This window comes from Lissotriton helveticus, chromosome 5_1, assembly GCF_964261635.1.
Source record: "Lissotriton helveticus chromosome 5_1, aLisHel1.1, whole genome shotgun sequence".
Classification (NCBI taxonomy): domain Eukaryota; kingdom Metazoa; phylum Chordata; class Amphibia; order Caudata; family Salamandridae; genus Lissotriton; species Lissotriton helveticus.
In genome coordinates, this window is record NC_136065.1 from 218,684,415 (window position 1) to 218,756,503 (window position 72,089).

Consider the following 72,089-nt stretch of genomic DNA (forward strand, 5'->3'; position numbering starts at 1 on the left):
GTTGAAATAAATGTACTAAAGAACTTATATTCGCTTATGTTGAATGTGTACTCGCATATTAAATGTGCACCATTGTATCAGTGTTTATGTTGTCATCTCAAGGCCTGCTTTTCACTCTACTGCCTTTCATAAATAATCATATTTCAGCTTCTGCTAACTTGACATTCTTGCAGGTGTTCTCATTCATTGTTAGTTTGGAATAAACACATTGCTGTGTTAGAATTAGATTCACACCATGGGAAAAGGACAGTGACAAGAGCACAAGGGAACCCGGAGCAGTAATGAAAGGACCACTGATGACCGATATGTGTATAGAAAGGACTTTCGTTCCCATGTTTAGTGTGAGATATTCTATCAATGTTGTATTCGGCAATGTGAGAGACTTTCAAAAAATAATCGGATGATGAGGAGGTGAACAAGTGGATGTCATCAATGGACTTTACGGATTATAACCTACTGACTACCTTGTGATGTGGCAGATGCTAATGCACAACAGATGTAGATTCTTTTCTCAAACTTTGCAGGACACCTTGTCGCTGAACTCTCTTCAGGGGCATAGCTTGGTCAGTAAGATTATGGGGGGTGTGAGCTTCAGATTTCCCAACAATCACGCTGTCATATAATGTTAAAATACATTATATGACAAGCAGGGCACATGAGAGGGGCCTAACGGACAGGGATAGGAATGTGGAGTGGTATGGGTACTAAGTGAGAGAAACACAATATTTTGTAAAATAATTTTAAAAATTTAGGACTCTCAAAACAGAGTTGGGAGAATGTGTGTGTCCAGATCATTAACAATCGCTCAACGGAAGAGGGTGCCAACACCGCCTGTCTTTTGCTCCCCCTTACATGCTCCCCTCCAGGCCTTAACGTGATTCAATACACAACACTGCTCTTTACTGAACTAATGTGTGTCTGTTATCGTCATGATAATTGTAAAGTGCTCCAATGCCATAGGGTCTGGCCAGCACTATATACAACTCTTAAATAAATAAGATTGTTTTCTGAACACTAGATCTTGATGTTGCTAACTGGTATTACACTTACTGTACTGTTGGTTTGCATTATGTTGGTTCGTCTAAACTTCTTCAGGAGATTTCAGTCTCTCTGTGATTATCTTGTAGCTCTATTGTATGGTCTTGAGAGTGATCTATTTGAATTTGATTACTAATTTGTAATAAACACCCTTGAACTTAGCTACCGATTCCTTGTCCTCATTGTGTAGCCAAATGGCTGCATTGCTAATTGATTGAATGACTGCACACCCTAACTTTTCTCATCCCTCAGTGCGGAAATCAAGGTCCATTGGAGGATCAAGGGTAAGTGATAGGAAAAAAGTCAAGTGTGTTTGGGCCCGGAAAACGCTGGATCAGTAGTGAATATGAATGATATGTGTTAGACGGGGACCCTGAGGGTCGGCCAAACACTGAGGGAGAGGTCCCCGATGAGGACCGTCTCCGACGATCGTACAGACAGGTCAGCTCCCTCCCCACAAACAGCCACCACACCAGGTTGAGTTCAATACTTTATATAAGGTTCGTAAGGCAAGGATATTGGCGATACAGGATATCTCGGACCCGAGGGTCCTCTCACTTCTAGTCTCTGTAGGGAAAAGGGGGTAGCGGGACAGTCTTGGTACCGGGTCGGTACAGGAGGTGGCAGGAGGCGAGCTCACAATCCTCGAGCTGGAGAGTCGGCAAGTCGGGCCGCGGCAGCGCCAGCAGGCCAAGACGATGGTTTCACGAGGCAGAGGGCCGCGGCAGCGCCAGCAGGCCAAGACGATGGTTTCACGAGGCAGAGGGCCGCGGCAGCGCCAGCAGGCCAAGACGATGGTTTCACGAGGCAGAGGGCCGCGGCCGCGCCAGCAGGCCAAGACGATGGTTTCACGAGGCAGAGGGCCGCGGCAGCGCCAGCAGGCCAAGACGATGGTTTCACGAGGCAGAGGGCCACGGCAGCGCCAGCAGGCCAAGATGATGGTTTCACGAGGCAGAGGGCCGCGGCAGCGCCAGCAGGCCAAGACGATGGTTTCACGAGGCAGAGGGCCGCGGCAGCGCCAGCAGGCCAGTCACGGATGAGTTCTCTTTGGGGTCTCTCGACTCCAGGATACAACTGCCTTCCTGGTCTGGCCCTGCCCCAGTTATAGGTCTGGTCCCCTTTGATGTCCGGACCCTCGCGCCTGGGGGCCGGGAGGTCCGGGATGAGGGAGTCCAGACACCCAGCAGGGGGGTGGAGCCAGCGCCCAGGGCGGCCGGGGGTGATCGACACCTGGCGGAGGAGAGCCGTTGACGATTCCTTCTTCCATTGACTTGCCAAGTAGTCACTCTGCCTCCTGGGGGGAGGTTGGTGCCTCGATGTCGGGGCCGGCCGGGCCCAGGGTTAGGGTCGAGTTGAGGCTACGCGGCCTCGTGCTGTAGTACCCCAAAATGGCGGCTGGGCCGAGGTCGGGGTGCGGATGGTGACCCGGGCCAGCCGGGTCCGGAGCTGGTGTCTCGGGGTGGAGGGATTGCAGGTCACTTCGGGTGGTCGCCGGGGACTCTGGTGGGGAATTCAGGGAGAGCCAGGGTCCGGGCCCCGTTGCGGGGAGGGGGGACAGCCCGACCATGCGGCCTGTCCAACATGCGTCCCCCCCCAGCTGAAGGCGGGGAGAGTCAGCCATCTTCCTGGGGACTCTCCTCGCTGAGGCGGAAAAAGCGTGACAGGCCGTCTGCGTTGGCGTGGTCCTGGCCTGGACGATGTTCCACCGTGAAGTCCATCCCCAGTAGGGAGATGGACCAGCGCAACAGCTTTGGGTTCTCCCCCCGCATTTGCATCAGCCATTGCAGGGGTCGGTGGTCTGTTTGCACCCGGAAGTGGGTGCCGAAGAGGTAGGGCCGGAGCTTCTTGAGGGCCCAGACTACGGCGAAGGCCTCCCTCTCAATGGTGCTCCAGCGCTGTTCTCGGGGCAGTAGGCGTCTGCTGATAAAGACCACTGGTTGATCGACCCCTTCGGTGTTGAGTTGGGAGAGGACGGCCCCCACGCCATGATCGGAGGCGTCCGTCTGTACAATGAATTCCCGGCTGTAGTCGGGAGCCTGGAGCACGGGGGTCGTGCACATGGCGGTCTTCAATTTCTCGAAGGCTGATTGGCAGTCTGGGGTCCAGTTGACTGTCTTGGGGCTTTTCTTAGAGGTGAGCTCCGTGAGGGGCCCCACGATGCTGCCATAGTCCTTCACGAACCGCCGGTAGTATCCGGTGAGCCCCAGGAAGGCCCGGACCTCCGTCTGGGTCGTAGGGGGTTGCCAGGCCTGTATGGCAGCAATCTTGAGCTGGAGGGGGGCCACCAGCCCGCTTCCTACTTGGTGCCCCAGGTAGGTCACGGACCCTTGGCCAACCTGGCACTTGCTGGCCTTGATGGTGAGCCCGGCTTGCTGGAGGGCGTGTAGAACCTCCCGCAGGTGGCGGAGGTGGTCGGTCCAATGGTGGCTGTACACAGCAATGTCGTCCAGGTAGGCGGCGCTGAAGTCTTCAAGGCCCGCCAGTACCTGGTTCACCAGCCGTTGAAACGTTGCCGGAGCGTTTTTCATGCCGAAGGGCATGACTTTAAAGTGGTAGTGCCCGTCCGGGGTAGAGAAGGCGGATCGTTCTTGGGCCCTAGGGGTGAGGGCGATCTGCCAGTAGCCCGCTGTTAGGTCGAAGATGCTCAGGTAGCGGGCGGCCCCCATCCGGTCAATTAGCTCATCTGCCCGGGGGATGGGGTGAGCGTCGGTCCTGGTAACTGCATTCAGCCCCCGATAGTCCACGCAGAACCGGAGCTCAGGGGCAACGCCCGGGGCGGCCGCCTTGGGAACCAGGACGACTGGGCTTGCCCAGGGGCTGTCAGAGGGTTCGATCACTCCTAGGGCCAGCATCTTGGACACCTCGGTCTGGATGCAGGCGCGCACCCGGTCTGGTACGCGGTACACCCGGTGTCGAATAGGAGGGCTGTCCCCGGTGTCCACATCATGAAGGCACCAGGGGGTGACTCCGGGTGTGAGGGAGAACAGGGAGGCGAACCGCCTTAGGAGGGTTTGACAGTCTTGGCGTTGCTCCGGGGACAAGGCCTCGGAGAGCTGGACCCCTTCCACTGAGCCATCCCGCTCGAGAGTCCTCAGTAAGTCCGGAAGGGGCTCGGAGTCTTCTTCTGTCCCATTATCTGTAGCCATCAGGAGGCTGAGTTCTGATCGCACAAAATGGGGTTTGAGTCTGTTGGCATGGAGGACCCGTAGAGGGTTCCGGGCAGTCTCCATGTCGATTAAATAGGTGACGGGCCCTTTGCGTTCGATCACCTTGAAGGGTCCGGACCATTTGTCTTGGAGTGCACAGGGTTCAACCGGGGACATCACCCAGACCCGTTGTCCCGGTTCGAACTCAATGGAGGATGCGTGCTGATCGTACCATCTCTTCATGTCCTCCTGACTGGCCTCTAGATTGGCTTTGGCGGTCTCTCGGAATCGCCGGGTCTGGTTGCGAAGAGCCAGGAGATACTTGTATATGTCCGGGGGAGTTTTCTGGGGAGGCTGCTCCCAACCTTCCTTGACTAGGCTGAGGGGGCCCCGGACGGGGTGCCCGTACAGGAGTTCAAATGGGCTGAAGCCGAGTGACTTCTGCGGGACCTCCCGATAGGCAAACAGACGGCACGGAAGTAGCACGTCCCACTGGCGACGAAGGGGTTCCTCTAGGCCCATAATCATTCCTTTAAGAGTGCGGTTGAACCTCTCGACCAGTCCGTTTCCTTGCGGGTGATAGGGGGTCGTGAATTTGTAGGTGACCCCGCATTGTTGCCAGAGAGACTTCATATATCTGGAGATAAAGTTCGTGCCCCTGTCGCTGACGACCTCCCGGGGGAACCCCACCCGGGAGAAGATCCCCATCAGGGCTCGGCCCACCACAGGGGCCGTCACAGTCCGAAGAGGGATGGCCTCGGGATAGCGGGTGGCGTGGTCCACTAGGACCAGGATGAACCGGTGTCCTTGGGCTGTTCGGGGGTCGAGGGGCCCCACAATGTCTATTCCCACTCGTTCGAACGGGGTGGTGACGACAGGAAAGGGTTGTAAAGGTGCTTTGATTTTTCTGCCACTTTTCCCGCTGGCCTGGCAGGTGGGGCAGGCCCTGCAGTGGTTGGTGACATCCTTTCGCATTTGGGGCCAGTAAAAATGGGTCACCAGGCGGTCGTAGGTTTTATCCTGTCCCAGGTGTCCGGCAAGGGGGACATCGTGGGCTAAGTTCAGGAGAAAGTCTCGGAAGCGATGGGGCACCACCAGTACCCGACTGGCTCCTAGCTCTGCAATTTTCTGCTCGCTGTAGAGCAGGTCCTGGTCCCAGTAGATCCAGTGGGCCCCCGAGGTATCCCCTGTGCTCTGGGCCAGGGCTTGCTGCCGGAGTCCCTCGAGAGAGGGACATGCTCTCTGTTCGGCCCGGAATGGTTCCTGGGTGGGGCCCCCCTCCTGACGCCACTGGGCCAGGTCAGGGACGTCCCGAAGCTGGTCGGATCCTTCTTCTGTTTGGGTCGAGGGACTGGCTTCTGGGTCGGCCTCCTCTGGGATGAGCGCGGGAGGAGGTTCCGGCCACTCGGGCTCTTCTAGACTGGGGACCGCGCGGGCGGTCATGGACCGGGTCGTGACGCAGGCCCATTCGGGAAGGCCGAGCATCCCCAGGTGTTCTCTTCGTTCGACGGCTGCCCAGGGAGAACTTTCGAGGTCGTTTCCTAGGAGGCAATCCACGGGGGCATCATCGCGGACAGTCACCTTTAACATCCCGGATACTCCTCCCCACTCGAAGGGGACGCAGGCCATGCGACACAGACTTTCTGAGTTGTCTGCTGATCGGACAGGGCAAAGGATGTTCGGCAGGATTTGGTCTGGAGTGACAAGGTGGCATCGGACCGCAGTTACACTGGCCCCGGTGTCGCGGAGGGCTTCCGCCCGGCGGCCATTAATGTTGACCCACTGGCTGTACTTCTGCGTGTTGGCGGGAAGGGGGGCCCGCGGAATCATATCTCTCTCCCCCAAGCAGACCAGCGCCATGGCGGCTGGTGCCCACTCAGACGGGTCGGTCTCGTACTCTTCTTGGTCTTCCAGGCTTAGTTCTTCCCCTAGGGCGGCCGCTGCGACCTGGCGGGGGGTAGCGTTCGGATTCTTTGGGCAGTTGGGATCACTGGCGTAGTGGCCGGGTCGCTGGCATCTGTGGCACATAATGTTGGCCCGGAAACCGGCCCGGATGGCCGGGCTCCCTCGGCCGACCGGGGTCGAGGGGCTGCTTGTGGGCGACAAGGGGCCGGGGTCTCTCCCCCGACCCTGGCCCCCTCCTCCTCCCCGGGGGCGATGGGGCCCTGGGTAAGGTCTGGATGATTCGCTGGGTCCGTTCCGGCCAACTCGGGTGCTTTCCCACCGGTCGGCTTCGGCGGCGAGTTGTCGAGGTTCGGTTAGTTTACTGTCCAAGAGGTGTTGCCGGAGTTCCACGAAGCAGTTGTTAGAAAGGTGCTCCCATACGATAAGGTCGAACAGTTGTTCGTAGGTGGTCACTTTGCTGCCCTTGATCCACCCCTCGAAGGCTCGACTAAAGAAGTTCACATATTCCACCCAAGTCGTACCCGGGATCCGTTTGCAGTCGCGGAACCGCTGGCGGTACATCTCGGGTGTGAGCCCGTATCGGGTGAGGAGGGCGGCCTTCATGTGGTCGTAGGATGTCATCAGGTGGTCCGGGAGTTGCAGCAGGGCGTCCCGCCCTTCGTTGACAAACCTCCCCCATAACCCGGCTCCCCAGTCGCTCCGTGGAATCCGGTGGGAGGTCATGGCTACCTCATAGGCTTTAAACCACTGCTGTATATCATCGTTCTTGTAGTATTCCCGGATGACATCTTTGGGGATGTGAACCTTGGGCTCGGTAGAGGCAGGCAGGGTCGGTCGTTCGGGGAACCCGAGTTCTTTATTCTGTTTCTGGATTTCCAGTTCCTTGAGGTTGCGCTCATGTTCGTACGCTAGTTTCTTTTCCTCTAGCTCTCTCTGTTTTTGCTTCTCTTCTCGCTCCTCTCGGAGCCGTAAGTGTTCTAGCGTTATGTGTCGTGGGGCGAGTGACTCTCTGTACGATTATGCGTAGGTTCGGATCGCGCCGCTGGCCACCAATGTTAGACGGGGACCCTGAGGGTCGGCCAAACACTGAGGGAGAGGTCCCCGATGAGGACCGTCTCCGACGATCGTACAGACAGGTCAGCTCCCTCCCCACAAACAGCCACCACACCAGGTTGAGTTCAATACTTTATATAAGGTTCGTAAGGCAAGGATATTGGCGATACAGGATATCTCGGACCCGAGGGTCCTCTCACTTCTAGTCTCTGTAGGGAAAAAGGGGTAGCGGGACAGTCTTGGTACCGGGTCGGTACAGGAGGTGGCAGGAGGCGAGCTCACAATCCTCGAGCTGGAGAGTCGGCAAGTCGGGCCGCGGCAGCGCCAGCAGGCCAAGACGATGGTTTCACGAGGCAGAGGGCCGCGGCAGCGCCAGCAGGCCAAGACGATGGTTTCACGAGGCAGAGGGCCGCGGCAGCGCCAGCAGGCCAAGACGATGGTTTCACGAGGCAGAGGGCCGCGGCCGCGCCAGCAGGCCAAGACGATGGTTTCACGAGGCAGAGGGCCGCGGCAGCGCCAGCAGGCCAAGACGATGGTTTCACGAGGCAGAGGGCCGCGGCAGCGCCAGCAGGCCAAGACGATGGTTTCACGAGGCAGAGGGCCGCTGCAGCGCCAGCAGGCCAAGACGATGGTTTCACGAGGCAGAGGGCCGCGGCAGCGCCAGCAGGCCAGTCACGGATGAGTTCTCTTTGGGGTCTCTCGACTCCAGGATACAACTGCCTTCCTGGTCTGGCCCTGCCCCAGTTATAGGTCTGGTCCCCTTTGATGTCCGGACCCTCGCGCCTGGGGGCCGGGAGGTCCGGGATGAGGGAGTCCAGACACCCAGCAGGGGGGTGGAGCCAGCGCCCAGGGCGGCCGGGGGTGATCGACACCTGGCGGAGGAGAGCCGTTGACGATTCCTTCTTCCATTGACTTGCCAAGTAGTCACTCTGCCTCCTGGGGGGAGGTTGGTGCCTCGATGTCGGGGCCGGCCGGGCCCAGGGTTAGGGTCGAGTTGAGGCTACGCGGCCTCGTGCTGTAGTACCCCAAAATGGCGGCTGGGCCGAGGTCGGGGTGCGGATGGTGACCCGGGCCAGCCGGGTCCGGAGCTGGTGTCTCGGGGTGGAGGGATTGCAGGTCACTTCGGGTGGTCGCCGGGGACTCTGGTGGGGAATTCAGGGAGAGCCAGGGTCCGGGCCCCGTTGCGGGGAGGGGGGACAGCCCGACCATGCGGCCTGTCCAACAATATGTGTTAGCATGCATGCCACTGACATTTGGATCAATATGTTTTCCTACGTTACAATCATGTGAGATTGGCCAGCAGGTCAAGGATAATGTAAAGCATGCGTCATATTTTTTTAATTAAATAAAACTCAAAGTCGATTGAGTAAACCTTCTGCACCGACAGTGACAAATCTCCAGGCTTCTCGTTGATGATTCAGTTTCAGGCTCCCCTCTCCAAATTGCTGCACAGGGCAAAATCGAGGCAGTCTAAATGCCATTCCAGCTCAACCCATGATCAGGGCCAGACTCCCCGTTAATTCCATTGGGCATTTCCCCGATGGGCTGGAGCTATTGTAAGCCTCTTCCACTTTCTCCTGCTCCGCTGGGTATTTTCAGCAGGCACATCAGGTGCTTTAGGTGACAGAGTGAAAAGAGAGAGGGGAGAGAGGAAAGGAGAGTGAGAGAGAGAGATGAAAGAGGGGGAGGAGAGAGGGGCTGGTTTGAACATTGTTACCAGGGCTATTTCTGCCCTGCCAATGATCCCATTCCAGTTCACCCTGTTTAATAGAAGTGCTATAATGTCCGCTGAAATAAGTATCACCAGAGCATCATTTAGTGAAATATGGCCTCAGAATCATTTCTGCAGGTCACAGTCCTTTCCCCTGTAAATTCTGGTTTGCTGCATTTGCATGTTATCCCAAAACGTTGCTGGACCTTCGTCCAGCATGTTCTGCTGATCCATGGTGACAATTATTTGACAACACACAGGAAGGAAGGAAGCACATAGATTGCTTTATGTCAAAGCACATGGGTACTAAATTCAAGTATGCCAACAGAATGCCTCAGCAAAATAAATGTCGGTCAAAATCCAAAGGATTAAGTAGCTCCATTCAGTACTTTTTAAGCTATTTGCTTTATGGAAAGGCACCAGGCGAGTTGCAAAGGGTTATATTTATGTACATCTTTACAGAGAAAAGGCATCTTTTGATTTGCCTATAGTTTAGCACCATTTGACAAATCTGCACACAATTATACAGGCATTTTTAAATTACTCTTGAATATCAAATTTAGTGAAATTCGTGCGGGGGACTGGCTCTCTCTAGGTGGACGGATTTTTCTTCTAACAAAGAGAATATGGGATAAGAAAAATTTACAAAGTTTCTCAATACAAAGCAAAATGGGAGTAAACTAATACTGAAAAAAACAACAAACACTTTTTCCCTCAGAACAAACAACATGGAATCCAAACTAAAATAAAAAATGACATCCACATAACACTTAAAACTCAAATCAACATTTTGATCTCCTTCATGCCAATCATCGAGATACTGTTATAAAAGACCAAGCATGTCATTTCTCTTCGGAAATAAAGGCTCTCAAATTATAATGACCACAAATAACATAATGACAATTTAGTGCTTAAAAGAACAAAAGCTGCACACTTAGACAAACAATGGACCCAAGACAAGTCTCTTCCAAACTGCAAGATGCACCCACAGCATTACCAGACATGATCACTCTACTCAAACCAGAAACTAAGCAAACCAACAATCAAGGATTTTTTTTTCATATAGAGTTTTGACTACAGAACGTTTTTCTTGCCAACAACGACACAACGTAAAAAAAATTGCAATAAATAAGAGCTTCCTAAACCATGATCGTCCAAACACCCTCACAAGTAAATATCTACACCACATAGTCTGTTGCTCAGTTATTCTGTATTGTATGTTAGATGCAAGTAAAGGACCATACGCTATAAGAACTGGTAATATAACAAATTCAAAATCATTTTTTCCCAGTTAAAAATGTTCTGTTTCAAGGACGGATAAGATCAAGACAGTAATGTTCTCCAAGTGACTGCTTCAAAGTTAGGTCAATCTATAGGAGTCAATAGCCATATGTGTTTTTTTTTTTTTTTTTTTGCACAATACAGAAAGTAAAAGGACTTCTCAGTTTTCAAAATAGCAGTTTCACATCAGGCAGGAATATTCGGTGTCCTTCCATCCGTTGTGATTTTACGAATCCTGGTCGTTTTTCTGTGGCCACAGCTGGGCGGTATGGGATAGCGCATTGATAGGAGCCTGTAAATGAGGGAGCTAATGTCGAGCCACTAGAAGCCTCCAGGGATATATGAACTCATCAGTCTGTGCTGCAGACATGTTGGATATTCTTCTTCTAAAATTCGCTGTACAATAGTCACTATTTTCACTGAGGATTATTATTAATCCTTAATTTTTAATACAGTTAAATATGGCTTACTACAAAAAATATGTAATAGCAAAAATGTTCTTATATATTTTCCTGACTAGGAATTAGACCATCAAAATATAGTTCAATAAATATCAGGGTATTGTTTTTGTGGGTTTGCTTTTTACAAGTCCTTTGTACAGTTTATTTACAGGTTACTTCTGATGTGTGGGCTTCAGAGGTAGAATCAGTCCGAACTCTGGTTGTCCGGTTGAGAGTCCAAACTTTCGGCAAGATCTTCCAGGTCATCGAGGAGCTCCGAGAAAGACGGTCTCTTGAAAGCCTCGAGCTGGAAAGAGAACAGAAAGCAATCAGAGCAAAATGTCAGCCTCAACAACGTCAACACCAAGCAGGTAAAGCAGCGACGCCGACATCAACAACAGCCAGGGAGACGAATCCTGTGGAAAGATGCATGGACAGTGCCCTGTTGAGTCTGCCCAAACCACCGTGCAGAAATGCCATCATAAAGCAGCTGGTACAAGGTGGAATATGGGGAAATAGAGTACCTTCCCTTTTTAGGAATCATTGTGAAATCTATTGTATTAAATATAACTTAAAAGGAGCTTAAATCCATCCCCCTTGCTTTTCATTGGTTCTTTTGTTTGTCACTTTTACACCCCTCATCAGCCAGGCTAGCCTGAATCCAGTGGGAAAGTGAGCAAGGGACCCACGTCTGGGCATACCCTGCCAACTTAGGGCGAACGAAGCAAACACAAGGAGATGACGGACAGAGAGCTGAAACTTTTCAGACACTGGGTTGAACACATCATCGTTCTTTAGCTCACTTTGTCACCCTAATTCAGATACAGCTATATGCTAATCCGTTTTGACCCTGTGCCTCATGGGAACAGTCTAGCCCGAACTGCCAAGCCATGTCTTCCCTGGACCGGAAACAAGAACCCTGGGACCGGTTTCGGGCTAACAGCCCTCATTAGCCAGGCTAGCAGACAAGGGGGGGCCAATCGGCCCCCCACGCAAGCATGGCGGGGCCCGGCCCCTCCCACACCCCGTCCCTTTCGGGGTCGCTTGCCCCGCGCCCTCGCCCCGGAAGTAGTTGTGCGCTTCCGGGGCGAGGGGGCGGGGCCGCGGCTGCGAAAGGGTTAAAAGCCTGGGGAGCGCGGGAAGCGGCCTCTTTGTGCCCGCGCTCCCAGGCTCGCTCCTCGCCCCACCGTGGGGCCGTGTAATTTTCTTTTCTTTTCTTTATTGCAGGTTCCTGTGTTGCCGGAGGACGCTGAGCCCAGACCGCCGCGTTGGATCGGAGCATTGCGAACTGGTCGCTGCGGAGGACTCGGTTTTCGTGGAGCCCAGACCGGCGCCCTCGAGATTCAGAGCGGGAGACTTTGTCGAGTGGTCGTGGACGTTGCCGAGCGGTTGCTGCTCTAAGGACACCGGGAGAGCGCGGGACAAAGAGTGAGAGGAGTCGCACAGCCGTGCGGTGCATAGTCTAAGGAGCGGCAGGACACGAGGTATTTTGCGGGGCGGGGGGCAGCGGCAGGAAGGCTTAGCGCCGTCGGGGAAAAGCCGGTTTTTAAACCGCCCAGCACAGCGTTGCAAGTACAGTGGGCGGTACGTGGTCTCATTTAAGTGAAATAATTAACGAGGCCAAGCGACCTGATTCATTACATTCTGGTCTGTTTGCCGGTTTTTCCTGCCTTGTTTGCTCACAGCATTTACGGTTAACAAAGGCTTAGCTTAGCCACCTTATCGATCACAATCTTGTCTGTTTGCCTGTTTTTCCTGCCTGCCTGTTTGCCGGTTTTTCCTGCCTTGTTTGCTCACAGCATTTACGGTTAACGAAGGCTTAGCTTAGTCACCTTATCGATCACATTCTTGACTGTTTGCCTGTTTTTTCTTGCCTGTTTGCTCACAGCATTTATGGTTACCAATAATAGTGCTTACGGTGCGCGAAATTAGCAGTGCATATGCAACTGGTGACAGTTTAAGTATTTATCGCTTATTTACAAACTAATGAGGTAAATGCTTTGAGGGGTGTATATTATTTACACTTTAAAGAGGTCAGGCAGTGTATGTACAAAGTTTGATTTCTGGTCAAGGCACTCAGGGCAAAAAAATTTAATTTTGCTGTTATACAAGGACTTGACTTAGCTACAAATTGCATGGGTATATATAGGATCTGAATGTGTATGATCTGAATTGCGTGTTTTACGGAGGTGGTAGGTCTAGCCTCAAGGCACGTTTATTATTTACGATCAAATAGTTGGATACTCTGAGGGGTGACGGACTTGCAAGGCACCCTGAAATTCTCATTTCTGCATTGTTTACTAAGGTATTGTTTTCTTTGCAAGTTAATAGGTAACCCACCCTGGAATTTGCCAATTTGTTTACTGGTATAGGGTCTTATCTACTCCATGCACCCACTATTGGAAGTGTAACGTACTTTCTTTTTCAGGACTGCAAGACTAGGTTGTGGTCTTCCTACCCCAGCACAGGCGCCTTCAAATTGGATCTGGTATTCCAGCTCGTGCACCTTCAACTGGGTCAGGTACGGAGCACGGTGTGCTCATAAAATGTCTCAAAGAAGGGGGCGTGGGAATGCGAATGTAGGTTTAATGTTCCAAAAAATGATGCGCAGAATGTCTGCAATGGACAAGCGACTAGGGAAATTTGATAAATTGGACAGGACTGTAGCAGAATTGGGGGCTAAGGTAGATGCCCAGGCAGGGCCATCTGGAAGACCTAAGCGTACGATAGTACCGCCCAAGCCAAGGGGGGTATTTGTGACACCACCCAGGCGGGCAAGAAATAAGAGGGTGGGTGGTCGCCCACAGAGTCCTACTCCCATTCTACCTCCTGCTGCACCTATCCCGCCACCTCAGGTCCCGTTGGGCGTCCCGGCACCGGTGCCCCAGCTGCCACTGGCAGTACCAGTCGTGCCAGTCATTCCGGTGGCGGCACCGGTGCCGCCTGTGGCTCCACCACACGCGCCGGTGCCCTTGGGTGCGGCCCCTGCCCCTATCCCTGCGTCGGGCCCAGTGCCAACAGACCTGGCAGCCCAGGTGGTGGCTGTCCTCCCGTGGTTGAGCGGGGGAGCGCTGCCGGCCAATATGGCCCTCACAGCAGAGCAGCAAACATTGGTTAATCAGATACTGTTGGCTAGTGGTCGGGGCGCCACGCCGCCGGCACCAGTTTCTCCCCAAACAGGTCCAGCGAATGATGGAGGCGGTGCCAAGACCGCGGAAGCGACGTTACCCAGCGACAATGGTAAGGAGATTGCCCTGCCACTGCTGGGCGAGGGAACATTGCCCTCTAGGGGAGAGTGCTTGGCGCAGCATGTGTCACAAAGTGTGAAGGAAATGATATGGGCTGACAAATATGTTAATATTTTTTCATTACTGATAGATAACAGAGAATGGGAATATGCAAAATCACAGAAGGATATGTTGTTGCCTAGTGAATGGAGAGCAAAATTGTACAAATTTAGGGTGGAAGAAAACATCATCAACTGGGTGAGGGCTTTTGCAGTGTACGGAGCAGTAATTGGCGAACGCTTTAAGGGAATGCAACCAGCTATGAATTGCTATCAGAGTAGGATCACAATGTTCCATGAGAACCATGCAGGGGATGTGTGGAAAGAATATGATGTCGCTTTCAGAAAATCTAAAGAATTTGATAAGACTTTGTCATGGGACAAGGTGGATTCTATTTCATGGCACAATCAATTTGAGAAGGGGCAGGGAGCAAGCACTAGCGCTACCCCGAATAAAGGTTATTCCCCCAGGCCGCAGCAGCCATTCCAACAGCCCTTTCGATCAGCACAGGGTGGGGAAGCGGGCCAAAAACAGAGAGGCAATGGAGGGGCGAAGGGAGTATGTTGGGACTTCAACAGGCGGACATGCCACAGGGCACCGGGCACCTGTAAGTTCAGGCACGCGTGCAACCTATGTGGGCACCCTTCCCACCCAGAAACAACATACCGAAATAAAAACAGTGGCTCGGGAAACAGGGGAAGGAAGAAACCTGAATAGTAAGATCCATCCCAATATAGCACATTCGCCCATTCAGTTGTCAGTGGCTCAAGAGACAGGGGTAGCAAGAAAACCGAATGGTAAGATCCACCCCATTATTGCACATTCACCCATTCAGTTGTCAGCTATGATCCCCTGGCTGAACAGGTACCCTAACCACACGTCTGCTAGGTTGTTACAAGAAGGTTTCACTCATGGTTTCCGAATTCCTGCTGGGGGGTATGTGGGGACACCACAGTGCAGAAATCAGCTATCCGTCCTTTCCAATCCCACACTGGTGGCGACAAAAATAGGTAAAGAGGTGCGTTTAGGTAGGGTAGCGGGACCTTTTCATGTCATTCCCACGAAAAATTTTGTGTGCTCCCCTTTGGGAGTGGTTCCAAAGAAGGAGAAGGGGGAATTTAGGCTTATCCACAATTTGTCAGCACCAAGGGGTATATCATTGAATGATGCTATCGATGATTCAGTTTGCAGTGTGAAGTATGCGTCCTTTGATCAGGCAGCGGACATGCTGAGGGGTTTGGGCGCGGGAACACTGATGGCTAAATCAGACATCGAGTCAGCCTTTAGATTGCTCCCTGTCCACCCAGAGGATCAGCACCTTCTAGGTTTCTCTTTCAAAGGGAAGTACTACATGGATAAGTGTATGCCCATGGGCTGTTCAATTTCATGTGCATATTTTGAGCAGTTCAGCTCTTTTCTGGAATGGGCTTTAAGACAACGTACGGGTCACCAGTGGGTCATGCACTACCTGGATGATTTTCTTTTTCTGGGTCCGGCGGGTTCACGGGAGTGTGCGTCAGCATTGTAGGAATTTTGCATGCTCATGCGCTCTTTCGGGGTCCCGTTGGCGCAGGGGAAGACAGTTGGGCCAGTAACATGCCTCGAATTTTTAGGCATTGAGCTGGATTCAGTAGAGGGCTGTTTTAGACTACCTAAGGAAAAGATTCAAAGATTCAAGAATACACTAGGACTGTGCCTACAAGCAAAGAAAGTGAATTTAGGGCTGTTGCAGCAGACAGTGGGGCAGTTAAATTTTGCATTGAGAGTAATTCCCATGGCACGCCCCTTCTCTCGCTCAATTGCACAGGCCATGAGGGGTCTTCGGGAAAAACATCACCGGACACGGCTATCTGCTGAGGTTCGCCAGGACATGCGGATATGGATTGCATTCCTGGAGGACTTCAATGGCAGAGTGCTGTGGGGTGCACCCACGCTGTCCTCTGAGGACCTTGGTTTATGGACAGATGCGGCAGGCAGTGTAAGGTTTGGTGCAATCCTCGGAAGGAAGTGGGTAGCACAGAAGTGGCCCGCCTGGTGGGAGGAGAGCGGGCTGACGGTGAACATTGGTTTCCTCGAGCTCTTCCCAATCTGGGTGGCACTGAAAGTGTGGCCTGAGGATTTGGCCAACCGATCGGTAATCTTCTGGTCAGACAATATGACAGTGGTTGAATGCATCAACCAGCAAGCTGCAAGGTGCCCACTCATTTTACGCTTGATCAAAGAGATTGTGTTGTGTTGCATGACATTGAATGTACTTTTCAGGGCACAACATGTCCCGGGGGTGTTAAACAATGCAGCTGATGCCCTTTCTCGCTTTAAGATGCAGGTATTCAGGGAGCTTTTGCCGGAGGCAGAGACAATCCCGGCCCACTTCCCATCGACTCTCTGGCAAATTGGTGCCCCCAACTACATGACCTCGTGGCAGCCAGCCTAGCACCCAAGACAAGGACGGCATACGAAGGGGCGTTCAGGTCTTATTGTCACTTTCTGGGCCAGGGCTGGGAGAGTAGGTGGACTCTGGAACTAGCTTCAATGGGTACATAGGCACCTTACACAGAGAAGGGCGCACGGCGGCGACAGCCAACAGGCACAAGGCGGCTGTCTCCTTCTTCGCACGTGCAAAAGGGGCGAGGGATCCTACTAACAGCTTCCTGGCTCAGAAGGCGTTGAAGGGGTGGCGGCGCATGCAGCCCCCTTCCACAGATTCTAGGAAACCAATAGGTTTTGAACGCTTATCAGCAGTACTCCTAGCCCTACCGGACACATGTAGCTCTACGTCCGAGGTGGGCCTCTTTAAGGCCGCGTTCTCGTTAGCCTTTTATGGGGCATTTCGGGTGGGTGAACTGGTGGCGGCCAACAAAGGTGATAAGGTAGGCGGCCTTCAGCTGCGGGATGTCAGCATAAAGGGCGACACTATGTGGATCATAATCAGAAAGTCTAAAACAGATCAGGAAGCTAGGGGCCAAAGCCTGGCGTTATATCGTGCAAGGAACAATCCCTGCTGCCCGGTGACACATGTTGAGGATCTGATAAGACAGCGGGCGCAGGAGTGTGAGGGGTCACTGCTAATGCATGGGGATGGGACTCCTTTGACCAGATTTCAGTTCCAGAGGGTACTAGCCATGAGTATGGCAAGGGCTGGTTATAACCACAAAGAGTTTGGAACGCACTCCTTCCGGATAGGGGCAGCCACGGAAGCAACAGCCAGGGGTTTGACCACAACTAGTGTGCAAAGGATTGGGAGATGGTCCTCAAGTGCCTATAAACGCTATGTGCGGTTGCACATGTTGTGAGAGCTGCCGCCATGTTGAGTATTTCTAATACCTGCTGTTTTCTGGTTACTTACAGTTTCACGGGCCTGTGACGCAGGACGGAAACTACCCATGGATCATCAAGGCAACTTGTCTACATCACGGAGGAACCAGGAGGACAGGCAGAAGAAAGTGGTAGTTTGGGTAGTGGGGCATTCGTATGTCAAGCGTGCTAACCCAATTTTTCTTGCAGGTTCAGGTAAACAGAGGGTGGAGAGTAGGGGGTGCACGGTCTCCTTCCATGGCAGGGGGGGGCTCCGCCTCAATCAGTTCAGGGACTATATGTCGGACTTACTAGCACGACATGCTACACCTCCCTCTGCGGTGATCCTTCATTTAGGGGGTAACGATCTGACAGGTTTGGGTAGAAGGGTCCTCCTGGAAGAGATTATAGCAGCAGCAGGGTGGCTGGTGAAGCGGTTACCGGGTAGTGTGGTGGTATGGTCACAACTGATACCAAGGATGCAATGGAGAGGGGGAGACTCAGTCAGCGCGTTGAATAGCTCGTTAAAGAGGGTCAACAACAAGCTGGACAAGTTATTTAGAACTCCGGTCTTACAGACCATTCCTCATGGGTGCATCTGGGGGGAGCACTTCTACCTGCGGGACGGGGTCCACTTGACGGAGGAGGGGAATGCCCTTTTTATAAGGAATATCTTGGCATGGGTGGAAGTTTTTGCAGGGAGAGTATGACCTTTTTATAAGGGGTGTGTTCTGGGGGGGGCCAGATAGTCGGTCAACTACCTGGCCTGTGGCGGTAAGGTCATTAATCGGTGAGCAGCATTTTAAGGTCCCTACGGGGGGGCGGACCCATTCACGAAAGGGGCCGCCCGCGGGAGGGGCCATTGGTCTCTCTCAGAACTTCAGGGGCAGGATATGATATCCCGTTTTTAAAGGGTGCGGGGGAGGGAGTCTACGCTTTCCTCAGGCTGGTAGCCACCCCTCACAACACTATGACGTCACTAAGGTGCGCGAGTGTCTGGGCCCTCCTGTTATGGTTAAGTGGAGTTCAGGGAGCGCACGTGGGTGTAACGTGCCCTGGGTTGCGCATGCGCATTTCGAACGTGAGAGCGCAGCTAAAAAAGGATCTGACACCGGTTGGCGACCTTGCCGTACGACTTTATTATTAGAATGCAGTTTAATTTTCAGGATGTTTAGATTCGGCTAGGAAACACGCTGTACTAGATATTTGTTAAGGTTAGCCCATCATACCATGTTGAAACGGATGTCAATCTAATGTTCTGGAATGTGCATTTTAATAATTGTCAGAAATGTTTAATTTATTAAAGTTTTGATTTGTTTTTATATTTTAATAAATACGGCCAGGGGGGGGCCCTGTACCCCCTGACTTCCAAAGACCCCCATGTGTTGACTGGTTGAATTGGGTAATTCAGTCAGTGTGTTAAGGGGGGAGGTGGCCGGCAGTCCAAGACCATGAGACAAGGGGGGGCCAATCGGCCCCCCACGCAAGCATGGCGGGGCCCGGCCCCTCCCACACCCCGTCCCTTTCGGGGTCGCTTGCCCCGCGCCCTCGCCCCGGAAGTAGTTGTGCGCTTCCGGGGCGAGGGGGCGGGGCCGCGGCTGCGAAAGGGTTAAAAGCCTGGGGAGCGCGGGAAGCGGCCTCTTTGTGCCCGCGCTCCCAGGCTCGCTCCTCGCCCCACCGTGGGGCCGTGTAATTTTCCCCACCCTCCATCCCTTTTTAGCAGACCTTGGGGCCTGGCAAATGGTAGGTATAAAGTTTGACAATGTGCCGGACTATAGGATTAGGGTGCTTGATCCAGTAGGCCTTGTATTTTCCGTTACTGGAAGGTAGAACAGATGTAAATATTGTGTGCAGTGCCGTGATATTTTAACTAATTCTCTCCTTAGGCCTTTTTCCCGCTTACAGGAGTATCTGTATATGTTTTGTGATTTGCTGTGTATTAACAATTTTCTCCTTAGGCCTTTTTTCCTTTTAGAATAGCAATGTCGTATTTATTATGTGTGTCTGGCGGTAAGGTCATTAATCGGTGAGCAGCATTTTAAGGTCCTTACGGGGGGGCGGACCCATTCACGAAAGGGGCCGCCCGCGGGAGGGGCCATTGGTCTCTCTCAGAACTTCAGGGGCAGGATATGATATCCCGTTTTTAAAGGGTGCGGGGGAGGGAGTCTACGCTTTCCTCAGGCTGGTAGCCACCCCTCACAACACTATGACGTCACTAAGGTGCGCGAGTATCTGGGCCCTCCTGTTATGGTTAAATGGAGTTCAGGGAGCGCACGTGGGTGTAACGTGCCCTGGGTTGCGCATGCGCATTTCGAACGTGAGAGCGCAGCTAAAAAGGGATCTGACACCGGTTGGCGACCTTGCCGTACGACTTTATTATTAGAATGCAGTTTAATTTTCAGGATGTTTAGATTCGGCTAGGAAACACGCTGTACTAGATATTTGTTAAGGTTAGCCCATCATACCATGTTGAAACGGATGTCAATCTAATGTTCTGGAATGTGCATTTTAATAATTGTCAGAAATGTTTAATTTATTAAAGTTTTGATTTGTTTTTATATTTTAATAAATACGGCCAGGGGGGGGCCCTGTACCCCCTGACTTCCAAAGACCCCCATGTGTTGACTGGTTGAATTGGGTAATTCAGTCAGTGTGTTAAGGGGGGAGGTGGCCGGCAGTCCAAGACCATGCTGAATCCAGTGGCAAAGTGAGCAAGGGACCCATGTCTGGGCATACCCTGCCAACTTAGGGTGAACAAAGCAAATACAAGGAGATGAGGGACGGAGCACTGAAACTTTTCAGACACTCATCCTCAGTCACAGATCTGAGTTGAATCCATCATAGTTCCTTAGCTCACTTCGCCACCACAGTTCAGACCCAGGGTATGCCCAGACGTGGGTTCCTTGCTCACTTTGCCACTGGATTCAAGCTAGCCTGGCTGAAGAGGGGTGTTACTCCCAAGCCGGTCCCAGGATGCTTGTTTCCGGGCCAGGGAAGACCTGGCTTGGCCGATCGGGCTGGACTGTTCCCATGAGGAATAGGGTCAAGACTGATTTGCATATGGCTGGGTCAGGTGTACACCATACTGGTAATAACACAGTACAATCGGTGCATGGACTGTTACATCAATTTACTCATAAAATGACCGACTGATCTCGCATAATCTAGTGGCATGCCCAAACATAGTGCATTTTGTATGTTTACCTGTACACGGAGTGTTTATGTGAGGCACAACTAGCATGGCGTGCATTGTGGACTCCAGATACAAGTGATAACCCTTGCCTTGAGCCAGTAAACCTTAGGAAGTGTTTTTGTGTCACAACGCATCAACATGTTTGAAATTGGCACATTTAAGTGACGCATGATTTTCATGTTACTTTTTAATAACAGCGGTCACGGGTAATACCTCGTAAATCCTCACTTTTTTTGTAATGGTACTTTACTAACGCGCACGTCAGACGCGAGTCTGGAAGCATTGTTTGGGACACTTCAGCATGATTAAGCGATGCATGATTTGGACAATCAGTCCCGGCAACAGCTCGTAAATCTTCACATTTGTTTACAGTGTTGTCTCACTACCATATTGTGATCGTAATTAACAAGTGTTATAAGTGACACGCTGTTTGATTAATTATACAACAGCACGCATGGAACTAACATTTACCTAACCTGAGAATTATCTATCTTGTACAAACAACATACTATAGCTTAAACATCACTCGGCATGTGGGAATTAGTGCATTTTTCAGTGCATGAGAATAGTTTTCTTTTCACCAACAGATATAATGTGCAATGTTTCCAGAACGTTCAACCTACTAGGTTACCACATATGGTACATTTTTTCAGGTTGATCTAAGTGATTTATCGTATAGGAGGGCCCATACATCAGTTGTGATTTGGAGAAGATCACGGGGAGAGCCTATAGGCGAACCCTAATGCATTTACCAATGCTTGTTGTGTATGGTTTAAAATAGGGTCGTCAATTTCAGATAAATACAATAATCAATTCTGTTTCTGTGACATTCCCATGATCATACATTTTCAGGTTCAGACTAACGCCTGTGTATGTAGGTGTGTCGTGTACACACTTGTTTTGCTCTCTGCAGTAGGCTCTCAGGGGTAGATTCTGGTTCCCACAGGATGCACGCCCCGGTGGTGAGGAACCAGCATCGAAACTGATGGTAGTCATAGAAAATAGGTGCAAACTCCATTGTCCTCTTCCTCCTCTCTATATTGAGTTTTTCTACAATAAGATGTGAGCAGAATTTGAGGAGGAAGCTTGCACTGAAACTTCCTACCCTGTGCTCCTTACACCGGCCAGCCCGATGACGTGTGGGCGCGAGACGCGTTCTATCAAAGCCTTCCTTTTCACATATGTGCGCCAAGAAGCCCTACTAAACTCGTGCTTAAAGCAACCCGGCAAGGGAAGCCCGTTAGCTTCATGGGGGCTGGAGGACTTCCGGACACAAGCAGCAGTGTGCGGAGAGTGGGGGGTGGGTGGTCAGTTGGATGTCGCAGCTAGAGCAAACAAAAGGATGGAGCATTTAGAATGAACTTTAAACTTATGTTTGCGGCACTCAAATCCTGAAGGGCTGAGAATATATACTCAGTGACGCTCATTAGTGAATTGGAAGCTGGTAAAGGTCAGACCCAGGGCTGAAAACAAAGACTACAGCAGGCACGTGATACCTTCAGCTTGTCTTTAACCAAACTGCACTTTGCATTCTGGGGCTTGTAGTTTTGCTGTGAGAATTAAAAGTAACGGAATGTTACTCCTGGAATACACCTTGTATCGCGATATTATATTCAGTAACTAATAAAGCACAGCAATGTAGCACTACAGATGTAATTTCTGATGTTTACCAAATATTATTTCAGGATTTACACAATTATTTTTTTTCTGGCTCGGCTCATGCTTCGGCTCTCAGATCCCACCCAGGTCGGCTCGGCTCGGCTCTGGCTTAGCTCTCTACCCATGGGTTCTTTGGTTTTCCCACCGCTACTTAGCCCCAATGTGAGCCTCCACAGGGTGCAGGTAAGACGAATGCTCGCACTTGCTAGGGCACAGCGCCCTCTAGTGGGAGACCCACTGAGAGACCGCTATCACAAAGAGATTTGACTGAGCTACTCATACATACTGGACAGACTGCCTAGGTCTCCCGCGTGCCAACACTTATTGGGTGAACCACCGCTTGACAACAAAGAGCACCTAAATACAAAGGATACACCCGGACATCCTACGCTGTGGCGTAGTGGCATGCACAGCTTCCAATCACTCAAAGAATAGAGCTCTGGCATCTCTTGACAACTCAACACCAAGAGGCGACTGAGTCATTGATGTTCCCTACATAACCTCAACGTGTTCATTCAATCACTCACTCAACTATTTGTTTATTCAAACTTTTATTCATTAAATCCTTCTTTTGGCTGCATTGCTTTTTTATGGCTCTGACGTACCGTCATTTCACGAGGCCGGCTCCTGAAAGCATTGATCCAGGGTGAGGATGGTAAGTGCTAGGCAGGTTAGGAAACGTGTTAAAGAAAGGTGTGCTCCGAAGAGCAGTCATGAGGTCTTTTGTTTATTAAAGGGAATGGAAACACCAGCCGCGCATCTGAGTGCCTACTCTTCTGGGAGTACCAGCTTGATGCTCCAAAGCCTCTTCTTCACATGCACACCCTACTTGGTTCTAGCTTGTAGCTTTACCCCGCGAAGTCAACGATAACAGGTCCTTTCAAGTTTGTTTGCCATGTTTTATTTCCTTTTCCCCACTCAAAGACATCTTCTGCTTCACTGCAGCTGAAGCACCCGCCTCTGTTCCTGGCGGATGACAGGCTGCAGAGGGGATGCTGAATCAGGGCCTTAGTCTGCGGGCCTGGCAGAGCCCAGCAATGAAAGCAAGGTAGGTGGTATGTAGGGAGGCTGGCATAAGCAATCCCTTTTGTTAACCTTTGGAGGTTATCAGCTAAGCTAGACCTTCTGATTACACTTGTAGCTGACGTAAGACCTAGCTATGGTAACACACAGAACTGGAGTGCCCGGCTGATACAAGCACCACACCGCACTCGAGCATTGTCCTGCTCCACACCCAGCTCGCCACACTGATTGAATGTCACTGTGTTATTATCTGGGCATCTCATAGGCTTTGAGTTTATTCTGTAACTGGTGGGTGTGAGGGAAGTTTACTTTGCGGCTGCTTGTGTTTTAACTAAAGTACAATGGTCATTTGGACTGTCTTTGTTTGGGGCTTCAGCTGCTCTCTGCATGTGAGGAATATCTGCACTTCTGCTGCTGGGTATGCTGTGCCTGGTCTCTCTATGTGATGGAAGCTTGCACTGCTGCTGCACATGCTGTGCCTGGTCGCTCTATGTGATGGAAGCTTGCACTGCTGCGGCAGGATATGCTGTGCCTGGTCTCTCTCTGTGATTGAAGCTTGCACTTCTACTGCTGGGCATGCTGTGCCTGGTCCCTCTATGTGATTGAATCTTGTACTTCTGCTGCTGGGCATACTGTGCCTGGTCTCTCTATGTGATGGAAGCTCGCACTGCTGCGACAATGTATGCTGGGCCTGGTCTCTCTATGTGATGGAAGCTCGCACTGCTGCAACAGGGTATGCTGGGCCTGGTCTTTCTATCTATGCGATAAGGGCATGTACTGCTACTGCACATGCTGTGCCTGGTCTCTCTATGTGATGGAAGCTTGCACTGCTGCGGCAGGGTATGCTGTGTCTGGTCTCTCTATGCAATGAGGGCTTGCACTGCTGCGGCAGGGTATGCTGTGCCTGGTCTCTCTAAGCGATGAGGGCTTGCACTGCTGCTGCTGCACATGCTGTGCCTGGTCTCTATATGTGATGTAAGCTTGCACTGGTGTTGTGCATGCTGTACCTGCTCTCTATATGTGATGAAACTTGCACTGCTGTTGGGCAAACTGCACTTGAGCTTTCTGTGTGATGAGGGCTTGTACTGTTGATGCAGGGTATGCTGTGCCTGGTCTTGCTATGTGATGAAAGCTCGCACTGCTGCAGCTGTGCATGCTGTACCTGGTCTCTGGATGTGATGAAGCTCGCACTGCTGCAGCTGTGCATGCTGTACCTGGTCTCTGGATGTGATGAAGCTTGCACTTCTGCTGCAGCGGTGCATGCTGTACCTGGTCTCTGGATGTGATGAAGCTTGCACTTCTGCTGCAGCGGTGCATGCTGTACCTGGTCTCTGGATGTGATGAAGCTCGCACTGCTGCAGCTGTGCATGCTGTACCTGGTCTCTGGATGTGATGAAGCTTGCACTTCTGCTGCAGCTGTGCATGCTGTACCTGGTCTCTGGATGTGATGAAGCTCGCACTGCTGCAGCTGTGCATGCTGTACCTGGTCTCTGCATGTGATGAAAACTTGCACTTCTGCTGCAGCTGTGCATGCTGTACCTGGTCTCTGCATGTGATGAAAACTTGCACTTCTGCCGCAGCTGTGCAGGCTGTACCTGGTCTCTGGATGTGATGAAGCTTGCACTTCTGCCGCAGCTGTGCATGCTGTACCTGGTCTCTGGATGTGATGAAGCATGCACTTCTGCCGCAGCTGTGCATGCTGTACCTGGTCTCTGGATGTGATGAAGCTTGCACTTCTGCCGCAGCTGTGCATGCTGTACCTAGCCTCTGTATGTAATGGAAGCTTGCACTTCTGCTGCAGCTGTGCATGCTGTACCTGGTCTCTGGATGTGATGAAGCTCGCACTGCTGCAGCTGTGCATGCTGTACCTGGTCTCTGTATGTAATGGAAGCTTGCACTTCTGCTGCAGCTGTGCATGCTGTACCTGGTCTCTGGATGTGATGAAGCTCGCACTGCTGCAGCTGTGCATGCTGTACCTGGTCTCTGCATGTGATGAAAACTTGCACTTCTGCTGCAGCGGTGCATGCTGTACCTGGTCTCTGGATGTGATGAAGCTTGCACTTCTGCCGCAGCTGTGCATGCTGTACCTGGTCTCTGGATGTGATGAAGCTTGCACTTCTGCCGCAGCTGTGCATGCTGTACCTGGTCTCTGGATGTGATGAAGCTCGCACTGCTGCAGCTGTGCATGCTGTACCTGGTCTCTGCATGTGATGAAAGCTTGCACTTCTGCTGCAGCGGTGCATGCTGTACCTGGTCTCTGGATGTGATGAAGCTTGCACTTCTGCCGCAGCTGTGCATGCTGTACCTGGTCTCTGGATGTGATGAAGCTTGCACTTCTGCCGCAGCTGTGCATGCTGTTCCTGGTCTCTGAATGTGATGAAGCTTGCACTTCTGCCGCAGCTGTGCATGCTGTACCTGGTCTCTGGATGTGATGAAGCTCGCACTGCTGCAGCTGTGCATGCTGTTCCTGGTCTCTGGATGTGATGAAGCTTGCACTTCTGCCGCAGCTGTGCATGCTGTACCTGGTCTCTGGATGTGATGAAGCTTGCACTTCTGCCGCAGCTGTGCATGCTGTACCTGGTCTCTGGATGTGATGAAGCTCGCACTGCTGCAGCTGTGCATGCTGTACCTGGTCTCTGCATGTGATGAAAGCTTGCACTTCTGCTGCAGCGGTGCATGCTGTACCTGGTCTCTGGATGTGATGAAGCTTGCACTTCTGCCGCAGCTGTGCATGCTGTACCTGGTCTCTGGATGTGATGAAGCTTGCACTTCTGCCGCAGCTGTGCATGCTGTTCCTGGTCTCTGAATGTGATGAAGCTTGCACTTCTGCCGCAGCTGTGCATGCTGTACCTGGTCTCTGGATGTGATGAAGCTCGCACTGCTGCAGCTGTGCATGCTGTTCCTGGTCTCTGGATGTGATGAAGCTTGCACTTCTGCCGCAGCTGTGCATGCTGTACCTGGTCTCTGGATGTGATGAAGCTCGCACTGCTGCAGCTGTGCATGCTGTACCTGGTCTCTGGATGTGATGAAGCTTGCACTTCTGCCGCAGCTGTGCATGCTGTACCTGGTCTCTGGATGTGATGAAGCTTGCACTTCTGCCGCAGCTGTGCATGCTGTTACTGGTCTCTGGATGTGATGAAGCTTGCACTTCTGCCGCAACTGTGCATTCTGTACCTGGTCTCTGGATGTGATGAAGCTCGCACTGCTGCAGCTGTGCATGCTGTACCTGGTCTCTGGATGTGATGAAAGCTTGCTCTTCTGCTGCAGCTGTGCATGCTGTACCTGGCCTCTGTATGTAATGGAAGCTTGCACTTCTGCTGCAGCTGTGCATGCTGTACCTGGTCTCTGGATGTGATGAAGCTCGCACTGCTGCAGCTGTGCATGCTGTACATGGTCTCTGCATGTGATGAAAGCTTGCACTTCTGCCGCAGCTGTGCATGCTGTACCTGGTCTCTGGATGTGATGAAGCTTGCACTTCTGCCGCAGCTGTGCATGCTGTACCTAGCCTCTGTATGTAATGGAAGCTTGCACTTCTGCTGCAGCTGTGCATGCTGTACCTGGTCTCTGGATGTGATGAAGCTCGCACTGCTGCAGCTGTGCATGCTGTACCTGGTCTCTGCATGTGATGAAAACTTGCACTTCTGCTGCAGCGGTGCATGCTGTACCTGGTCTCTGCATGTGATGAAAACTTGCACTGCTGCTGCAGCGGTGCATGCTGTACCTGGTCTCTGCATGTGATGAAAACTTGCACTTCTGCCGCAGCTGTGCATTCTGTACCTGGTCTCTGGATGTGATGAAGCTTGCACTTCTGCCGCAGCTGTGCATGCTGTACCTGGTCTCTGGATGTGATGAAGCTTGCACTTCTGCCGCAGCTGTGCATGCTGTACCTGGTCTCTGGATGTGATGAAGCTTGCACTTCTGCCGCAGCTGTGCATGCTGTACCTGGTCTCTGGATGTGATGAAGCTCGCACTGCTGCAGCTGTGCATGCTGTACCTGGTCTCTGCATGTGATGAAAGCTTGCACTTCTGCTGCAGCGGTGCATGCTGTACCTGGTCTCTGGATGTGATGAAGCTTGCACTTCTGCCGCAGCTGTGCATGCTGTACCTGGTCTCTGGATGTGATGAAGCTTGCACTTCTGCCGCAGCTGTGCATGCTGTACCTGGTCTCTGGATGTGATGAAGCTTGCACTTCTGCCGCAGCTGTGCATGCTGTACCTGGTCTCTGGATGTGATGAAGCTTGCACTTCTGCCGCAGCTGTGCATGCTGTACCTGGTCTCTGGATGTGATGAAGCTTGCACTTCTGCCACAGCTGTGCATGCTGTACCTGGTCTCTGGATGTGATGAAGCTCGCACTGCTGCAGCTGTACATGCTGTACCTGGTCTCTGCAAGTGATGAAAGCTTGCACTTCTGCTGCAGCGGTGCATGCTGTACCTGGTCTCTGGATGTGATGAAGCTCGCACTGCTGCAGCTGTGCATGCTGTACCTGGTCTCTGCATGTGATAAAAGCTTGCACTTCTGCTGCAGCGGTGCATGCTGTACCTGGTCTCTGGATGTGATGAAGCTTGCACTTCTGCCGCAGCTGTGCATGCTGTACCTGGTCTCTGGATGTGATGAAAGCTTGCTCTTCTGCTGCAGCTGTGCATGCTGTACCTGGTCTCTGGATGTGATGAAGCTCGCACTGCTGCAGCTGTGCATGCTGTACCTGGTCTCTGGATGTGATGAAGCTTGCACTTCTGCTGCAGCGGTGCATGCTGTACCTGGTCTCTGGATGTGATGAAGCTTGCACTTCTGCCGCAGCTGTGCATGCTGTACCTGGTCTATGGATGTGATGAAGCTTGCACTTCTGCCGCAGCTGTGCATGCTGTACCTGGTCTCTGGATGTGATGAAGCTCACACTGCTGCAGCTGTGCATGCTGTACCTGGTGTCTGCATGTGATGAAAGCTTGCACTTCTGCTGCAGCGGTGCATGCTGTACCTGGTCTCTGGATGTGATGAAGCTTGCACTTCTGCCGCAGCTGTGTATGCTGTTACTGGTCTCTGGATGTGATGAAGCTTGCACTTCTGCCGCAGCTGTGCATTCTGTACCTGGTCTCTGGATGTGATGAAGCTCGCACTGCTGCAGCTGTGCATGCTGTACCTGGTCTCTGCATGTGATGAAAGCTTGCACTTCTGCTGCAGCGGTGCATGCTGTACCTGGTCTCTGGATGTGATGAAGCTTGCACTTCTGCCGCAGCTGTGCATGCTGTACCTGGTCTCTGGATGTGATGAAGCTCGCCCTGCTGCAGCTGTGCATGCTGTACCTGGTCTCTGGATGTGATGAAGCTTGCACTTCTGCTGCAGCTGTGCATTCTGTACCTGGTCTCTGGATGTGATGAAGCTCGCACTGCTGCAGCTGTGCATGCTGTACCTGGTCTCTGCATGTGATGAAAGCTTGCTCTTCTGCTGCAGCTGTGCATGCTGTACCTGGCCTCTGTATGTAATGGAAGCTTGCACTTCTGCTGCAGCTGTGCATGCTGTTCCTGGTCTCTGGATGTGATGAAGCTTGCACTTCTGCCGCAGCTGTGCATGCTGTACCTGGTCTCTGGATGTGATGAAGCTTGCACTTCTGCCGCAGCTGTGCATGCTGTTACTGGTCTCTGGATGTGATGAAGCTTGCACTTCTGCCGCAGCTGTGCATTCTGTACCTGGTCTCTGGATGTGATGAAGCTCGCACTGCTGCAGCTGTGCATGCTGTACCTGGTCTCTGCATGTGATGAAAGCTTGCACTTCTGCCACAGCGGTGCATGCTGTACCTGGTCTCTGGATGTGATGAAGCTTGCACTTCTGCCGCAGCTGTGCATGCTGTACCTGGTCTCTGGATGTGATGGAAGCTTGCACTTCTGCCGCAGCTGTGCATGCTGTACCTGGTCTCTGGATGTGATGGAAGCTTGCACTTCTGCTGCAGCTGTGCATGCTGTACCTGGTCTCTGGATGTGATGAAGCTCGCACTGCTGCAGCTGTGCATGCTGTACCTGGTCTCTGCATGTGATGAAAGCTTGCACTTCTGCTGCAGCTGTGCATGCTGTACCTGGTCTCTGGATGTGATGGAATCTTGCACTTCTGCTCCTGCAGTGCATGCTGTACCTTCTCTCTCTATGTGATGGAAGCTTGCACTTCTGCTACTGCTTCCCTGTGCTGTATCCTTTCAGAGAACCGTCCGCTGCCGCCAGTAAACCTTGCAAATTTTCTCTGCATAAAAGCTAAAACGATCGGCATTGCCAATGCTTGCCTTCTGCAGTCAAAGGAATATAGTATGCGCCAAGAAGGGGACAGTCAACAATAACGTTAAATATTGTGTATCTCTACCTACCTCCCTAGAAAGGTAATCCAATCTTGCTTTAATATTAAAGGACGAGGGTTAAAAAGAAAGACCATAAAAACTCACCCTGCAACAGCTGGCCGCTAAATCCAAGATCTGTATGGGGCATTCTCCAACCATTGCACGAAAAGCAACCACGTCCAGTCCAAAGTCCTGAAAAGAAAAAGAAACTGTAACTTCAAAGGACTTGACGGCAGACAGGGTTTCTATTTCATACTTTTATGCATATTTACATTAGATTTCTATTTGTAATTGTCGAACGGAAGCTAACGAAAACAAAATATCTACAGAAGTAAAACTATAGTACAAATATAAATGAACACTATAGCACTAGCAGCACTCACAGGACAGTGAACACGTAGAATATAACACCCAAAAACGAAAGCAAGGCAGAACTTAATTCTTGAGCATTTGTTTTTTCTTTAATAAAATTGGTCATTTCTAACGAGGTTGAAGCATGTATTATCCAGAAGGGAGGTCAAATCCCTTAAATAAAATTTCATTGGAATGCCAAGTGACAGCCAATTCATCAAATAAAAGAGTTCCAACCCACGTATCTAATTTGTACGTTTTAGGAAAGGACTGGTTTAGAAAACCTTCTGGAAACAAAATGTTGGAAACGCTCAAATGGCTGCACGTGAGAAGATATCAAGCAGGAACTAAGAAGGCAACACGTCTGGTTTGGTACAAATACTGTGCATAAATACACCAGGGCCTCCCACCAAACAAGGAGTAACATATAATAAAATATTCCATATTCATGCATAACAATCCCGCAAAAAGTGGAACATGGCCTGAGATGAAGAGCAGAGCACCCTGACCAGAGTGGCACCTCCAGGGCACTCCTCCTTTCTGGAGATGGGCGTCTGTCCTCTCCCCAGGTTGTGACAGGCTTGCAGAGGCAGAGGGCACCCCTCCTTCCTGGAGATGGGCGTCTGTCATCTCCCCAGGTTGGGACAGGCTGGCAGTGGTGGCAGAGGGCACCCCTCCTTTCTGGAGATGGACGTCTGCCATCTCCCCAGGTTGGGACAGGCTGGCAGTGGTGGCAGAGAGCACCCCTCCTTCCTGTAGATGGACGTCTGTCATCTCCCCAGGTTGGGACAGGCTGGCAGTGGTGGCAGAGGGCACCCCTCCTTTCTGGAGATGGACGTCTGTCATCTCCCCAGGTTGGGACAGGCTGGCAGAGGTGGCAGAGGGCACCCCTCCTTCCTGTAGATGGACGTCTGTCATCTCCCCAGGTTGGGACAGGCTGGCAGTGGTGGCAGAGGGCACCCCTCCTTTCTGGAGATGGACGTCTGTCATCTCCCCAGGTTGGGACAGGCTGGCAGTGGTGGCAGAGGGCACCCCTCCTTTCTGGAGATGGACGTCTGTCATCTCCCCAGGTTGGGACAGGCTGGCAGTGGTGGCAGAGGGCACCCCTCCTTCCTGTAGATGGACGTCTGTCATCTCCCCAGGTTGGGACAGGCTGGCAGTGGTGGCAGAGGGCACCCCTCCTTTCTGGAGATGGACGTCTGTCATCTCCCCAGGTTGGGACAGGCTGGCAGTGGTGGCAGAGGGCACCCCTCCTTCCTGTAGATGGACGTCTGTCATCTCCCCAGGTTGGGACAGGCTGGCAGTGGTGGCAGAGGGCACCCCTCCTTCCTGGAGATGGACGTCTGTCATCTCCCCAGGTTGGGACAGGCTGGCAGTGGTGGCAGAGGGCACCCCTCCTTTCTGGAGATGGACGTCTGTCATCTCCCCAGGTTGGGACAGGCTGGCAGTGGTGGCTGGAGTTTTGATCATAAGCGGAAGGGCAGGTCTTGTTGCTGTTACCTTATGTGGGACAGTGCATGCTGGCATCTCCTATTTAAATAAGTCTAAGTGTGGCTTTTCACCCAAGCCCTTTGCTACATCAGTGTTGGTCATGCATGACAAGTGTGCTGTGTTTACTCTACATGCTGCTGCTATGTCGGTGGTAAAAGCGGGGTTTAGCCGGCCAGTATTATGAATTGGAGGGGCTCTGTCAGAAGATTCCTGAGGGCCCCATAGCATCTTGGTTAATTAAACCCTAAGAATTAGGGGAATCGATTGGATCATTTCTAACAAGTGAAATGCCACCAGTTAGCCCTTCTTTCCAATGTGCATGTGTTTTTCTTCTAATTCACTGAATATGTTCTAAGGGGTACTTTACATTTCTTCAAAGTTAATCCCTGATTTTTCATACTTTTAAGAAACATTGCAGAATTGGAAAGCAAAGCAACTGCAACACTCAAAACATCACGAACAGAACATTCTGCACCTACGGCAGGGAGCAGTGGGACTCCAGCGTCGTTGCTAGGCAGCAGAATATTTAGACTTCTGCAATAGCAGGATAAAGGCACTTGCAAGATAATGCCATAAATGTATATCTCGGTTCTTAAGCAGAATCACCAGAGCAGAAGTGAACATAGCTTTACCAGCAGGAGGGGCTTGTTTTTGCTTGGGCAATGTCTACAACTTCAAAATATCTATGCATATCAATAATAATAATATATTAATTGGACAATTCATTAAAATATTGCAATTCATACAAAAGAAAAATTAAGAGCACTTTCTGTTCGCTGTTAAAAAATGGTTCATGTTAAAAAAGACATTGTGGCTGGCACGGCAGAAGTTCACGTCAGTCGTCTACTGGTAGAATAGAATTAATCACAGATATGTATTTTACAAAACGGGCGGTCATCTGAGATGAGTCACCCTTCATACACTCCTCTAGGGTTTCTTGACATGTTTGCACGTTAAGGGTCCACCAAATGGACGAAACCAAAAGGTTCATAAGGTTCTGCAGAGGCACAAGACATGAATTTGATTTTGTACCCCATTACTGTAAAATCAGCACTGAGAGGGCGTGTCTGCCTTGTACCTCATGCCCCACTTGTACGCCATCAGGGGGATTAGGCCAAAACGTAATCTCATTACATGGTATTTCACTGGTGGCTTCATGGGGGATGACAGATAGTGTGGTAGGGTTTTAAGGTCATAGAGTTTTGACGCCCAGCCACCAAGGGAGAGATTTTTCACGGCTGCTGCATCATGTTCCACTGACAAGATCTTCGCTTGTTTGGTCAGGACTTTTGCAACCACCCCTATGGGCAGCGAACTTGCCCATATATCTTGAGTTTCTAGTGCGTCCAAACAGAATATTAAAAATGGACTCCTGTAGGTACTAGGATTATTTAACAGAGACCATATGCAGCTCTTCAGTGTGAAGTCACGAGCCATTTTGTTTTTTAAGCAGTAGGCAACAAATCTTGCTTTCATAATCCAGTGCTGGGATGACAAGCAAAACTCCTTTCGAATTTGGGCGTGAGAGGTCGAGTTGGGTAGATGGAACACTCTGCGAAAACAGGCTGACTACGCTCTATCTAGCCAGGTGAACATTTTATCTTTGAAGGTTATGGCGCAAAAAACTATGGTCAGTAGAAGTTTGGCACCTATCACTCTGATTAGCGGCGAGAAATCTGGAGAATGGAGGGCTTTCTTGGTTCTTAGGAAGGCCCCCTCCAGGCAGCAGGCCACTCCTTGCATTGCAGCGATGTGTGGAGCCAGTCTCCCTCTGTAGTCTATCCAGACTCCCAGATACTTATATGTGGCCACTACCTCTATTGATTTCCCTTCAATATACCAGAAGCGCTTTCTTGCTCCTTGGTTTTGACGATGTTGATCTCCAAAATGTTTGTTTTACAGTACAGAGCCAGGGAATCGAGGAGTATTTGAAGGCCCACCTGGGTTTGATCGAGAATAATTGTATCATGTGCATATTGCATTGATTGAATTTTAGTAGATGCGATTCTAGATGGAAATGCTCGAGAGAGAGCAAGCCACTCGGGCAGGTCTGCAAGATACAAATTAAAGAGTAGTGGGGCCAATATGCATCCCTGCTTTAAACCTCGGTTGGTCATGATTTTGTTGGTTGTTGACCATCCAGAGGAAACTCTTATTTTTACCCAGGTATCGGAATACTGGGCGATTACAGCATTCAGTAGGGATTGCAAGATGCCCCATTTCTTTAACCTTTCCCAGAGTCTGGGACAAACAACGCTATCACAAGCTTTTCGGAAAGCGATGAATCCCAAATAATGCGATTTTCCTTTTGTAGCTAGCGTGCCCTCAATCGTGTGGGCTAGGCAGATCAAATTGTCTTCGATGTGGCAGCCTTTTTGGAAGCCAGTTTGAGTAAAGGCTATTAATTTACAGTCCTCCACCCAGGTAGTCAGTTCTTGTAGTAGGACACTTGAATAGGCCTTCCCTTCAACATCGAGGAGGGCAATCATCCGGTAATTGTCAGGATTGGACCGAGGGCCTTTTTTATGGATGAGGTCAAGGAGAGAGCCGTCTCCAGGAGTCAGGTATAGGCCCACCCATTCTACTTGTCTTAAGTAGGGGGACCAAGAGTGCGGCCCAGTTGTGGGTAGATGTTTTATATATCTTTATTGATATGCCATTTGGGCCCGACGCCCCGCTGGGGTGCATTCACTTTATAATAAGTGCAACTTAGTTTGGTGTAATCTTGTTGGTGGGCTCTGATCCAATGTATGAGTTAGTATGGCTACAGCTGGGATGACTAGGCCAGTTGCTTTTAGTGGGCTCTACATAGAGTGCTTCAATGTGGGCCTCCCAATCAGTAGGAGAGATGTTTATTACAGTAGGTGGTTGGGCAGGTCTAACACCCTTGTTTACCCAGCTCCAAAATCTCCTTTGGTACTTTGATTTTATAAGTTTGTGGGTAATTGTCCTGAGATGTTCTTTTTTTCATCCTCTCAGAGGTGAACCTTGCCTTCCTGTACTCCTTGCAGTTGATCGATATCCTCTCTCGTAGGTATATGTGATCTATATCGTTGTAGGCGCGACTGCGCAGTAAGTTATTTAATTTCTGTTTAATATTCATTGTAGTCTGCTTGTGCTCACTGGAGTGCAGTGTGTTTGAAGTGAAGTTATTTGGCCTTTTAGTTATTTTTATGGCTAAGTTTTCTCTGACGTCCTCCACTGCCATTTCCCGTGATAATGCGCTCAGTTGGTCACTAAACTCTTGGGCCAGTATGTCCAAGAAGTCATCAACCTTCTCTTCAATTGCTTCCTGATGGTCCAAAGTCCACCGTAGTTTTCTTACGGGCTACATGTTAGATTCTTTCCCTATCAGATGGATTTTTGGGCAGAACCACAGCCGGGATAAAACTTTGCACCTTAGAACGGCATGATCACTTTCCGGTGAGGGAGTTACCGCAAATTCCTGCACAAGATGAAAGTGGGCAACCGAAATCCATATGTAGTCCAGAGTGGCCATTCTGAAGGGAGATACATGGGTATAAGCAGCGGGTGAGTCTTCCATTTTAAATGCGGAGGCCTAGTTGATTTAAATACGCTGCCACCTTTGACCTTGACCATCCTTCCGTTGGTACTGCCTTATATCCGAGATGGCCCAAACATGATCATCCAATGAAGATTGAAAAGAGGAGTCCAAGCCTGTCTCCATTAAGTTAGCGTTAAAATCTTTCATTATTAGCCACAAATCGTTTGGGGAGTGAGAGAAAAGGTCTCTCACGGCAGGGAGCATTTTACTCAAGGTTGCCTCACACTTAGTTTTAGAGGGATGTAGTTAAATACAACCAAGGATCGTTATTTGTTGTTTCGAGTTGTTTCTTTCGAGGAACTATGTCAGGATTTTAATAAAGATGTAATCTCCTTGCCCTTTACAGAGTGGGGAAACCTTTGAGGCCAGGTTGTTGTTCACAGCGATTAACATTCCTCCTCCTCCTCTACATTTGTGAAGTGTTTTCATCTCTTCACAGCAGTTTCTTGGTCTTGTATGAAGGACACAATGATGACCTTCAGTTATGATTCCCACTAACTATGGTCCCTGAGTGCCAAAATGAAATCCTTGCATTTGCAGGTATTTAGAAAGATCCATCTTCCACCCAGGGGCTTCTTGGTACTATTGCAAATAGTGCTTTGGATGCGGATTACTAAATGTGTCAATGTCAGTGCAGATAAAGACAAGTTTTAAACGTGTTTCAACACCTTAGCATGATCTTTTTTCACAAGGGCGAAGGAACTGAATTCTACCAAGTGACCAGAGAGTGCTACTCCTATATGGAAGTGTCTTTACTTAGAAATGGTCAACAGACACTGAGTAGAAGATTTCAGTTTCTGAGATCTTCCGACTATTCATACCTCCTAAGATGACTATGACAAGTGGAATGTGGTGAACTTAAAGAAAGGAGACAGAGAATCATCAGCGATCTCGGCGAGCCCTAGGAGGAGATCACTATTGTCTACTACTTTGATGACACGCCAGCTATGACTAGAGATCAAGAAACCTTGCTTTTATTGAACTTTTCAATAAAATTTGTCTTCCAGTGTTGGCAGGTCAATCTACCATGTGCAGGTCCTGAAGGTAAGTTCACATTCAGCATCAAGCGACAATGTTGTTTGCACATGTGCTAGGCAGAAGATCCTACTAACTTACTCAAAATGGGATAATGATTGGTGAAACTGTTCTTTATGTGTTTTGGAAAACAATGCTCAACTCAACAAAACAGACTGATGCAATAGACCTGATAGAGAGTAAGACTTGATGAGTAGTGATGAATCATCCAGTGATCTTCTCAAATCACAACGCTTGAAAAGTATTGACTGCAAAGGAATGAGTGGTTTATTGATGGGCTACTGAAGTCTTTCTTCATCAGCAATCCTCATCAGGGCACAAGAGAATGATAATTCGGCAATCAATGACGAGTTTTGTAAGGACATGAGGAATGGAGGCTTTGAATTGTTTGAGCACAATAGACTTTCTTTGTAAATTTAATTTTCTAACTGGCTCACCAGAGTGAACAACCATGGTTGCTCTGTGTGCCACCAACATTGGGGCTGGCAGATCCAAGCTGGTGTTCTCAAAGAAAAAGGTAGGAGGAAACAAAAGCATTTTGTGCAATCTCACCCCACATCACATTCATGTCACATATGTGACCAGGGTTTGTACCCAGGGTTTAGAAAGATCAGGCCTAGAAAAGGGTTTGATATTGAAAGTAGTAAAGAATATAATCTATCCATGGGAGATTGTAGGAGACAAGTTGGGGCTTCGAACTCTCCTGTGAACTGAGTAGAGGTTGGGAGTTGAAAAAATTAATAACTAGACCAGACTTTGACTCACCTTAGTCCTGGGCAGAACCTCTGGATCAGCCGGGATTCTACAGAGGACTATTCCAAAGGAGAAGACATCAACCTGTAGGAAGAGGAGAATAAGGGAGTTGGTGCTGGGCTTATGCGGTGATCAGAAGGGAATAACTAATGAATACACATTCTAGTGCCTCCGCCCATCTCATTCATAAATGCATTCTCTTTCAACAAAGGTGCATTCACAATATAAATAGATAAAGGCTCCTTACTCCAACCAGGCAGACATGCACACTTGAACCCTCACCAGACTCTGCTATGCAGCCCCCCAAGGCTCCAAATGAGCGTTGGCAGCCCCTCAAGCAGCCAATTCTCGTTCTGCTGGAGCCACGGGGGTGGGACTAGACTAGGGAGGTGAGGTACGCACACTGGCATGACTGGAGTGGAGCCTAAGATAAACTCATTATGTTCGGTGCTGAGAGCCGGACAGGATGGTGAGTGTGGTCGGCGTAAATATAATTACATATATATAAAATTCAATTAGAGTATTATTGAGGAAATTCAAGTTTAATGGTGAAAAATTAGTGGTGACTCCTCAGTACCTAAGTCTTATGTGTAGGAATGACTTTCAATTGGTCGCCTCGGGTCATCATGCGGTGACTGTAAAAAGTTTGCGACCAGATTTAGTCACGGTGGCATAGTGGAGAACACGGCTGTTATACATTTCAATTCCTCGTTTTACCTTATCTGTTAGTTGTTTGTGGAATGCTCAAAAGTGGTGTCTTATTGGAAACCAATCTGCGTCTTTAGTCTCACATCCGTGTACCGAGTTAATGAGCTTTCGCTCCAGAATGTGGTGCCAAGACGCGACGTCCTGACCTGCTGTGGAGCGCAGTCAATGAATTGGATTGGAAGGAAAGCTCGCTCACGCAGATCCTGCTATCAATGTCAAGTAAAGTTATGAGGTGATAGGATGCTTGATCAGTCCGTTGTTTACTGTGTTCGAGCTTGAATGTCTTGTGCCCTGGTTGGCCTGGGCACTGTGACCAGTTTTCAAGCAGTCCAGAACTGACCCTGGGTGGGGCACACTACAAGCAGGCTTGTTTTTTATATAACTACTTATCTCGGTTTTGGAGCGTTTCACCCTGCTTTTACTATTCAATGTGCCTTGTTTTGTTTGTGTTACATGAATTGGCAATGTCAGTGTTGTGCAGAAAAGGGGTCTGTCGACTGACTGAAATGCTGTTTTTAGATCAATGACACAAGTCCGGTGTTGCCGCTGATGCTGAGAGGAGGGAGACAGCACTTTGCTGCATGGTTCCTCCCCCATGGGCCAGTTGGAGTGTTTGCGACTATGTGTGTGTGTGCCTAGGAAATAGCTTAAAAATCCACAGAGCTGCACAGCAAATATGTGCTATACCAGGGTAGGCTCTAGCCAGGGTTAGTGCTGAAGGGGAAACTAATGGGTCATGGCATGCAAGGAAGTTTGTTGCAACCAGTGGGCCCAGTACTGTTTTTTTACTGCCAATTAAGTTATGTGGTTATAATGAATAAGCAGCTACCTATGTTATTATCATATGAAATCTCTTTATTGATGTCATAACTACACTTTCACAATTGCTTTATTAACTTTCTTGCTTTCTCAAATTTGCTTGAAAATGCACAATTTGCCCACTCTTTTTTCAAGGTTTTCAAGGATTTCTTGGAGTGATCACCCCCCCTACACCCACACACATGCCCCATATGCCGGCCAGGTATGCTCACTTGCCACAGTGCACTCAGCCACAACTTTTACGACTCAACACTTTCAAGTTTCACCAGCCGCCACTAGCTACACTTATATGCACATGTTTAATATTTCTGCGATTATCAAAAATAAGAATCCAATGCACTGGAGTGGCTGTATATTGCCAGTGCACTCTACCTCACAATATGCACATAATTATCATAATCTGTTGCAATTTTGTAAGGAACTGAGCACCTTCATTTTTAAGAAGTAGTTATTGTGGCGTTGCCTGGGCCGGCATAGAGTGAAGCGTGCAGTATCTCCTGTCCTTTGGTCTACACACATCAGATGCAGGCAGTCTATCATTCCTGACAGAGTGGTCCTTAAGGGAGGCAGAAAGACATGATTCATGTGGGAAAAATTTAGGACAGGAGAAGAGAGAAGATGAAGGCTCAGCGTGATATGGCCAAGAATGTGACAAGATTGCTACTTGCATTGGAGATTAGGGTTGCCATTTGTCTTTTACTGGCATAACCAGTATTTGTATGTCAAGACTGGCAAAAATTGGAAAATCAATCAAAAATTTTATTTTTTCACACTTTTGATATGTTTAAAAAAAGTAAATATGGGACAATCATTTGAAAAGTATTTGAGAACTGACTAAATGATTCATGACTGATAATTAATATAAACAGAAGCGGAATTGTCATTAAAAAAATAAATTCAGTTTACTTTACATAAAGTCTTATTTAATGGATAGTCCTGGCACCATCTTCACAACAGCTGCTTCATTTACAAGCCATCACGGCTAACATACCCGGTCATCTTGCAGACAAACTGACCATCTCTGGTGGTTCTTGACACACCTGCAACTAGTACAACAGCAGACTGCAGACTAATAAGTGTAAAATAAAAAACAAGGAAACAGGGTGTCTCCATTCTATCCCGTAGGATCTAGAACAGCATCCCTGTATCCATCAGGACCTGCCCAACCCTGCTCCAGTTCAGGAAAGAGTTGAAGAAGCAATCTGCTACATTTCAGGAAAGAGTTGAAGAAGCAATCTGCTACATTTCAGGAAAGAGTTGAAGACACAATCTGCTACATTTCAGGAAAGAGTTGAAGACGCACCTCTTTAAAGAACACTACATCACAATGCATTAACATTTGCAATAACCAGCTACCTCTCCTATCACCCATTCATTGAGTGCTTGCTTTTTATCATGTACAGCGCTGCTTTTTCATCTAGTTCACGCTATACAAATACCACATACATACATTTTCAGAAACCATATCTGTGCACTTGAGAGCGCAGGAGTAGAACACAGGCTCATTTTGCTCTTGTGATATATTTTACGGTTTATATTTTTGGGCAATAAATGATAATACATAATAATGCTTTTATGTTGGATCCAGTATGCATATGATGAGTGAATATTATTACAGCTGAAACAAGTTTAATATAATGTATAGAAGTGTGCTCACTAAACACCATCTTGGACAAGATGGATGCTGTCTATGCCATTCACTCACTCCTGGCTCATCCCCCTGCCAATGGGTACACCTGCGCATCGTCTCTCCCCACAAGCTTTGCTGAACGAAATCAAGCTGATGTATTGGTTTATTTTGACTGCCGTGAAACATAACTTTCTATTAGCTTTCCCCTAAACCTGCAAATTTTCAACTTTAAAGTCCTGTACACTGTAGTTCCATTGCGGAGCCTGGTCCTATTCATAGGTGTGAAGTTTCATTGTTAAGTGGTTCATATTTTGTTCGGGCAACTCCGTAAGGACAGTTGCATAGAAGATGATGAATGTTTTTTAAATCGAATAGTGTTCATGTGTTAAGGCAATGAATTCATAATTCTGATTCCCCAAAGAGTTGATACTTTGGTTATGCCATTGTGATTTTGCTGTTTTATTGATTTGTTATGGAAAAATTGTGAATAAGAACACCTTCATTCTGGGTGTGAGACAGATTTTTAGAGATTTTTTGATTTTCTACTAGAGATACTGTCCGATATCTATTAAATTTTGCTGCTAATTTGGAAGCTAAAGTACTTCTTATTTTGACTTCTCTCAGGAACTCTGCATTGAAGCCTTCAGGGCATTTATTCAATGTGCTTGATTTTGAGACTTTTGTAATAAAACCCTTTAACTTTTCTTCAATATAGAACTCAATTATTGAGTGGTCCTAATTAATTATATTCAATACTCTGCCAAACTGATGTCGGGGAGGGATCCTTTTCATGCAGTTATTTTTAGATGGAGAACCGTCAGAGGTAAACATTTCTGGAAGTTCTGAAATTTAAGGTGTGATAAAAAGTGGGGTGCAGTTGTTGTTCCCACACTCTGTGGTAATATCACAGCCACTTACTCTTGCCTTTGATAGTGCAGGGGAATAAGGAATTAATGGCCAGATGTACGACCATTGGATTTAGCGCCTCGCAATTTGCAACAAATTAGCAATTCCCAATTGGGTAGCAAATTGCGAGGCTCATGAATATTAATGAGCCTCTTGCAAATTGACATGCCCATTGGGAACGACAGGTCCTCCCAGGGTTGGTGGCCGGCTGGGTTCAGCAGACCACCATGTCTGGGACTGCTTTTAAATAAAGCAGTTTTCTTTAAATGCAGCCCGTTTTCCCGAAAACGGGATGCATTTTAAAAAAATAATGTTTTAGTTTCATTTTTTAAGGGCAGGTGGACCACTGCCTGCCCTTAGAAAATAATTGTGCATGATTTTGCAAAGGGGAGGGGGTCCCCTTCCCTATTGCAAGTGCATTACCACGTACTTGAAGTAAGTGGTAATTTGCAAGTGTCTTGCGACCGCAATTGCATTTGCAAAATATTCATACGTTGCTTTGGGGTCGCTATTAGGAAGGGAACGCCCCTTCCTAATAGCGACTTGCAATTCCAAAATTGCGACTCGCTATTTAGGAATTGTGCATTGCCCAGACTGAAACTGCATGCGCAAACGGGTCGCAAGCCCATTTGCGCATGCAATTCTAGGTCGTACGTCTGGTCCTAAATTACATCGCACTGGACTGGTTATAGAGCAGCAGCATCTCTATAACACCCTATGATCCAGAACTTTGACACCAGGGGCTATCAACGATAAAAAGATTACCTCGGACTACAAGAACCTCCAGATTAATTGAATTCTTCTTGACTACTATGATTAGACAGTTTCTGGGGAGGCGGCAGCGCCTCGGGTTGCCTTCTAGGGGCTCTGTTTTGGGTAGAACCAGGGAAGAAAAAGTGCTCTAGTTTGAAGGACAGATTTCAGTGAAAGATTAGTTAATCTAAAATGAATACCACGTATCTGGAAAGTCTGGCCTAGTCTAGTCTAACTTCTAGTTAGATTTTACTTCCATGATACTTTTCCTCACCACCCTCCGATCAACAGAGTGCACAGCACATAAGTACCTTTCGGTCATAGGGCTCTCCCCTCAGCATCTCTGGTGCCATCCAGAAGGCAGACCCCACAAGGGAGAGTTTCCGCTCTGCATCCTTCACCGGCACTTCAACCACTTCCCGGGCCAGACCAAAGTCAGTCACAAGGGCCTCGCGCCCCCTTTGTGTCTCCCGAATGAGGCAGTTCTGTGAATAAAGGGAAAAGATGACCTTAGCTGCCCAAAAAACAATGCAACAGAGCTCTATAGATTTGTTCATTTATTATTTTGTAAAAGCATTTTTTGCTCAAATCAGAATTCACATCTCATTAGCGGTCCATAAGTTCCATTTAAAAAGGAAACAATGCAACTGCATTTACTGTACATCTATGTGTCTGTACATTCAGGGCCACTAAAATTGTGCGGCAACGAGAGACCAAATTATGATGCACGGCTGAATAAATTATGTGACACCGGAGGTGTGAATTAAGCCTGAAGGAACAACCAATTATGTGGCACATTGGGTGCCATTATCATCTAACCAGAGTACCAATTTAATACACGATGATTAAAAAAAGGATCAGAATTTCAATTAAGTATAGGTTTCTCAACCCAAAAAACTATGTACATTGAGCAGATTGTACCCAAAACGTCATTCACCTAACAATAAGTTATACTCACAGTATCATGCAATCTCACCTAACTGTTATGAGAAATATGTTGAAGTGCCCACTAGAGGGCGCCAATACGTTACCAAAGCAATTTATGCCTAGTGAACGGGCAACGAATTTTTGCATTTTGCTTTGCCTATGATGAGGGTCTTGGTCATGGTCAGGGCCAGTGGAATTAAGAGGCAGAGAAGGACCAAATTATGCAGCAGGATTGATTAGAAGTCAAATTAATGAAACACATTTTAAGACAGTCTTACTACATAATTTTGTCACTTTTACACCTGTAAATGCGTCTGAGAAAAGAGTTTATCTTAATTAGTACCAATTTAAGACCCCAAATACAGCAATAAGCAGCTGAAAGATGACAATTAAACCTTTGCAAAAAGACTTCCTCTGCGTAGAAGCACGCGTCGCCATATTTTTTGTACCTTTTGATCTGATTGATCTAGATACTACACTATACTATACTAGTATTCGCTACTCACTTTTTTATGCTTAAGTGTGTACTGTTTGCAACAAGAAAAGCGTAAATAAAAGTTTTTGTATCTTGTATGCACAGTATTGTTCGTGGTATATGTTGAATGTTGTCAGTCCTGTTCACATATAAGTTGTATGTACACTGCACCATTCACTGTTTCTTTGGGTGTTGGACACGTTTACGTTAAGCTGGTTGTCACCAATGATGAGAACAGGGCCATCCTGGTGAGTACCAACCAGGGGTCCCATTGGTGGTGCGCCCGTGAGGTGATTTCCAGCTATTTCACAATTTTTTTGTCGTCCTTCTAGTGAATGTACGTCCTGTGTTGTTGTGTAATATACCAATCAGAGTATGGCTATTTTTTATCATGGCAACAGACTGAGACACAGTATCAATCTCTATAGTTAGAGATGTATCTGGAATGATTTTTCCGACAATCCTTGTGTGTTTAATGGTCTAGAAGATATATTGCCTTTAGGACTAGGTCTTTGTTTGTAGTATTTGAATTGAGTGGAGGGCGACCTAGCCCGGTATTTCCCTCTTGACTCCCATTTTTTTGGACTGATTGATCTAGAAACAAACATTTCTTTGTTAAGGTCTGCAGATCATGCCAATTTTTATTTTTTTAACTCCAATTTATTTATTTTGTTTTGGAACTCCTACGGAGGCCCACAAAAACACACCAACAATTAAAAGGACAAACTTTACACACAATGCAAAATTCTTCCTTATACCTTGCTATAAAAATTATATCAAACATACTGAGAGATGTGCAGATAATGCTATAAATACATAAGATCATGCAGAAGATGATGGATTATGCGTCAAACTCGGCAAATCCAGAAATATGCGAAAATCGCTCCTGGCACAGAATCGCATAACCCACTGGCCCTGGTCATGGGTTTAATATACCATCTGCCTTATGTTTAAAAGCATAAGATCACTCTGGAAGGCATTTTCATACCTGCCAACTCACACAGGGCTACAGTGTGACACGATATCAGCTGCCATCACACGACCTCCCATTGAGGAGCCGATATCACACGGTGGAAGGAAAACTAATTGAAAACCACTGTAAATAATGGTTTTCCAGCTCGTTTTCCGCGGTTTTGATCTGCCGACGTCCATTAAGGGGTGTAAAAACAGCCCAGGTCGTCAGCACCAGCCTCAGCAAGCTTTTTTATGAGGGGGGAGAAGGAGCTTGGGGGGAGAAGGGGCTTGGGGGTGGGGTGGGGTTCAAACGTGCCTCCTAGATACTTCTCGGCATGAGGCCCCATCCCCTTTAAGGCCCCAACCCCGTCCTCACACTTTATTTATTTACTAATTTTGATATAGCGCAAACTATACCCAAAGGTGTCAAAGCACTTTACAATAGAACCAGTTACATTACATAAGGACTTCAGAGTACATGAATAACAAAATATACGAAACAAATAAACTCTAAACTCACATAAGAATGGTATTAAGTACATATGTCGACTACAGATCCTAGCAGTTAGAGTTACATATATACAAGTACAAATTCATTCAAGATTACATTTTACAAAGAGTTGAAGTGATTAGGGTTGGACAAATATATATTACATATTTACAGAGCATGTCTTCTTGCCATTGCTGGGGTTCTTGCTATGCATGTTCAGTCAGGCCTTCAGGGTGCTGTTACACTCACAGGCGGTGATTTAGGGCCTAGAGGGATCATCGAGCTGCCCCGCAGTCTCCCTTGCACTGGTCACTGGTCATGGCAGAGCGCATCAGCGGACCAGGGAGCACACGTCGGGTAAGCCTGGGCCGGGCCGGGCCACAAAACACACAACTCTCCTGCTGGAGTGGGCTTCACCACCAAGATGGTCTCTTGCTTTTCTCCTCTCCGTTGTTGCTGGGCGGTTCCTGCCTTGTTGTCCCGTTCCATGAGCCTGGGCGGTTCCTGCCTTGTTGTACCGTTCCATAAGCCTGGGCTCCACTGTCCGCCATGTAAGATCGAACGATCGTCTCCCTTGACTCCTGAACACACAGTGGCTAAATGGAGGGGCTCCGCTGGGATCCATGCAGGAACGGCGATCCAGAGCCCGGGAATTCCTTAGAAGTCGGCCGTCTTGTTGATATTGTGACATTGTTCTTCCAGTTGGCAGGTATGCATTTATGCCCAATCTTTAGACCAGGCCAGAGCAAAGCCCCCACTCAAGCTAAACCCTGCCACTAAGAGCCACCCTTCCACCTCACACGCATGCTAGATTATACCCCTCGATTGCAGGCGTCCAAGGAGTGGAGGAAGAGTGTTTGTGGGACGGCCGCAATCTAAGACCACCTGGAACACCACACACTTGATTAAGGATGGGCAAAAGTGTTTTTTCATTTAAACCTGTCGTAAGTGGTTGCAAAACTTCTGGCAAATCCGCCCTTTCCACATCTTCCCGCCTCGCATTGAAAAAACGGAGGAACGCAGCATGTGAAATACCCCCGGCAGAATAAGAATTCCTTGCTCCGCCCAGTGAAGAATGCACAGAATGAGGAATGATTGTGCCACCCTGTCTGTTGGAGGCCAGGCAAATAAACCTAATGGGACTCACATTAAATGAATTACACTGACTGGCCCTCACAGTGCTCATTCAAAGCAAGGGAGCCTGTTTGTGGTGCCTGCCTGCTAGAGCACCAGGAGGTCCCTGCAGAGCAGGCTAATGCGGCATTCAGATTTCCCTGCTGGGAAAGTTGCTTTGAGGTGCACTGCCAGGTATAAGGTTATGCAATTATCTTTATGACGACTGCCGTTAGCATTGCACGGCCTCTCAATGTGCTTCTAAAAGCACATATGCCTTTGTCATATTTTCTCCACCCATGAAGCAGCAGTTTAGCCCCAGTTCCCAGCTAAGGGCAGAAAGGATACAGACAAATTTCCAGCATTTTGCTTACCGCACAAGAGTTTCACCCAACGACCATAGCAATCATCAGGCTGATGTTCCCATGAGTGCACATGTAGCCCGCGCAATTGGAATGCTAAAGATTTCCATTTTTTAAAACTATTTAAAGACCATACAGAACGCTGCAGCAAGACTCATTCTGGACCTCCCCAAATGAACCCACATCTTCCCCCAACTGAGAGACCTCCAGTGGCTCCCCATCCAGAAGAGATGCCTGATTAAGATGCTCATGTAGGCCTACAAATCCCTCCATGACCTAGAACCTGCCTACATAAACTATCAACGGAACTTCCGCCAACCCTTTAGACAGCTGCACTCCTCCTGACTCGCCCCTCGCACACACCCCGCATCCGTCGCTGCCGAGGTGGTGGCTGCTCCTTCTCCTAAATTACAGCCAAGACCTGGAATAGCCTTCCCCTCCATTTCCAGACAGACCTCTTACAGACAGACTTCAGAAAGAGATTCAGGACCTGGTTCTTTGACGAAGACACAGTGCCCAGATATCCCTAGGGGTGAAAGTGTGCGCTTTACAAATCTTTTTATATTGATGGATTGATTTCCCTTATATAAAGTGCCACTTGCGCAACCCTGAGAAGGGTAATCCTCGGACGTATTCAGGAGACCATGGACTTGTCTTCCTCCTCTTTGGGGTCCCCTGCCACGCATATTAAAATCGACCAGGGACACGTTCTGCGATACTTTGAGGACACAGGATGCTGCCGCCTTCTAGGGGTCACAGGCACCACTCCGCTGCCACCCTGCCTCACCACCTGGCTTTGTTGGATCTGGAAAGAGAACCACCATTCAATTCCAAAATACCAGAACTTTGTCAAGCTGCATTGCAGAGGGGAATTTGTGATATCCAATGTGTGGAATCCTCTCCTTTGCTCCTGTCTTTTAAAATTCATATTCGCTGTGGATGGAAGACCTTTGCCAGAGAGTGGCTACTGACTTCTTCTGCCAGGGCCTAAATCGAAGCTTAGACTGAGGTCCAACTTTAAGTTACTTTTGCACTTGGTCCCCTTCTTAAAATGAGTCTCCGCTTCTCCTCTGCTTGAAAAACAAACGGTTCCCTAAGGCCTTTGATGTTCCATGTTTGTCTTTGCCTTTACTATGTTCATCCTAGTTGAATTTTCCTCATCATTCCTTTAAAGCCCAAAGACCAATATGGTGTGAGTAGCTCATGCTTTGGGGTTTTTGAAAACAAGACGAGCGGCATGGGTTCAAAGATAGGGATCTAGACAGAAGGCCTCATTTTGGGGTTTTGGATGGCACTCTAAAGAGTGACGTAACATGAAATGACGGGGCACCCCTGCAGAATGTGAAGGGGGGACCCGCAGTCTCCCTAGTCTAGCAAATATGCTACGGCTTTGGGCCGGAATAGACCGTCTTGAAGGGTTGGGGCCGCAAAAGCATTGTCCCCCCCCTGTATTACGCCCCTGAATCAAAATATGCACATATCTGCAGGAATTTGTAAATAGGAGATTGAATCTGCAGAGTAGATTTCCTCCACCGTGGCACCATCATAGTTGAGGGAATTCAGCTGGTGGAATGTACTGCGCATGGAGCGTGTAGTCCAGAAATTGGAGGATAAGTTCCTTCCAGATTACAAATGAGGTTACAAGACTTTTCTTTTCCTTCCCTCAATGGTCGGCCAAACCTGCTGAGGATGGGGCTGCAAGCAGGGATTGATCTGAAGATCTTGTCCTGGGACTGCATAAGGACAGTACAGCAACAAAGGATGCCTCCCAGACTGTCCATACAAGGAGCCTGAGTGGGTCCAAGTGCTGAAGATGGGGCAGCAAGCAGGGTTGGTTATGAAGCTCCTACCCTGGCACTGCAGAAGGGCAGTACAGCAACAAAGGATGCCTCCCAGACTGTCCAGAGGAGAAGCCTGGTCCAAGTGCTGAAGACGGGGCCCCAAGCAGGGCTGGATCTGGAGCTTCTGTCCTGGAACTGCATTAGAACAGTACAGCAACAGAGGATCCCTCCCAGACTGTCCACAGGAGGAGCCTCAGTTGGTCCAGCCTGCTGGGGATGGGAATACAAGCGGGGATTGATCTGAAGCTCCTGTCCTGGGACTGCATAAGGACAGTACAGGAACAAATGATGCCTCCCAGGCTGACCATACAAGGAGCCTACGCTGGTCCAGTTCCTGTGAACTCCTCTTCGGTGTGCATGAGATTCCATATAGGTACAAATAGCAGACTGAAGAAACAGAGAACATTGAGAATGAAGGCAAACATGACATCACCCAAGACATATGTTGTGAAATCCCCCATGCTTTAAGTGGGCCGGTGCTCACAGGTACTGAGTACCTGCACTTTTTATTTATTAAATAGGGGGAGGGGCTACCAGCACTTCTCAGCATGGGCACAATCCTTTTATGGGAGAGCACTAGCATTTCACAGCAGGGGTGCAATGTGTTTAATGGGCGAGTACCATCACCTCTAAACTCACAAGCGGGTTGAGTGTGAATGGGAGTACTTGCACTTTTAAGGTTCGATGTCAGCACTGCTGGTTCCTCGAAAAGACTGCATCTCACACTTTGTGCAGACTGATGAAACATGGTCAAAGGTGGACACACGCTGACCATGCGCAACTTTCATTCTTGCAATTTATTGTCCACACACCTACTGCTCCTCTCTGCTGTGGAATGGATCTGTCACCTGGTTGCTTTCTATGTGGCTGTTTTAGTGGGAAAGGGATGAAGGAAAACGATAGGTCCCTTTAAGATAGTGGTGACGGCGCAAGGATGTTAAGTACCGCATCTTATGCGGGAGACCCAGTGGTGGGACCCACCCACCTGAAGCAAAGACTTACAGAGAGAAAGCAGGCATGCAACGCCCATTGGGCTCAAAGGGCTTCAGCCCCAAACCCTCGTCGTGTGTGGCAGCCCGGGCTAAGACCAGTGGCGGCTCCTTGGGGAAGTGCTGCATCTCCACTCTGCCTATGGCTGGAAGAATTAGCCTCCCCCCCCGATCTTTTTTCTTAACCACTTGGATGCTAAGGCACTTGGAGACTCTTCATGCTAATTCCATTGAAATGAATGGGCTCTTCATGACGAGTTACCCTTCTCATTAGCATCCAACACTCCCGAAATGTAGCTCTAGTTGCGCCTCTGAGAGAGAGTGAACAAACTCAGTGTGTAAACAGCATTTAAGTTTGTGATTAAAAAAATGAAGCTATGCAAACATAAGTTGTAAAGGTTACCCGGACTGGGGAAAGCCAAGGTGACCTGCGTGCCGCCTGCAGCCCTGCCCTACGCCATGACGTCGGAGGCGGAAGATCAAATATACAGCATCCGAGAACCTTTTAGTCGTGATGATAAAGCAGCGATCGCTTATAAGGCAGAGAATCAGATTCCACTCGCTCTCGTGTCCTGGGTGACATTGTCACTCAGGCGAGAGCTCGCGGTGACAGCATCCGTGGCATTAATGCCGCCCCACTGACCGGCGCGAGGGGGCGAGTGTTTGATGTCCTGCACCTGCGGCGGAAGCAGAGACGCCATTCAGCAAGCAGGGGGTGAAAACACAGTTAGGGGTTGGTTGCACTGCACATTCGGAGCAGAGCTTGAATCACACCAAGGATACCAGATCAAACACGGCTCTCATGGAAGTCATTTGACGAAAATGCGTGACGGAAGTGACGTCAATCACCTTTTGGCTCCTTGACATCACAAGGTTGGCACCCTGTCCCACACATAGCTCTTGTATATAATTTTTTCTTTGTTGTTTAGAGGCTGGGAAAAAGGCAAATAATGGCAAAGAAATATAATAAACATGGGATTTTGTTACCTGCTTTCTGCCAAGGCATTCAAACCACGGAGACGAGGATAGCAATAGCAGAGCAAGGGGTAGCAAATGGCATTCAGGTGTAGCATACACTACCCCCTCACAACACCTGAACAATTTTATCATGGGAAGAGAATGAACTGCCTGAAAGGTACTACCGGTAAGTGCTTTACTCATTACTACGCTACCCTTGCACCATTACTGGCTACTGCACAATGTCGTGTTGTCAGACCCTGGGCCAGAGTGAAGAGACACTACAAGCTTGGGTCTTAAAATCACCATCTGCACAGACTGACACCAAGTGCAGTACATGGGACTGACTGTGCTAATTTAAAATAAGCCCTTGGACATGGATTTGGGGTGATTGGTGTTGAATCAAAGAGGAGCTGGAACAGGCGCCAAAGGCAAGCCCGTCTGCGACCTGACCGCGACCAGCACCAGGGGCCCTGGTCCTCTACCCCGCTTCCCCTATGACTCCAGCACCCTCCACGCTCTCATCCCCAGACGCAGCAAGAAATGTCAGCTCTCAACGCCGAACAACACCCAAGCCCCTCTTCTCCTGTCTACCCTGCTACTGCACCTTCAGCCACCTACGAACCCCAGCAGCAGCCCTCAGACTTCCGGACTTCACCGCTCACAAACCTCTCAACTGCATCCTCCTCAACATACGTTCCCTACGCAAGCACGCCATAGAAATCTAGGATTTCCTCAACACCTACTCGCCTGATATCGCCTTCCTCACAGAAACCTGGACCAACGCCAACTGTGCACCTGACATTGCGACCACCATTCCTGACAGATACAAGATCCTGCACAAGGACCGCCCCATCCACCCAGGAAGTGGCATCACCATCATTCACAAAAGCACCCTCTGCATGACGACCACCACCCCGGACGACACAACAACCCTCATGGATCACCTCCACCTCCACCTCCATATTCAGACCAACCCTCAAACAACTTTCTGAGGAACCTTCATCTACAGGCTGCCCAGCCCTGTGCTCCCTTTACCAACACCATCACTGACTTCATCGCACCCCACGCCCTCTCCCCCAGAGCGGAGACTAAATCCTACTCGGAGACCTAAACTTCCACCTCGACAACCACAACGACCCAAACACCACCTCCCTCCTCAAGAACCTCACCAATATAGGATTCAAGCAACTAGTCACCCCACCTATGCACCCATGCACACAGCGAGACCACACTTGACCCCGTCTTCGCAGAAGAAAACAGCATCTCCTACAGCCACACCACGAAAGTCCTCTGGACAGATCACTACTGCATCCACTTCTCCTACACCGTACACAAGCATGCCCACAGCCTCCCCTGTAGAAGCTGGAACAAAGTCACCGAACACCAGCTACCCTCTGCCTTCATCAGCACCCACCACCGACTACACCAGACACTAACACCGCAGCATGCAACCTCCACCGCTGGATCACAAACTGCGCCAACACACTTGTCCACCTCAAGAAAGCCAGAGGAAGACACATCAAGAAAACAAGCTGGTTCACTCCTGCATTCCAAGAATCCAAACGCTCCTGCCAATGACTCGAAAAGAAATGGAGGAACAACAAAATCCCGGAAACACGCGCCGCCCACAGCGCAGCCACCACCGCACACCACAATCTCATCAAATCCACAAGACAGAAATCCCTCCAATGCTCACAATACCAAAGAACTCTTCTCCATCATCAAGGAATTAGTTAAACTCTACAGCGAAACAAAAGACTCAGCACCTTCTTCCACCTTAATGTTAAGATGATCTACGACAACTTTGAAAACCAAGACCTCCGCACCGTTCCTGCTCTCCCTCCAAGCGATGCCAACAGACCATGCTAAAATGGACCACTCTCATGACAGAAGACACCTTGAAGACCGTGAAAAGTATCCACTCTGGAGCACCCTCAGACCCATGCAAACCCCACATCTTCCACGGAGCCGCCTCGTCCATTGCCCCTGAACTATATCAGATGATCAACTGGTCCTTGGAAACCGCCACCTTCCCAGATGACTGGAAACATGCCGAAGTCAACCCCCTCCTGAAACAACCTTTTGCAGACCAGACGGACCTTAAAAACTTCAGGCCCATCTCCCTGCTTCCTTTTGCAGCCAAAGTCATCAAAAAGGGCGTAAACACCCAGCTATCAAACTTTATCGAAGGTAACAACTTCCTGGAGATCTCCCAATCCGGATTCCGCAGCAACCACAGCACCAAGACCAATCTGCTGGCCACCACTGACGACTTCTGCTCCCTCCTCAACCAGGATGAAAATACATCCCTCATCCTCCTGGACCTATCAGCTGCCTTCGACACCATGTCCCACCACACCCTAGCCACCAAATTCCACGATGCCGACATCCGCAACAAGACTGGATATACTCATTCCTCACTGGAAAAACTCAGCAAGTCAGACTCCTGCCCCACCTCTCAGAACCGAGTACTAGAATACCTGTATGTACAGCCGAACCGGAGAGAGGTGCACTGGAAGAGCTGCGGAGTTGTTTGTGTGAGCAGCACCAGAATATCTGTGTGTACAGCCCATCAGGAGAGAGGTGCTCTGGCAGAGCTGCGAAGGTGCTTGTCCGAGTACTAGAATATCTGTATGTAGAGCTGACCAGGAGAGAGGTGCACTGGCAGAGCTATGAACCTGTGTATCTGAGCACTACAATATTTGTATGTGACGCTGATCAGGAGAGAGGCGCACTGCAGAGGTACGGAGGTGTTTGTCCGAGTATTAGAATATCTGTATGTACAGCAGACCAGGAGGGAGGTGCACTGGTAGAGCTGCGGAAGTGTTTGTCCGAGTACTAGAATATCTGTATGCACAGCCGACCAGGAGGGAGGTGCACTGGCAGAGCTGCGGAGGTTTTTGTCCGAGTACTAGAATATCTGTATGTACGGCCGATCAGGACAGAGCTGCACTGGCAGAGCTGCGGAGGTGCTTGTCTGAGTACTATAATACATGTATGTACAGCCGATCCGGAGAGAGGTGCACTGGCAGAGCTGCGGAGTTGTTTGTCCGAGTACTAGAATATCTGTGTGTACAGCCGATCAGGAGAGAGGTGCACTGGCAGAGCTGCGGAGATGTTTGTCAGAGTACTAGAATATGGGTGTGCACAGCCGATCAGGAGAGTGGGGCACTGGCAGAGCTGCGGAGGTGTTTGTGTGAGCAGCACCAGAATATCTGTGTGTGTACAGCCGATCAGGAGAGAGGTGCTCTGGTAGAGCTGCGGAAGTGTTTGTCCGAGTACTAGAATATCTGTATGCACAGCCGACCAGGAGGGAGGTGCACTGGCAGAGCTGCGGAGGTTTTTGTCCGAGTACTAGAATATCTGTATGTACGGCCGACCAGGAGGGAGGTGCACTGACAGAACTTCGGAGGTGTTTATCCAAGTACTAGAATATCTGTATGTATGGCCGATCAGGACAGAGCTGCACTGGCAGAGCTGCGGAGGTGCTTGTCTGAGTACTATAATACATGTATGTACAGCCGATCCGGAGAGAGGTGCACTGGCAGAGCTGCGGAGTTGTTTGTCCGAGTACTAGAATATCTGTGTGTACAGCCGATCAGGAGAGAGGTGCACTGGCAGAGCTGCGGAGATGTTTGTCAGAGTACTAGAATATGTGTGTGCACAGCCGATCAGGAGAGTGGGGCACTGGCAGAGCTGCGGAGGTGTTTGTGTGAGCAGCACCAGAATATCTGTGTGTGTACAGCCGATCAGGAGAGAGGTGCTCTGGCAGAGCTGCAGTGGTGTTTGTCCGAGTACTAGAATACCTGTATGTACCGCCGATCAGGAGGGAGATGCACTGGGGAAGCTGCGGAGGTGTTTGTCCGAGTACTAGAATACCTGTATGTACGGCTGATCAGGAGGGAGGTGCACTGGCAGAGCTGCAGAGGTGTTTGTCCGAGTACTAGAATATCTGTATGCACAGCCGACCAGGAGGGAGGTGCACTGGCAGAGCTGCGGAGGTGTTTGTCAGAGTACTAGAAAATCTGTATTTATGTCCGATCAGGACAGAGGTGCATTGGCAGAGCTGCTTGTCCGAGTACTAGAATACCTGTATGTACAGCCGATCCGGAGAGAGGTGCACTGGCAGAGCTGCGGAGATGTTTGTCCGAGTACTAGAATATCTGTGTGTACAGCCGATCAGGAGAGAGGTGCACTGGCAGAGCTGCGGAGGTGTTTGTCAGAGTACTAGAATATGTGTATGTACGGCCGACCAGGAGGGAGGTGCACTGACAGAACTTCGGAGGTGTTTATCCAAGTACTAGAATATCTGTATGTATGGCCGATCAGGACAGAGCTGCACTGGCAGAGCTGCGGAGGTGCTTGTCTGAGTACTATAATACATGTATGTACAGCCGATCCGGAGAGAGGTGCACTGGCAGAGCTGCGGAGTTGTTTGTCCGAGTACTAGAATATCTGTGTGTACAGCCGATCAGGAGAGAGGTGCACTGGCAGAGCTGCGGAGATGTTTGTCAGAGTACTAGAATATGGGTGTGCACAGCCGATCAGGAGAGTGGGGCACTGGCAGAGCTGCGGAGGTGTTTGTGTGAGCAGCACCAGAATATCTGTGTGTGTACAGCCGATCAGGAGAGAGGTGCTCTGGTAGAGCTGCGGAAGTGTTTGTCCGAGTACTAGAATATCTGTATGCACAGCCGACCAGGAGGGAGGTGCACTGGCAGAGCTGCGGAGGTTTTTGTCCGAGTACTAGAATATCTGTATGTACGGCCGACCAGGAGGGAGGTGCACTGACAGAACTTCGGAGGTGTTTATCCAAGTACTAGAATATCTGTATGTATGGCCGATCAGGACAGAGCTGCACTGGCAGAGCTGCAGAGGTGCTTGTCTGAGTACTATAATACATGTATGTACAGCCGATCCGGAGAGAGGTGCACTGGCAGAGCTGCGGAGTTGTTTGTCCGAGTACTAGAATATCTGTGTGTACAGCCGATCAGGAGAGAGGTGCACTGGCAGAGCTGCGGAGATGTTTGTCAGAGTACTAGAATATGTGTGTGCACAGCCGATCAGGAGAGTGGGGCACTGGCAGAGCTGCGGAGGTGTTTGTGTGAGCAGCACCAGAATATCTGTGTGTGTACAGCCGATCAGGAGAGAGGTGCTCTGGCAGAGCTGCAGTGGTGTTTGTCCGAGTACTAGAATACCTGTATGTACCGCCGATCAGGAGGGAGATGCACTGGGGAAGCTGCGGAGGTGTTTGTCCGAGTACTAGAATACCTGTATGTACGGCTGATCAGGAGGGAGGTGCACTGGCAGAGCTGCAGAGGTGTTTGTCCGAGTACTAGAATATCTGTATGCACAGCCGACCAGGAGGGAGGTGCACTGGCAGAGCTGCGGAGGTGTTTGTCAGAGTACTAGAAAATCTGTATTTATGTCCGATCAGGACAGAGGTGCATTGGCAGAGCTGCTTGTCCGAGTACTAGAATACCTGTATGTACAGCCGATCCGGAGAGAGGTGCACTGGCAGAGCTGCGGAGATGTTTGTCCGAGTACTAGAATATCTGTGTGTACAGCCGATCAGGAGAGAGGTGCACTGGCAGAGCTGCGGAGGTGTTTGTCAGAGTACTAGAATATGTGTGTGCACAGCCGATCAGGAGAGGTGCACTGGCAGAGCTGCGGAGGTGTTTGTCAGAGTACTAGAATATGTGTGTGCACAGCCGATCCGGAGAGAGGAGCACTGGCAAAGCTGCGGAGGTGTTTGTCCGAGTACTAGAATATTTGTATGTACGGCCGATCAGGAGTGAGGTGCACTGGCTGAGCTGCAGGGGTGTTTGTCCGACTACCAGAATATCTGTATGTACGGCCGACCAGGAAAGAGGTGCACTGGCAGAGCTGCGGTGGTGTTTGTCCGAATACTAGAATACCTGTATGTACAGCCGAACCGGAGAGAGGTGCACTGGCAGAGCTGCGGAGGTGTTTGTGTGAGCAGCACCAGAATATCTGTATGTACAGTCGACCAGGAGCGAGGTGCACTGGCAGAGCTATGAACCTGTGTATCTGAGCACTACAATATTTGTATGTGCCGCTGATCAGGAGAGAGGCTCACTGCAAAGGTACGGAGGTGTTTGTCCGAATACCAGAATATCTGTATGCACAGCAGACCAGGAGGGAGGTGCACTGGCAGAGCTGCGGAGGTGTTTGTCCGAGTACTAGAATATCTGTATGTACGGCCGATCAGGAAAGAGTTGCACTGGCAGAGGTACGGAGGTGTTTGTCCGAGTACCAGAATATCTGTATGCACAGCCGACCAGGAGGGAGGTGCACTGGCAGAGCTGCGGAGGTTTTTGTCTGAGTACTAGAATATCTGTATGTACGGCCTACCAGGAGGGAGCTGCCCTGGCAGAGCTTCGGAGATGTTTATCCGAGTACTAGTATATCTGTATGTACGGCCGATCAGGACAGAGGTGCACTGGCAGAGCTGCGGAAGTGCTTGTCTGAGTACTAGAATACATGTATGTACAGCCGATCCGGAGAGAGGTGCACTGGCAGAGCTGCGGAGTTGTTTGTCCGAGTACTAGAATATCTGTGTGTACAGCCGATCAGGAGAGAGGTGCACTGGCAGAGCTGCGGAGATGTTTGTCAGAGTACTAGAATATGTGTGTGCACAGCCGATCAGGAGAGTGGGGCACTGGCAGAGCTGCGGAGGTGTTTGTGTGAGCAGCACCAGAATATCTGTGTGTGTACAGCCGATCAGGAGAGAGGTGCTCTGGTAGAGCTGCGGAAGTGTTTGTCCGAGTACTAGAATATCTGTATGCACAGCCGACCAGGAGGGAGGTGCACTGGCAGAGCTGCGGAGGTTTTTGTCCGAGTACTAGAATATCTGTATGTACGGCCGACCAGGAGGGAGGTGCACTGACAGAACTTCGGAGGTGTTTATCCAAGTACTAGAATATCTGTATGTATGGCCGATCAGGACAGAGCTGCACTGGCAGAGCTGCGGAGGTGCTTGTCTGAGTACTATAATACATGTATGTACAGCCGATCCGGAGAGAGGTGCACTGGCAGAGCTGCGGAGTTGTTTGTCCGAGTACTAGAATATCTGTGTGTACAGCCGATCAGGAGAGAGGTGCACTGGCAGAGCTGCGGAGATGTTTGTCAGAGTACTAGAATATGTGTGTGCACAGCCGATCAGGAGAGTGGGGCACTGGCAGAGCTGCGGAGGTGTTTGTGTGAGCAGCACCAGAATATCTGTGTGTGTACAGCCGATCAGGAGAGAGGTGCTCTGGCAGAGCTGCAGTGGTGTTTGTCCGAGTACTAGAATACCTGTATGTACCGCCGATCAGGAGGGAGGTGCACTGGGGAAGCTGCGGAGGTGTTTGTACGAGTACTAGAATACCTGTATGTACGGCTGATCAGGAGGGAGGTGCACTGGCAGAGCTGCAGAGGTGTTTGTCCGAGTACTAGAATATCTGTATGCACAGCCGACCAGGAGGGAGGTGCACTGGCAGAGCTGCGGAGGTGTTTGTCAGAGTACTAGAAAATCTGTATTTATGTCCGATCAGGACAGAGGTGCATTGGCAGAGCTGCTTGTCCGAGTACTAGAATACCTGTATGTACAGCCGATCCGGAGAGAGGTGCACTGGCAGAGCTGCGGAGATGTTTGTCCGAGTACTAGAATATCTGTGTGTACAGCCGATCAGGAGAGAGGTGCACTGGCAGAGCTGCGGAGGTGTTTGTCAGAGTACTAGAATATGTGTGTGCACAGCCGATCCGGAGAGAGGAGCACTGGCAAAGCTGCGGAGGTGTTTGTCCGAGTACTAGAATATCTGTATGTACGGCCGATCAGGAGTGAGGTGCACTGGCTGAGCTGCAGGGGTGTTTGTCCGACTACCAGAATATCTGTATGTACGGCCGACCAGGAAAGAGGTGCACTGGCAGAGCTGCGGTGGTGTTTGTCCGAGTACTAGAATACCTGTATGTACAGCCGAACCGGAGAGAGGTGCACTGGCAGAGCTGCGGAGGTGTTTGTGTGAGCAGCACCAGAATATCTTTATGTACAGCCGACCAGGAGCGAGGTGCACTGGCAGAGCTATGAACCTGTGTATCTGAGCACTACAATATTTGTATGTGCCGCTGATCAGGAGAGAGGCTCACTGCAAAGGTACGGAGGTGTTTGTCCGAATACCAGAATATCTGTATGCACAGCAGACCAGGAGGGAGGTGCACTGGCAGAGCTGCGGAGGTGTTTGTCCGAGTACTAGAATATCTGTATGTACGGCCGATCAGGAAAGAGTTGCACTGGCAGAGGTACGGAGGTGTTTGTCCGAGTACCAGAATATCTGTATGCACAGCCGACCAGGAGGGAGGTGCACTGGCAGAGCTGCGGAGGTTTTTGTCTGAGTACTAGAATATCTGTATGTACGGCCTACCAGGAGGGAGGTGCCCTGGCAGAGCTTCGGAGATGTTTATCCGAGTACTAGTATATCTGTATGTACGGCCGATCAGGACAGAGGTGCACTGGCAGAGCTGCGGAGGTGTTTGTCAGTGTACTAGAATATGTGTGTGCACAGCCGATCAGGAGAGAGGTGCACTGGCAGAGCTGCGGAGATGTTTGTGTGAGCAGCACCACTGCCGCTGATCAGGAGAGAGGTGCACTGGCAGAGGTACGGAGGTGTTTGTCCGAGTTCAAGAATATCTGTATGCACAGCCGACCAGGAGGGATGTGCACTGGCAGAGCTGCCGAGGTGTTTATCCGAATACTAGAATACCTGTATGTACAGCCGATCCAGAGACAGGTGCACTGGCAGAGCTGCGGAGGTGTTTGTCCGAGTACTAGAATATCTGTATGCACAGCCGACCAGGAGGGAGGTGCACTGGCAGAGCTGCGGAGGTGTTTGTCAGAGTACTAGAAAATCTGTATTTATGTCCGATCAGGACAGAGGTGCATTGGCAGAGCTGCTTGTCCGAGTACTAGAATACCTGTATGTACAGCCGATCCGGAGAGAGGTGCACTGGCAGAGCTGCGGAGATGTTTGTCCGAGTACTAGAATATCTGTGTGTACAGCCGATCAGGAGAGAGGTGCACTGGCAGAGCTGCGGAGGTGTTTGTCAGAGTACTAGAATATGTGTGTGCACAGCCGATCCGGAGAGAGGAGCACTGGCAAAGCTGCGGAGGTGTTTGTCCGAGTACTAGAATATCTGTATGTACGGCCGATCAGGAGTGAGGTGCACTGGCTGAGCTGCAGGGGTGTTTGTCCGACTACCAGAATATCTGTATGTACGGCCGACCAGGAAAGAGGTGCACTGGCAGAGCTGCGGTGGTGTTTGTCCGAGTACTAGAATACCTGTATGTACAGCCGAACCGGAGAGAGGTGCACTGGCAGAGCTGCGGAGGTGTTTGTGTGAGCAGCACCAGAATATCTTTATGTACAGCCCATCAGGAGAGAGGTGCTCTGGCAGAGCTGCGGAGGTGCTTGTCCGAGTACTAGAATATCTGTATGTACAGCCGACCAGGAGGGAGGTGCACTGGCAGAGCTGCGGAGCTGTTTGTCCGAGTACTAGAATATCTGGATGTACGGCCGGTCAGGAGAGAGGTGCACTGGCAGAGGTGCGGAGGTGTTTGTCCGAGTACTAGAATATCTGTATGTATAGCCGACTAGGAGAGAGGTGCACTGGCAGAGCTGCGGAGGTGTTTATCCAAGTACTAGAATATCTGTATGTACAGCCGACCAGGAGGAAGGTGCACTGGCAGAGCTGCGAAGGTGTTTATCCAAGTACTAGAATATCTGTAGTACAGCCGACCAGGAGAGAGGTGCTCTGGCAGAGCTGCGGTGGTGTTTGTCAGAGTACAAGAATATATGTATGTACGGCCGACCACGAGAGAGGTGCACTGGCAGAGCTGCGGAAGTGTTTTTCTGAGTACTAGAATATCTGTATGTACGGCCGATCAGGACAGAGGTGCACTGGCAGAGCTGCGGAGGTGCTTGTCTGAGTACTAGAATACCTGTATGTACAGCCGATCCAGAGAGAGGTGCACTGGCAGGGCTGCGGAGGTGTTTGTCCGAGTACTAGAATATCTGTGTGTACAGCCGATCAGGAGAGAGGTGCACTGGCAGAGCTGCGGAGGTGTTTGTCAGTGTACTAGAATATGTGTGTGCACAGCCGATCAGGAGAGAGGTGCACTGGCAGAGCTGCGGAGATGTTTGTGTGAGCAGCACCACTGCCGCTGATCAGGAGAGAGGTGCACTGGCAGAGGTACGGAGGTGTTTGTCCGAGTTCAAGAATATCTGTATGCACAGCCGACCAGGAGGGATGTGCACTGGCAGAGCTGCCGAGGTGTTTATCCGAATACTAGAATACCTGTATGTACAGCCGATCCAGAGACAGGTGCACTGGCAGAGCTGCGGAGGTGTTTGTCCGAGTACTAGAATATCTGTATGTACAGCTGACCAGGAGGGAGGTGCATTGGCAGAGCTGCGGAGGTGTTTATCCGAGTATTAGAATATCTGTATGTGCCGCTGATCCGGAGAGAGGTGCACTGGCAGAGCTGTGGAGGTGTTTGTCCGAGTACTAGAATATCTGTATGTCCAGTCGATCAGGAGAGAGGTACCCTGGCGGAGCTATGAACCTGTTCATCTGAGTACTAGAATATCTGTATGTGCCGTTGATCCGGAGAGAGGTGCACTGGCAGAGCTATGAACCTCTTTATCTGAGCACTACAATATCTGTATGTGCCGTTGATCTGGAGAGAGGTGCACTGGCAGAGGTACGGAGGTGTTTGTCCGAGTACTAGAATATCTGTATGTACGGCCGACCAGGAGGGAGGTGCACTGGTAGAGCTGCGGAGGTGTTTGTCCGAGTAGAAGAATATCTGTGTGTACAGCCCATCAGGAGAGAGGTGCTCTGGCAGAGCTGCGGAGGTGCTTGTCCGAGTACTAGAATATCTGTATGTACAGCCGACCAGGAGGGAGGTGCACTGGCAGAGCTGCGGAGCTGTTTGTCCGAGTACTAGAATATCTGGATGTACGGCCGATCAGGAGAGAGGTGCACTGGCAGAGCTGCGGAGGTGTTTGTCCGAGTACTAGAATATCTGTATGTATAGCCGACTAGGAGAGAGGTGCACTGGCAGAGCTGCGGAGGTGTTTATCCAAGTACTAGAATATCTGTATGTACAGCCGACCAGGAGGAAGGTGCACTGGCAGAGCTGCGAAGGTGTTTATCCAAGTACTAGAATATCTGTAGTACAGCCGACCAGGAGAGAGGTGCTCTGGCAGAGCTGCGGTGGTGTTTGTCAGAGTACAAGAATATATGTATGTACGGCCGACCACGAGAGAGGTGCACTGGCAGAGCTGCGGAAGTGTTTTTCTGAGTACTAGAATATCTGTATGTACGGCCGATCAGGAAAGAGGTACACTGGCAGAGCTGCAGAGGTGTTTGTCCGAGTACTAGACTATCTGTATGTACGGCCGATCAGGAGAGAGGTGTACTGGCAGAGCTGTGAAAGTGTTTGTTCGAGTACTGGAATATCTGTATGTACGACCGACCAGGAGAGAGGTGCACTGGCAGAGCTGCGGTGGTGTTTGTCCGAGTACTAGAATATCTGTATGTACGGCCGACCAGCAGAGAGGTGCACTGGCAGAGCTGCGGAGGTGTTTGTCCGAGTTCTAGAATATCTGTATGTATGGCCGACCAGGAGAGAGGTGCACTGGCAGAGCTGCGGAGGTGTTTGTCCGAGTACTAGAATATCTGTATGTATGGCCGACCAGGAGAGAGGTGCACTGGCAGAGTTGCGGTGGTGTTTGTCCGAGTACTAGAATACCTGTAAGTACGGCCGACCAGGAGGGAGGTGCACTGGCAGAGCTGCGGAGGTACTTGTCCGAGTACTAGAATATCTGTATGTACGGCTGACCAGGAGAGAGGTGCACTGGCAGAGCTGCGGAGGTGTTTGTCTGAGTACTAGAATATCTGTATGTACGGCCGACCAGGAGGGAGATGCACTGGCAGAGCTGCGGAGGTGTTTGTCCGAGTACTAGCATATCTGTGTGTACAGTCGATCAGGAGAGAGGTGGCCACTGCCAGCATATGCTTTGAATTATCACGGCTGTCAAGCCGCGATATTTCAAAACATATGGCCTCTGGTGCTTGTAATAGACACCAATAGGCCATGGGCGGAGCTACGCGACCGCCCATGGCCTATTGCGTGTTCTGTTTAAAAAGCACATGCACGCGAAGGCCAATGGGAATGGGCCTAGGATATAACACGCACGAGCTGCGTGGAATTCCTAGGTCCATTTTGAAGACGCCCAGAATAGGCTTGCGCTGCGCGACACTGCATGCGCAGTGTACGCTAGGCCCGAGACCTAAAAACGATCTCCAATATGCCAACATTTTCCCATGGGTGCCTCTATACGACAAGACCTAGAGCCAGCTGCAGACTCACAAGCGTGACACAGTCACAGACACACTCTCACTTACTCATGCTCCCTTACATTTTGTCGCTCTCTCTTATTCTGACCCACACTCATCGTAACTCACTCATACATACTCCCCTTCTCTTTCAACACTCCCACATTTCTTTATACTCCTACTCAAATGCTCTGTCCCTTACACTCACATACTGATACCAACACACACACGCAGACACACACATACACATTCACACAAACAATTTTTTTTTCAGAGTACTTTCTTATTAACATATTTTTTTCAGTTGCCTGATCTGGTCCACTTGAGCTGATGATGCAGGGCGGAACCTCGAGTAGGAACATAGCTTCCGGCCTCGAGCAGTAAACTGAAAGCTGGGATCTGGCCAATGATGCATAGGCTCCAGTTTCAATATCTTGCTTTTTCACCTCACCTTCTCCCACCTCATGAAAGGTTGTGGATGGGTCAGTGAGACACCTGACCCCACCCCAGTGGTTAATTTGTAAAAATATAAGTGCTGGGGCTCTCGTCAGGAGGCAGATTGCACCAGCCTATTTCTCCTCTCTCTGCCACTTTCAACAGAACCATGAAAGTTTGTGTGTGTGTGGGGGGGGGGGGCTGTAGTGTAATGGCCAGAGCTGCCAACTTTGGAGCTGCAGAACCAGGCTCAACTTTCTGTGAGTCTGGGTACATCACCTAATCTCCCTGTGCCTACCATAAATGAATGTGTCCTTAAATGGAGCTCATAAAAAAGCGTCAGTGTTGCTCATCAAGTGCTGGTGCTGAGCACCTGGAACCACTAGCTTAAATTAAGCACTGCCCCACCCCACGCTAGGTTGAGATGGAAGAGAGTGAGGAGGCAACTAGTATGATAGGTAGCCTCGGGTACCATAAGGTTTAATCCTAATGTGCCCAGACCTACCTGTACTAGTGACGCTGCAGCTTTTAAATAATGGGGAGGTCCTGAGGCATGGCAGGCCAGGGATGAAGCTTCGCCTTCCCTGGTCAGCCTCTCTGATGGATTGAGCAGATGCCGGTTTGCACTTACGCCGGTCATCAAACAGATTTGCCGCCAGAGGTTGCAACAAGGGTTGGCTTTTTTATTATGCTAGTAATGAAAAATAGATTCTTCTTCACAACTAGTCGAATAAAATGGACAGAAATAAGGGGAGCGGAGCCCCAACACCGATAAAGGCGAGCCGCCACTGAGTGGACCTTGTTTTTCGCCAGCCCCTGCAACATCTGACGCAGTGAAGCACGTAGAGCTGGTACCTTGTATTCTTTCGAACAGAAAACCTTGCACTGCTGCTGTTGCCAGGGTATCTTCAATGTGATAGAAGCAAGGACGTTTTAAGGCATGGGTAAAGTGGGCTCTGGCCTAGGGCCTGAGTCTTTCAAGGGGCCCCTGATAGAGCCAGCTCTGTTCTGCAGAGAGTTTTGCCATGATGACCTTGAATAATTCTTACACATATTTTTTTTAAATGCATTTCTTTTATTTCTAATGTGAGTGGTGTGTGAGAGTCTGTTACAGACAATTTTCAGGGAAATGTTGTGTTTATGTTTCGTGCAACATCCATAAAAAAAGTTTCTTTTAGATCAAAACAGGACCACACATATGAGAAATGGGAGGGTGTCACAGAGATTATTTACATTATCTTTCTCCAACCAAAAAGAATTGGTTACAAACCATCAAAGGTACATAAATCATGTAATGGATGCGACAGTTTTGCTTCATTCATAATACATAAATATACTATCATAAAACATTGAAACATAATCATAAAACACCCAGCAGCCCATGTGCAGTGCCATTCCAATAAGGCTGTTTTTGTTCCGAAATATCAAGAGTCATTCAAATTAATAGTCCTATCTCTACATATCTATTTTTTTTAATTTAAACTAATCCTAGTTTCCAAAAATATATAACATTTATGATAATGTATAAAATATATTATAAAAAGTGATTAAAATTGGACTGGCCAACCGAAAATAGATTAATATAACACAATTTAGCTAGACAAATATAATTAATTTGGTTCCCACTGGACTACCTATGTATTAAACTACTAGATCTGAAATATTTTCAGAAGCTTTTCCCACTTAATCCAGAAATTGAACAAAAATCGGCTCCCGGAAAAGACAATCTGGCCAGATCTAATAGTCGTCAAAATTTGTTTAGTCTCACTAAAGTGTGGTACCTCCAAGGCCAGGCAGATCCGGTGTAACCATTTCCTATGCAAACCCGATATTCAGGACAGACAAACATAATATGGTCAAGAGTCTCAGAATTCATGCCGCAAGCTTGACATCAATTAGGCAAGAAACTATAATTCCAGTTTTTGCTGAACGATCGAAGTGGCAAAGAGCCTGTTCTGAAACTGGTCAACAAACTCTTGGCCAGTGGTGGCGTTATATTGTCCATATAACTTTCAAAAACAGGAGTGGGTTTAAATGCCACGAACTGCTCGGTAAGAAGTCCCGTAGTGTCTCTAGATGTTATTTCTTGCCACACTTGTGGCTAGTAAAATGATTTTAAGACCTGCTTGTCCGTCTTACACAGTAATTCGGGCGACTCCCACATTCTGCGCAGACCCAATTTTTTAAACCAGTCTCCAAAGCACAGTCCATATTCTTTACATACCTCAAGCAATCTCTATATTCTGATAATTCAGGAGAAGTCCAAAATAATATTGGCTTTAAATGCACCAGATAAAATACTCTTTTCATCCTGTAGTGTAGTTCCTATATTCCCAATAGGCTCTGCACATTGGAATAATATATCCTATAGATGTAACGTAGGACTTACATCTACTAGGTCTCTATCGAATATATTAAGCTTAATTGTGAGTGCCAGCTAGCTCAGAGGTCACTAGAAACTTTCTCGAGTTCACAAGAAGGAATTAGCTTTTGACAACCGCATAAACATGGCAACTTTATTTCCCCAAGATAAAACTGATTTTCAGAGTCGTGGAAACAATAGATAGATATTCTACTCAGTCATTCGTGCATTTTTCGTTTCACCAGAGGTGCAGAGAAATAGAGAAACGGGCGTTTTCAATAAAAGGTATTTAATGAACAGTCTTCTTTCTCATGCAAAAGAAATGAACTGCTACAATCGTAATACTGGTAGCAAAGTATAATGCGTACAGTAAGAAGAGTATTATAAAACAATACTGTAAAAGCATTGTATGGCTCCTAGACCATAGATAAATACATCCATAAATAAATAAAAAGTACTCAACTGGTGCTTCTAAAATACGCCTACCCCAAATGTACCTAACCTAAGTCTAGTACGAGGGAAGAAGTAAGTGAGGTGTAGCATAGGTTTAGTTTGTTTTTGCCAAGAATCTAACCAAGATCTCTCTTAGGGTCTAATCAGCTCCGTACCTTGGTTTTAGAATGAAGGAGGTCAGTCTCAGGACTCGATTTCCCAACAACCCGCAAGGGGAGCTTGGAAACACTGGAACTGGATTTCTTGGCAAGAGAAAAGACAGTGTCTCTCTCAGTGAGTCTGCTGGAGGGTCGGCTTCCTTCGGCACTTGCTGTAGCAGGATGCGTCGGGCAAGTAGATAGTCGAACTGCTCCAAACCACCGTGTGTTTGCTAGGGCAAGTGTGGGTATATTTATACCTTGAAGGTGCCGAGTTTAACGTAAAGGTGGACATAATAACGTCATCAAAGAGTCTCCGTTCTTTGAAAACTCCATGAGTTCTTGGACAAATCAATATTCAACCAAGGGGAAGTCCCTAACTGCTGAAGCCGAGTTTTCCAAGAAATCATTGTGGATTTTCGGAACTAGTGGAAGTAGCCATGCCGCATTTGGACTGCATGGGCTATGTCTAAATATGGTCATGATTTCTATGCCTATATAAGGATATGGTGATTTATACCTATATAAGGACATCAATCGGGAAAATTACACTAGGGTCCTAAAATGCTATACAACACCCACTCAACTTTATTATGTTCGACATTACAAAGTCTGAGCACTAAAACATATCTAAAGCATGTGTTTACAATCCCACCCAAAAATACATAAAATGCATTTGAAATGGTTGTACACAAAAAATGAGTATTTGTACAGTACGCATTTAAAAGCAATAATTTCATTTCAAGCATATAGTATGATATTGGAAATGCTAACTGAATGAATCATGAAAATTTACATTTATGAAACGGCTCTAAATACAGAAAAAAAAATCGAAGCCATCCCATAGCAGAATATGGAAGCTGTTTCTGTTTGTGGATAAGGTAAATATAATTTCTAGGAAGTATTCAAATAATTCTTGTTCTCTAAGAATAGTTCTACTTTAAGCAGATTACTTTGTGCCAAAGTACAGGTTTTGGGAAAAAGTCAAATAAAATCGTAGAAAAATAGAGTTTCAAAGCTAGAAGTTTTTTTTGTTTTGAAAAACGAAGGTCGAATTCAAAGTTGATAGAACGCTCTGTGCTAATTTCAAAAGTTATTCTCGGTGTCAGCAGAAAACATTAAGGGCCATATGTAGGTAAATGGCTTTTACCGAATCGTAAATACCGAATTTTACCGATTCGGTATTTACAAATCGGTAAATGCCATGTAGGTAATTATTCTGTAATAATTACTGAATCTGTAAGAATCGGTAATTACCGAATCGGTAATTACCGATTCTGTATTTGACATTGATTCCTATGGGCCTTGAAGCCCATAGGATTCATTAGCAAATACCGATTCGGTAATTACCGATTCGGTAAATTTACCGATTTTACAAGGGGGACAGGGTGTCACTTTGACACCCTGTTGCACCCCTGTTTCTGGCTTGTGTGCCATGTGGCACACAGACATGCCCTTAGGGCATGTCTGTGTGCCACATGGCACAGGTGTACATGCACAGATGTGCATGTACACAGGAATTCGTTATTTACCATGCAATAATATTTCATGGTAAATAACAAATTCCTAAGGGCCTGTGGCACTGTTTCCAGTGCCACCTACATCCCATATTACCGAATCTGTACATTTACCGATTCGGTAATTTACAGAATCGGTAAATTTACCGATTCGGTAAATATACAGAATCGGTAATATTTTGGCCACCTACATCAGAAACTCAAAATACCGGTCGGTAACAGCCGAAATCGGCCGTTACCGACCGGTATTAGGCCACCTACATATGGCCCTAAATCTTCTAGGCTGGCAAAGAAATCGTCTACCACAGTAGGTGAAAGTTGAACCACTTCATTAAGTAGATCAATTGTACTCAGATGAGAAGCATCACCGTCAGCGTCAGTCGCATTAGCAATGTTCACAGTAGATGGTACCTGTGTGCCTGTTGGTCCACGTATCTCACCCACAGCTGGAATTGCCTGTGAGACCTCTATAAATGCCGTCATCGGGATTGGTAGCTGTTGGGGGCAACACAATGCATGAGCCGTTACCGAACAAAGCAAAGTGTCAACATCCGTTGGCAGTGCTGATGGAAGTGTTAGACAGATATCCAACACGCATTCCTCTCCACAAAGCAGGCATCGTAGAACAGGTAAGATGCAATCCGCAGATCGGTCTGAATGACAGCAACCACGTGTTATTCACATCTCTCAAATGAGCCAAGGCAAGAATCTGTGTTATGCGTTCACGATACTGCATTGCCAGTAGAGTGTTCTCCATGGTAATCTGGGTATCGCTGGTGACTGGACTTGCCATATCAGAGCAGAAGGAACAAAAATAGTATCCCTGCTACGAGTCCCAAGATGAGAGGCAGGCCGCCGAACACATAGTGCACGAAGTTTGGAAAAATGCCTAGGACTGCTTGAAAGGGTGCTAACAGTCCCGAAAAAATCATCGTAAATACATGTACAATACCACTGGTATCAGTCATGTTTAAGATGCGACCTAACATTTCTGCAAAATGTATGGGGCAGTTCATTGATAATAAGGCATGTATCTCTGCAGAGGACATTGCAACTTGAAGATCATTCGTCTCCCTGGACGAGGTCAGTGGCACAGTTATTTGTAAAAGAATGGCTTTCATTTTGCTTAAACTATCAATTCGTATAGAAGAGATGTTTAGTGAAGGCCATAACGGCGACTCCCCATCTCTCTTAGTTTTCAGAAACAATACTTGCATACAGCAAATGACCCTGGCTGACACACTAACGACATAGGCTATTCCTGGAAACATTCCACAACAGCTGTGATCATTCAACATTATGTAGCTCCCATTGCAAAGCTGCCTAAAAATTGGATCTATCACTGCTGCTGGGGAACCCTGCAGGTGGCATGATAAGTTGTTTGAAGAAACATCACAGGTTCCATGTAAATTAATGCCCTGACATAGAAGTGTACTTCTCAATGTGGTTTTGCAATTTTTACCACTAAGAAATACCTCCTTTTCCCCACTCCAACATTTGTGTGTATGGTAAATCCCAGGTCGACTTTATGTATTCTTTACCCAACCTTTCATACAGGCCTGCTGGTATGTGTTTTAAGCAATACTGAAACTGGAAAATCGTCACTGGTATCGTGATGGTGCCATGTATTATCCATTCAACGGCTGGTTTCTCAGAAACGGTTAATGGTAATCTCTCCAGTTTTTCTTTGCTCAGCTCCGTATAGTCTGCTCCCCTCTGTGCCAAAGAGATTTGTTTATCTGTAAGGTTAAATCCAGTAAACAATGACGTGGTTTTGATTAGTCGCCATGGCACATAGCCTGAACGAAGGTTTTGTAAAGTCCAGCCTAGCAGCATTATAGAACGCAGTTGAGACTGTCCATGTTGTAACATGAGCAAGTCTTGTTCCATTATGTTAATGGCAGAAGATACAATTCTGTCCAAAGAATTAATTCTGGATGACAGAGTTGTTAAACTATTCTCTAAATTAATACGATCAATTTCTCGTATTCGTTCTGCAGTTTCCATTTGCATGACTTTCCATTCTTCATTATAAGCAGCATAAATACCGGCGTAAATGAAACGTTAATGATGTTTTTTGCGAGGTCCTAGTAAGAATTCTCTCAAATCAATGCCATCTTTAAGTAAAGTTAAGTGTTGTTTTATATCTAGGAGTGCTGATTTTTGTAGCCACTCAAGGCACAGTTTTCCTACACTGTAAGTTGTTATTATCCCTGGATGTTGTCTCTGGACATATCTTGGAACTGGCCTAGTTACCGTAAACCCTTGTGTCTTGTTCAGGAATCTATCTTGACAGTTATTCGTGTCTATGGGCCAGATTAACCATTTTTTCCAATCAGGATTAGTTTGGTTGTGTTGTAAAATATAATTTACGTCTACCTCCTCATCTGTAGTTCTATTACTTTCAGGGGTGGGCTTAGGTATGGACGGTTTGTTTAAGTCTTTTATCTTAGCCAGGGCAAGATAAGATGTCTGTTGAACAGTTTCATTTAAAAACATTATTTGTTCGGGAATGATGCAGGCTATGAATAAGGCTTCTAAACCTTGTACCTGCCAGTCGTTTGTGCCCCAGACAGTTTTTGACTCAATGTTGTCTTTCCAAAAGTCAAAACCTAATGTGGACAATTGAGCATAAAACGCCGCAGAATAAATTTGCTTAGTATTAGTCAACATACTTTTCATGCCTGTCTTATTAACATTTTTAAAGTAAAATGTTTCTGGATTTGTGACATTAAAACCTGAGAAGTATGGACATTTTTCATAAAATGTTTTTGAGCTACCCTTTGGTGGCGTTGGACAATGTTCCCATTGATTATAATCTAAAACATTTCTAGGGTTTGCAGATTTTTGCAAATAATGGTGACCAAAATGGTTAAAATACATAAATTTGTTCATAATCTGATGAACCTTCTAAGTATTCATGTTTTGCAAATTTTGCTGACATTTCTAAGTCTGGCATCATGTTATTAACAGTCTCAAAGTCCCAATCATCAGAAAATGTACTGGGTGAAACAAAATCACTCAAGGAAACCTTAAATTGGTGTGGTGTGGAAATGTCATAATCAGTTCTGTCCCATGCTATACCATCAGGTAGAGGAACGGCTGTGATGTTTACTGATGACAGGTCTCTTTGCTCACGATGAGATGATTTGTGTGGCTTCAGGAGCAAGTTGATGTTCTTACTTGCTTGGTGATTTGCGCTATATAAATTCCTGTACAATTCCTGTACATTTACTTGCTGTGTCCATCTTACTATATTTTCCATCTATCAGCTTTCCCAAACTTAAAACAAGAATGAGCCAAAGTAGGAGAAAAATACACCTAACACAATCCAAAATTCAACCCATGGTGACACTAGATATGTATTTGTAAGCTGGTGAAAAAGTTATGTTACTTGTTCCTTGAAAGTTGTATTTGTTGGCGTTGTTTCAGGCTCACTGGGATCCTCAGAAAAGGTATCAAAGTTGATGAAATAGCCAGAGGCAGTTCTGTCAATTGTTGCTATTGCATTCAGATTATTTTAAATCGCTGGAGCTGCTTGTTCTCTTGACATATTAGTATAGTCAGGTGCAACATCATTGTAGACCGAGTTTCTTGACGAACTGTTATTTGGGTTTCAAGAGGTACAAGTTCCATGGCTTTGTTGCATAGTCCTTCTTTTCTTACTGCAGATTCTTCAAAGGTGATGAGTCTTTCAGTTTGAAACTCTTGGATAGTAGCAAGATTTGTTCGCCTGCTACATCTTTGGAGTCCACTGGGCCTACTACTTATTATCGGCCACATGGTGTGGTTTTACCAGGTCAATTGATACGGACTGGTTCTCTTTTCTTCCAGCAAGGGGCGGCAGTAACACTGTTCTTGATCCGTGGACTGCTAGTACAGGTACTGGTTTTCTGTAAGAAGGCCCAAATTCCTTCATATCCGCTATTTTCTCTCTGACCAGATCCCCAATCTTTGGAATCCAGACAGGTCTTGCTGGGACAGGTGGTTTTTCTTCAGTGGTCGTTGGCTTCTGTATGGTGTTGCTTAAATTTCTGCTTGTTTCATTTAAGTCCTGTAAAACTGTTTAACAGTCTTTGATATCAAATGGTTTTTGTTCTACCACTGAAGTATGACGATCGAGGTCTTCGACCATCATTCTAGTACCAAAAAGGATTTCATATGGAGTGTTTCCACCCAGAGAATTTCTTGGCAGGTTGTTAAGACTACATTGGACACTTATTAGATGTTTGACCCACCCGTCACCCGAGCCTAATACCATAGCTGTTATAGATTGCTTTATGTCAGGGTTTATTCTTTCCACAACTGAATTTCCCTCTGGATGGAATGGACTAGAGTGCAGCAATGGAAGGCCCAAGCTGGCCATGGCCTCCTTGTAAGCTCGAGAGCTAAACGCAGGACGCTGGTCAGAATGTAGCGTGCCAATTGCTTATGTGCCGATAAAGACTCGCAATTCTTTTATAATAGTTCGGGCGTCAGCCAAGCGCTGAGGCCACATCCAAATGAATCTTGAGCATGAACCCAATGCGACCATGATATATTTATAGTTGCCATCCCTTTGTAAGGGACCACAGTGGTCCAGGTAAACACATGCTAATGGTTTATCTGAAATTAGAAGGGGCGTCTGCGCCGGGCGTTTCACTGTTGAAACTTTCATTTTCTGGCAGAATTACGCATTTCATAACATAGTTTCGGGTCTGTTTCCTCATGTGCGGCCACCAGTATCTTTGCTTTAATAATGACACTGTGGCGGAAACACCTGCATGTGCAGAAGCAAGTCCTTCATGTGCTGCTAAGATTAGTCCCAATCTGTGTTCCATGTTTGGAATTACTCTGTCCCCCACTCCAGGGATTCGAGCAAAAGGAACATTATTTGCATCAGTTATATATGAGGACTTGAGAGGAAAGCCTTTTGGAAGTGTTTTACCACTATCTTTTATTGAAGCAGTGACAGCTTGCATTATTTTGCTGTCTAGTTTTGTTTTTGAAAGAGTGATTGCAGCTACGGAAGCCATTTGCACAGCTGCCTTCGCGGCTTCATCAGCCAATGAATTCCCTGCAATGTGAACGTCATCACGCTGATGACTCAGTGTAAGTATCACGTTGGTCTTTTGTAGTTCTTTCTGTAACTGAGCTACTTGTTCCCAAAGCAATTTATGCTTGATTGTGCCACCTTTTGCATCTTTGAAACCATTTTGAACCCAGGTCTGCAAGTATTCATTGTAAGACTGGACGTAGTAATACGAATCGCACACTATGAGTGTGGGGAATTTGCGATCGGTATTCTAAAGCGCCATCTTGAACGCCTGTAGTTCA

General features: G+C 48.5%; 1 long non-coding RNA gene across 1 annotated transcript; it reads right to left on the reverse strand.

Moving 5' to 3' along the window:
- Positions 1-10,500: 10,500 nt before the first annotated feature.
- LOC144754347 (uncharacterized) lies at positions 10,501-36,603 on the reverse strand. The gene is made up of 3 exons (XR_013594714.1): positions 36,559-36,603; positions 29,457-29,543; positions 10,501-10,881 (listed from the first exon to the last, which is right to left on the reverse strand). It is a non-coding gene; the product is annotated as an uncharacterized LOC144754347 (long non-coding RNA).
- Positions 36,604-72,089: the final 35,486 nt, after the last annotated feature.